The sequence below is a fragment of the Daucus carota genome, chromosome 4 (genome assembly GCF_001625215.2).
Source record: "Daucus carota subsp. sativus chromosome 4, DH1 v3.0, whole genome shotgun sequence".
NCBI classification, from domain to species: Eukaryota; Viridiplantae; Streptophyta; class Magnoliopsida; order Apiales; family Apiaceae; genus Daucus; species Daucus carota.
Window position 1 is genome coordinate 14,565,610 of NC_030384.2, and position 72,089 is coordinate 14,637,698.

At 36.0% G+C, this 72,089-nt stretch overlaps 2 protein-coding genes and 1 pseudogene across 2 annotated transcripts; 1 reads left to right on the plus strand and 2 right to left on the minus strand.

Moving 5' to 3' along the window:
- Window positions 1-24,889: 24,889 nt before the first annotated feature.
- LOC108203451 (uncharacterized) lies at window positions 24,890-26,065 on the minus strand. The gene is made up of 3 exons (XM_017372386.1): window positions 25,353-26,065; window positions 25,139-25,233; window positions 24,890-25,032 (listed from the first exon to the last, which is right to left on the minus strand). The coding sequence occupies exons 1-3, from the start codon at window positions 26,063-26,065 to the stop codon at window positions 24,890-24,892; spliced, it is 951 nt and encodes a 316-aa protein (XP_017227875.1).
- A 9,322-nt stretch (window positions 26,066-35,387) lies between these two features.
- Window positions 35,388-36,962, minus strand: LOC108203452 (uncharacterized). The gene has a single exon (XM_017372387.2). It carries the CDS (start codon window positions 36,960-36,962, stop codon window positions 35,388-35,390), a length of 1,575 nt encoding a protein of 524 aa, XP_017227876.2.
- Window positions 36,963-37,161: 199 nt separating this feature from the next.
- Window positions 37,162-37,276, plus strand: LOC135152491 (small nucleolar RNA R71; annotated as a pseudogene).
- Window positions 37,277-72,089: the final 34,813 nt, after the last annotated feature.

Below are 72,089 nucleotides of genomic sequence, written 5' to 3' on the forward strand. Positions count from 1 at the left end.
ATATTTGATGTGAAATTATTATCATGTGTTCAAGGAAACACCTTAAAGAATCCTGTGAAAATAAGTTGGTAACTTAATATCAAATAGATATAAGGTAGTAGATAAAATATACTATAACTGTAACGAAAGTATGAGATTTTGCATATATTACAAGTTGAACTTTATTGATATTGTTGTTATTTTAATTTTTTAATTTTAATATTTAAATATAATTATTATTATCACTTTCACGAACACGTTATGGAATATCCATATAAATTAAACGTTAGATCTTTAATACAAATTTTTTCAAATTTTTGTTCACCTTCCCAAAAGTCCAGATAAATTTTCTCACATTTTTAATAATAATAAATTTATAAGAGAATAATTTGAATATCTACTTTTACTTGATGATAAACGGACATTATTGATTTTATTATGTATTTGAAAATTATTAAAAGTAGAAATTCAACTAATATTAAATGAAAATGAATAATTCTTAACACTCCCTTTACGAACACCTTAAGAAATCTTCCCATCATATCTTTCCACCTTGAACCAGCTTCCTGTTCTATCAAAAATAATACAAAGAGATTTAATTTTATCATGTGTATAAGGAACTCCTTAAAAAATCTTGTGAAATTAAATTAATAATTTAATATAAAAAAGTATAAATTAGACAATAGAATATAATAATAATACAATATAGTTTACGGAAATTACAAGTAGAAACTCATTGATATCATTGTAATTTTATTTATTTTAATAATAAAATGTATTTATTCTTATCACTGTATGAACAAGTTACGGAATCACCATAATTAAAATATTAAATCAATAATATCAACTTTTTCAATTTTCTACGTGAAATTCTTATCATGTTTTTGATGAACACCTTAAACAATCTTTTGTAATATAAGATAGGAGTAAATCTGAACTTATAATAGAGTAGAAAGATAGATAGTTAAATTATGAAAAGATCTATTCTAATTATGGAACAATATGTAATAATAATCTTTACGTTTCTTTAGCAACTGAAGCGTGTATTTTGCAATTATGGGAAGATATTCTTTACCATCTTGTGACACATAGTAATAAAACTGATTATCCATTTGATATGGTAATAATGCTGATTGAATACACATTTATTATGTATATGGAAATCGTATTTAGTTTTGACAAATACTATCCTTGCAGTGTTAAACATGTATTTGAAAGGCATATGTTAAGCCTATTTGTAATTAAGAGGAATCAACTCAACTCTGATAAGAAAGCAAGTAAATAGCAAGTACTGTTATCCGGAATCCGTACGAAGAACGTCAAATGATTTATTGAAGATTTTATGTCAGAAGAATTTCAGGATGCTGCTGCAAACCACTGGAAGAAGTTCATTAATATGATCAAGCCTCAGTGTACAAATAATCTTTTGTAGCACGTCCAGAAGATCAGAAGGTATAAAGTTTCAATACTTTATTTATTCAGAAGATTCCATTATTGTGTCTACAAATGAAGAAGAACTAAGAAGACGAAGAATCGACGAACAAGTCACAGCTTAATTGTTTAAATGACAAGGAATATTTAATTGAGCTAGTTACAGATGAACCAGACAGTACATTTGTGTATCAGCTCATCTGATTAAATATTCTACGTCAAAAGAAAGTGGCCGTTCACTCAAGTCGAAGATCTTAATTGTCTACAGAAGACTGAAGACTCTGAAGAAGAAGAAAAGGGATAATTAATTATCTAATTATTTAATCCACTTCTCAAAATAATTATATATGATGTGTAATTTATTTATTAAATTAATTCTATCTTGAATTAATTTAATTTATGAATTTATGCATTTAATATAATTAAGTGGATGTTAATTGGTTAATTAATTAAAGAGAAATAAGCATTTGTCTTGTTGGAATCAAAAGGAAAGACAATTTCCTTGATTATCTTAAGAAATAACAAGGTAAGACAATCAAACAGATTGTCTTACCGTGTCATTTCCCTCCTCCAACACATGGTAAGACAATCCCACATATTGTCTTACCGTGCCCTTCAAATGTCTTACCGCATGGTTGGCAAGACAATCATTCTGATTGTCTTACCGTGTGGCTCCAAAGACAATCAGGATGATTGTCTTACCGTTTGGAGTGTAAGACAATCCCAAAGATTGTCTTACCGTGTCCCACATTGTCTTACCGCTTCCCAGAGATTGTCTTACCGCTTCTGATTATCTTAATAAGCTATAGACAATGCTTATGATTGTCTTACCTTATGTTTTTCAGCAAGACAAAGTGCCAAATTGTCATAGCAACCTCTAGATTGTCTTTGCCACCATTGTCTTGCCTAGTTCTTGAGATTTGCCTATAAATATGGCTCATTCTCCTTCATTTCAAAGTGTTCAAAGTGCTTGTAAGCTTTCAAGTTGTGCTAAACTTGCTATTCGTTAAAACCACAGTTTACTGTGCTTTGATCATTCGGTTGTTTTGTTCCACTGAGTTAGAATACTTTCTGTCAAATTTATTCTACGAACTAGTGGACATTAAAACGAACCATATTAATTATATAACGACTTAAAACATTGTTATATTAATTAATCTTAATCTGATTAACAAGTTACATTCCAATCAGATTTATTCCGCCGCGATTATTTTCAAGTGACGATTGTATTCAACCCCCCCTTCTACAATCGTTCCAGGACCTAACAATTGGCATCAGAGCGGTTGATACCATTTTACCGTATCAGATCCTATACACACTCTGTAACGTCCAAATATTTTTTATTTGAATTAATTTTATTCCAAAAATTAATTTTGATTAAAAATATTTTTCTTTCAAAAATCCAAATCTCATCCAAACACTATTCACTTCAAATCCAAATATTTTAATTCGAATTAATTTTTTTTTTAAAAAATTAATTTTGATTTAAAATATTTTTCTTTCAAAAATTCATTTCTCATCCAAACACTATTCACTTTAAATCCTTAAAAATGAGTACCCAAAAGATTAGTAGCGTTAAAATCCCACCGTTCAGCAAAGAACACTTTGGCCTATGGAAGAGGCATATGTTATTGTTCCTTCGCACCGCCAACAGAAAATATATCGGGATTTTAAACAAGGGTGTTTCTACTCCGATGAACGTCATATTAGCACACGAAGAAGATGGTGTGTTAATACCTCATCAGACTATTCCGAAAGAACTTTCTGAGTACACAGATGAAGAGAGTGAACAGATGAACCTAGATGATGCTCTTCAACTGATCTTAGTTGAATCCCTAGATCCTGTTATGTACAATGCTGTTGTTAATTGTACGAACGCGAAGCAAATCTGGGACACTCTAGAAATTATAAATGAAGGCTCAGGAGAAGTTAGGGAAAACAAGAAAGAGATACTGATGGCTCAGTATGAACAGTTTGGTTCTAATCCCGGAGAAGGGATTTCAGAAGTATTTATCAGACTCAATAATCTGATTAATAACTTGAATCTGAATGGGGAATACTACGACAAGAAAGAGGTCAACATGAAGTTTCTCTTAACCCTTCCCGAACATCTGGAACACAGAATCACTGCCATCAGGGAAAGTAGAGATCTGAATGAGATTTCTCTGGAAAGACTCTACGGAGTTTTGAAAACTTATGAACTTGAGCAAGTTCAAAGTAAGCAGAGATATGGCTGGGGTAAAACACTGAACCATTCGAGAGCTCTAGTTGTTGAATCACCTACACCGGAAGAAAAGAAGGATGTTGTTGTTCCTTCTAAGACCACTCAGGAATTTGTTGTACCTGATATGGGTCAGACTGCTTCTTCCAGTGGTGATGAAGAGTTCTATACAATGGAAGAGCTAGAACAGTTAGAAGATCAATCTCTATCACTGTTTGCCAAGAAATTTGGAAACATGAGATTCAAGAAGAACCCCTCCTACAAGTACAAACCTACTACCAACAGGTTTCAAAAAGGAGGTTACTCATCTTCTACAAGCAAAGGAGGATACAAGACTGGGATGGTGGATAGAAGCAAGTTTAAATGCTTCAACTGTGGTGAACCAGGACACTTTGCAACTGAATGCAAACATCCCAAGGTTCAAGGAAAGAGAAAAGATTCGTATGACGAGCTGAAGCAGAAGTATGATGCACTAGTGAGAAAGCATCAGGGTGCTTCTGGAAATCAAAGTTTCAAAAGCAAGTCTTATCTGGCAGAAGGGAAAAGCTGGGATGATACAGACAGTGATGAAGAAGAGCAGATAGGGAATGTTGCTCTCATGGCTAATGCTGGATCATCCTCACCTCCTCCTGCTAGAAGCTTTCAGGTAGATCCTACATGCCCTAAACTTTTTATGCAATTAGGACTAGAAAGAGATGATGCTATTAAAAAGATGAAAGCTGCCAATCTTAAAATTAATACGTTAGTCTTAGAAATTCATGCTTATAAGATGAATGAGATGAAAGTATTAAAACCTAAAATAGAACAACTGACTATGGATTTAGGATTACAATGTGCTAAAGTCAGAGTTCTAGAGAAAGGTGAGATTGCTTTAAGACTTCAGCTAGACGAAGAGAAAGTGAAATGTAAAGCCTTTAAGGATGCCTCCACTATAGTCAAAGAACTCAATGATAAACAAGAGATCAAGAGAACTGTTGGAATAGGTTTTGACTATAACAAATCTATAGGTAAGGCTAGTAACATTACTCCCTTTAAGAAGAGTGCTGAGGAGAGAGGGATTCCTTTTGTTTTGAAAGATTCCCCTAAACCTTTGTTTAAATCCTCAGAAGCTGAACCTCTGTTAGAAACTCCTATTGTCATTAGATATGAACTCAAACAGGAAGACCTTAAAATGAAAGAGAGTAATGAGAATAGAGATGAGATCCTGACATCACTGAAACCAATCAAAGTGAAAGGCAATGTTAGGTTGCCTAAAGCTGGTTTAGGTGTCAACTCTGAGAGAACTAAATTCAACAAGCCTAATAACTTTGTGAATAGTAAGAACATAGACAATAGATGTCATTCTACTGAGAACTTTAAATTTGTTAACAAGGTTAGAGTAGAATCTATTGATGTTCCTACTACTATGACTGATATGCCTGTTGCTCCTGTTTTTGATGCATGTCATAAATGTTGTGGTGTTGATAACTGTATGCTTTGTGCTTTCAATGCTATGTCTGCTTATTTTAGAAATTTGCATGCTAAAAATGAAAACACATCACCTAGACAACACACAAACAATAAGCATGCTATATCAAAGACTGCTAGTCCTTCTCATGTGAGAAAGGAGACTTATGTTCCAAAGCCTAAAACCAAGGTTTATAAGGCTGTTGTTAAGGAAGTAAGTTCAGTCAAGAGTGAGCCAAATATCATTCCAAGAGGCTCTGTTGTATTACCTGATAGAAATCAATTCTTTAAGTCTGCTGGACCCAATCAAGTGTGGGTCCCAAAGAATGTCTAATCAAGTTGTCTTGTGCAGGGTGCCAGTGGAATTGTTCGTGTTACCTGGGTGCTTGATAGTGGAGCGTCAATGCACATGACTGGCAATAGATCCCTGTTAGAAGACATAAGAGAAGGAGCTGGCCCAACAGTCAGTTTTGCTGATAATAGCAAAGGTCGTACTGTGGGATATGGCAAGTACAAAATTGGAAGAATCATCATAGAGGATGTTGCTTTAGTTGAAGGACTTCAACATAATCTCCTTAGTGTCAGTCAGTTTTGTGACAAAGGATATTATGTTCACTTTGAAAAGGAGATATGTATCATCAAACATATCAAGGATAAGCGTCCTTCACTATGTGGCGTAAGGAAAGGCAATATATACGTAGCTGATTTGTCTTCAGGACCAGGAAACGAAGTTCACTGTTTCTACGCTAAAGCGTCTGCTGAAGATAGTTGGTTATGGCATAAGAAGCTCTCACACCTCAACTTCAAAACCATGAACTCTCTAGTCAAGAGAGATCTAGTGAGAGGTTTGCCTTCCCTGGAATTCTCAACTGATGATCTCTGTGAAGCTTGTCAGAAAGGAAAAGCAAAGAGAGCATCTCACAAAGGCAAGACCATCAATACCATTACAGATCCACTCCATTTACTGCATATGGATTTGTTTGGCCCCGTAAATGTTGCATCAATTGATGGAGTAAGATATGCCTTGGTTATTGTGGATGACTTCTCGAAATTTACTTGGGTTTACTTCCTTACTTCTAAGGATGAAACTCCGTTGACAGTGATTGATCACATAAAGTTAGTTGAATTGGATAAGGGTGTGCCAGTGAAAGCTGTAAGGTCAGATAATGGCACGGAATTCAAGAATCAAACTCTAATCAACTTTTACTCTGAAAAGGGAATTAGAAGGCAGTATTCAGCACCAAGGACTCCTCAGCAGAATGGAGTCGTCGAAAGAAAGAATCGTACGTTGATTGAAGCTGCAAGGACAATGATTGCTGAAGCAAAGCTTCCTCTGTACTTTTGGGCTGAAGCTGTGTCTACTGCCTGCTATACCCAGAATAGAACTTTGATCAACAAGGATCATATGAAAACTCCCTTTCATTTGTATAACAACAAGAAACCGTATGTCAAACATCTTCATGTTTTTGGAGCCAAATGTTATGTTCTCAAAGATGGAGAAGAGAACTTGAACAAGTTTGAACCAAAGGCATCTGAAGCAATATTTGTTGGTTATACTAATAATGCTTATAGAGTTTTTGTAATTGATACTCTGTCAGTGAAAGTTAGTGTCAATGTTACATTTGATGACACTAAACTTCCAAGTATACAATCTGCTGATCCATCTGAATCTCTGAAGTTTGACAACTATCCAGATTCTGATTCAGATGATGATGTGCCACCTGAGGTTGCAACAGGTGATGTCATCAATAATGATAATGATCCAGGCAATGGTGGAGGAAATGGCACTAATGCTGGAGATTCCACTGATGCTAGTGGTGGATCATCAAGTCAACCTGGCAACAACTCAAGGGGAGCTGGTGGATCAACTAGTCATACACATCAGCTTACTGACAATACAGCTGAATCATCTAGGACACAACTTCCAAGGGAAAGGATTTGGAGCAGAGATCATCCCTTTGATCTTATAATTGGTGATCCTGATGTTGGTGTAAGGACTAGAAGTGCTACGACAAATGAATGTCTATTCTCTGGTTTTCTATCACAATTAGAACCAAAGAAAATAGATGAAGCACTTGCTGATCCTGATTGGGTTCTTGCCATGCAAGAAGAACTCAATCAATTTGAGAGACAAGAAGTCTGGGCCCTGGTTCCAAGGCCAAAAGGAAAGTCTACAATTGGAGCTAGATGGGTCTTCCGTAACAAGTTAGATGGTGATGGCATTGTTGTAAGAAACAAAGCCAGACTGGTCGCAAAGGGTTATTCTCAAGAAGAAGGAATTGATTGCAATGAAACCTATGCTCCAGTTGCTCGTCTTGAAGCCATCAGAATATTCCTTGCATTTGCTGCACATTCCAACTTCAAAGTTTATCAGATGGATGTGAAAAGTGCTTTTCTGAATGGAAAGCTAGAAGAAGAAGTATATCTGGAACAACCCCATGGCTTTGAAAATCTAGAATTTGCTGATTTTGTTTACTTCTTATTCAAAGCTGTCTATGGGCTCAAGCAGTCACCAAGAACATGGTATGACACTCTCTCTGAGTTTTTAATTGAAAACAATTTCACTAGAGGTGTCATAGACAAAACTCTCTTTTACAAATTGCATGATAATAATATGATATTTGTTCAAATATATGTTGATGATATTATATTTGGTTCTACTAACGATAACTTGTGCAAGAGGTTTGCTAAGTTAATGCAGAGCAATTATGAAATGAGTATGATGGGTGAGCTATCCTACTTTCTTGGTCTTCAAGTAAGCCAAAAGGAAGATGGCATCTTCATTTGCCAATCAAAGTATGTTAGAGATCTTCTACTAAAGTACAATTTAGAAGACTCTTCTCCGGCAAAGACACCCATGGCCACTGCCACAAAGCTTGACCAGGATAAATCTGGTAAGAAAGTTGATATCTCAAGCTATCGAGGTATGATTGGCTATTTACTCTATCTCACTGCTAGTAGACCAGATATTATGTTTGCAACATGTTTGTGTGCTAGGTTCCAAGCTGATCCTAAAGAATCACATCTTATAGCTGTCAAAAGAATCTTTAGATATCTTAAGGGTACACCTGGCTTAGGTATTTGGTACCCTAAGAATACTGGTTTTGACTTAACCGGCTATACAGATTCTGATTATGCAGGATGCAGGATTGATAGGAAAAGTACGTCTGGAAGCTGTCAATTTCTAGGACGTCGGTTGGTTTCCTGGTACAGCAAGAAGCAGCACTCAGTGTCTACTTCTACTGCTGAAGCTGAGTACATAGCTGCTGGAAGCTGTTGTGCTCAGATACTGTGGATCAGAAACCAATTGAATGATTATGGTATTTCTGTCGACAAAATTCCAATATTTTGTGACAACACAAGTGCCATAGCCATTTCCAACAATCCGGTTCAACATTCCAGAACCAAGCACATAGATATCAGGTATCATTTTATTCGAGAACATGTCATGAATGGTACAGTGGTGTTACATTTTGTGCCCACGGCTGATCAAATCGCTGACATCTTCACTAAACCACTTGATGAATCCACTTTCTCTAAGTTGGTTTGTGAGCTAGGGATGTTAAATATGACATGATTCTCATTGTATATATTTTTAATATGCTTTATATATTTTTATATAATTTTATGAATTTTCTATGTATTTATAGGTATTTTATTAGATTTTATATGATTTTCTGTATATTATCTGATAATTATCTGTGTAATTATGCATGTTTATATGTTTACTTGTAATTTTCTAAGTGCCTGATTACTCCCCTGTATTATTCTCTAAGCATTTAGATAATTACTTGTATTTATTTTGTATTTTTCAAAATTAATTAAGCATAAATATTTGAATTTAAGTTAATTCATTTTTATGAATTAAAGTTAAGTTCATAAGTATTTATATTTGATTAAAGTTGAATTTTACAAAATATTTGTGTATTTTATAATATTTTTCTGATATTAGATTTTTGATTTAATGTGTAAAACATTTTATCTTTTAAAATAAATCAAAAATCATAATTTTATACTATTTTATGTGTTTTTCTGTTGAAAAACTCGGCAAGACAATCTAAATGATTGTCTTACCGAGCTCTTTTCCAGATTTTTCCTTTATTTTCTTTATTTTTTTTCATGCGGCAAGACAATTTCTATCATTGTCTTACCGCTTTTCTTATTTTCTGTATTAATACACGGCAAGACAATTTCGATAATTGTCTTACCGTGTTAGCTTCTTGCATACGCCTCTTTCTACACGGCAAGACAATCCGCTCGATTGTCTTACCGTGTCCTTCAGCCTCTGTTTAAACTTCTCGGCAAGACAATCACTTAGATTGTCTTACCGAGATTTAAAACCCTATAAGACAATCCAGCCGTTTGTCTTGTCTCCTTTTCAATTCATCTTCTCCAACAGTCGATACATACACATACATACACGCACTGTTCACTTCGGTTTTTCAAGTTTTGCATCACAAACTTGCTGTTTCTTGACTTAGTTTTCAAGTATCTAATAACTTGCTGGTTTGGATCGATATAATCGAACGATTTCATACCGAAACTCTGCCGATTTTTCGACCTAGAATTCACGATATTCGACCAAGTGTGCTGCGATTTGGGGCTTCTTCGAACTGATTCTTGACTGATTGTGGGTAGTTAAACTTATTTGAAGCAATTTCTGTCATCAAAATCGTGTTTTTGAAGTATTGAGTGTGAAACCCTCTTTCGGTGTTCTTGATATTTTGGGGGTTTTCGAGTTATTTGGTGATTAACTCGAATCATTGGAGATATTTGGAACTTTTGGACTAATTTGAACCTTTGCCTTGGATTGAGTTTGAAATTTACAACCGTTTTAAATTAATTAAATTTTAATTCGGAATTAATTCTTATTTCGAATTATTAATTAATTAATTAATCGTTAAATTAATTATTACGTGAAATTTGCGAGACATTTGAGAATTATTATTTTATTTGAAAAATTCTCGCTTAATTCACCTTTTAATTAACAAAATGGTTGGTAAATTCAAAATTATGGAGACTAACTACAACGGATTTCAAGACCCTGAAGCAGTTGCTGCCCGGTTCAGACCCTGGGTCAAATTTCTGAACGAACAATGTCTGGCGAGTACTGCAATCACTGCATCAGCTGAATTACAGATTCAACCTTTGTATGACTTCTACTCCACGACTCTAAATACTACCCTTCTGGACAATCACAGGGTTACGGGAGATATAAGGGTAGGTGACGTGAATGGAAGAAGGACGATCACAATCTCTGCTGATGATGTGAATCGTGTTTTGGGTTTCCCCCGTGCTAATTTTGTTAATCCTTCTGAAGAACCTGAGTTGATGCAGTTCTTCGAAACTATTCAATATCAAGGGGAAATTCACTTGTCAAAGATGACGAAGGGAAAACTGAAGCCAGAATGGGAGATCTTCTTCGACACGCTTGCTAAGGTGTTCTCTCCCACTGACAGGAGAAATTTTCACAACATATCCAACATACTGCAGGTATTTGGAGTATGTATTGCTTTTAATCGTCAGATTGATTTTGGTACAACTATTCTGAAGGAGATTCTGAGGAAGATGGGACCACTTGGAAGTCGGAACGTGGAAACTAATGATAAAGTTGAATGCTTTTATCCACGATTCCTGATGTTGCTGTTAAATGATAAGATGACTGAAGCCGACAAGAACTTCTACTTCAATGCTGAGAGACTCAATGTCAAACAGACCAGTCTCAAATTGATCAACAAGCTGGCTAAAGGAAGTAAGTACAACGCAGTACCACTCATTGTTACTCCATTTATGTTGGAAAGGTTCAATGCTCAAATTGTTCCTTATCAAGTTCAAGTGGCTCAACAACAACAACATCAACAACAACAGCAACAAGATCAACAACCTCAACTTCAACTCCAACAACCACCTCAACCTCAAGATCAACAACAACAACAACAATCACCAGATCAATCCCCTGACCAATCACCAGTTCAATCACCAATCCCCCAACGACAGTTTCCATCATATGAAGATGAGCCTCTACCATTTGACTTCTTCGAAGCTCAACCATCTTCATCTGCACCCACACAACCTACTGCTCAACCACAATACTCTCCACAAACACAATCAACCTCACAACCACTGCCATCAGATTCAGATATCAATCCTGATATTCAGGAATTCAGAGATAACTTACAGGTAGCTCAGGTACTTACTGACTTCTCATCTAACTTTAATGTTGATATATCTGATTATGGTTGTAACTTTGATTTGTTTTGCCAGCCTGCCAGCAATGAACCTGACAACACACAGGTTCATAACCCTGCTGATGATTCATTTCCACAAACTGTCTCTTCTCCAAACACTTCAACCAACACTACTTCAAAACCTGTTAAGAAGGTTGCCAGAAAGAGGAGTTTGAGTAGTTTAATGGATCAACCCGCAGCTTTGTCTTCTCAAAAGAAACAAAGAGTCGAAGCCTCGGAGACAACTGCAGCCACATCCTCGCCTTCCCAAAAGGGCTTGGACACTGATATGGCAATACAGTCTCTGGATTCATTCTCTCAACAGAATGAAGCCATTGAAGTTGACCGTCCAGCCACGGTATCCTGTACAGAGTCTAGCACTGCTCTAGCACTCACGTTAGTGCAAAATCAAGCCAATACACAGGTTACTACACTTTCTGAGAGCACAGTTTTTCAAAATCAAGTTACTATGCATGAAAACTTTGCTGATCACCCTTTCTTTCATGATCAGGAACTGCTTGGCAATGTGCAAGTAGATTTGCCATCACTGGCTTCCGGAGGACAATTTGTTCCTCCACTACCTTTGAACCCATTTCAGGGAACATTGGTAGTATACACAGGTACAGCTGGAAGTGTGAATGAAACGAGTGATGTGAGGCAAACACTGAGGGATACACATGCACGTGAGGCTAGTGAAACAGCTTTGAATGTACGTGAGGTGAGTGCACACACTAACCCATCTCTGTTCGAGGAACAAATTGCTAAGTTACAAGCTGAACTTGCCCGGATGATTGCGGAGAATGAGAAATTGAAAGGTGCACAACTGGTCACCTTAGAAAAGAAAGCAGAGGAGGAGCCATCCAGTTCGTACAGGGATGAGCTCAAAGCTGATATTCATTGTTTGACTGTCGAAATGAGATCCAACCATCAGCTTTACATGTCTAAATTTGATGAGATCGACAGCAAACTGGATCACCTTCTCAGGAACTCCAAGTCTGAAGCTCCAACCTCCGGAGAGGATCCCTCAACTAAGGGGGAGAATAGAGACAAGGGAGGAGAAGACAAAGGAAACAGCTCCAATCAAAGTAACAAAGGGAACACAAACACCAACACTTCTGATTCTGCACCTGGCAGAGAATCTGAAAAGTCAAAAGGCAAGCAACCCATGCATCAACAGGAAGACAATTATGATGCCTTTCCTAAGGAAATGGATGATGATGATGTGTTTGATGCCACTTACTGCCAGAATCACGAAGATGGTGCATTTGATGAAGATTATGTGTTCAAGACTGAAGAGGAGGCTGTAGATCTTGAACATGAAGAGTTGGTGAAAAAGTTCAAGATGGAAAATGAAGCTAGGAAGAGAAAGCTCAGGGACTTTCAAAAGCTTCTGGAGGACAAGCTCATTACAGAAGAGGAAATCAAGAAGGAAAAGCAAAAGATCTATGATGCTGCCTGTGTGCAGAAGAATCTTGATGTAAAGCATAAAGTTGGTAAGAGTTGGGACATTGCTCGCAGAATTTTCAATGGACCTCAGAGGGAACCCTTCGATGACAGGAAGTTCATGTCTCTTATCTATGATCTAAGGGAGATAAACCCTGATGAGGATTTATTCATGCATGCCCTTTCTCTGGAGTTGTGGTACATTACTGTTGCAGTCAGGAATCTGCTAGATCAATGGGAACTCATCGTATACACAAGGAGAAACGGGACATTCAGACTCTCAGTTGAATTCTTAAAGTCATTTACAGTAACTGAGCTCTGGGTGCTTCGTAACAAAGTCAAGCGAAACTCTAATTTGAATGAACTCCTTCGAGACAAGCTGATGGAACATGTTGATTTCAATAGCCCTCAGATTGTCAAGAATCCTTACTGTCTGAAGTTCATCAATGACGACGTCTTAAACACCTTGTATCTGAATGATGAGTCCTTTCCCAAGTACCCTGTGAACCAACTGATCCTTGCATCTACTCTCCTGAGAACCAAGGGATTCGCTTCGAAAGAGAAGGCTGATGCTGATAAAGTTATAGCTGACTACTGTCTTCGGAATGGTATTTCCAAATATACAAGGAAGATGAAGCAAGTCACAAAGACTCAGCCTGCTGACTTTCAGGAGGACCCTGTGGATTTGGAAGTTATGCATCAACTGGCTCTGGCTAATGAAAGGAAGAAACGTGGTGAAGCCACTACTGCTGCTCAGCCATCCAGGGAAGAACCTTCAACTCCTATTCTTCACAGTTCTGATACTGAAGAAGGAGAAGTTGATACTTAGATTATATAGGGTATTGTAACATATGTTCTAAATGAACACCCCTTTTGTAATCTACTTATTATGTTTGAATCTGGTAAATGTTTAATGAATACCAGAAACTTTTGCTATTTATCTTTCAATGTTTAATCCTTTGTCTTATCAGTTAGTTGAGTTATCCTCTCGATAATTTGCATGTTATGTTAACAAACAAATAGGGGGAGATTGAAAGGCATATGTTAAGCCTATTTGTAATTAAGAGGAATCAACTCAACTCTGATAAGAAAGCAAGTAAATAGCAAGTACTGTTATCCGGAATCCGTACGAAGAACGTCAAATGATTTATTGAAGATTTTATGTCAGAAGAATTTCAGGATGCTGCTGCAAACCACTGGAAGAAGTTCATTAATATGATCCAGCCTCAGTGTACAAATAATCTTTTGTTGCACGTCCAGAAGATCAGAAGGTATAAAGTTTCAATACTTTATTTATTCAGAAGATTCCATTATTGTGTCTACAAATGAAGAAGAACTAAGAAGACGAAGAATCGACGAACAAGTCACAGCTTAATTGTTTAAATGACAAGGAATATTTAATTGAGCTAGTTACAGATGAACCAGACAGTACATTTGTGTATCAGCTCATCTGATTAAATATTCTACGTCAAAAGAAAGTGGCCGTTCACTCAAGTCGAAGATCTTAATTGTCTACAGAAGACTGAAGACTCTGAAGAAGAAGAAAAGGGATAATTAATTATCTAATTATTTAATCCACTTCTCAAAATAATTATATATGATGTTTAATTTATTTATTAAATTAATTCTATCTCGAATTAATTTAATTTATGAATTTATGCATTTAATATAATTAAGTGGATGTTAATTGGTTAATTAATTAAAGAGAAATAAGCATTTGTCTTGTTGGAATCAAAAGGAAAGACAATTTCCTTGATTGTCTGAAGAAATAACAAGGTAAGACAATCAAACAGATTGTCTTACCGTGCCATTTCCCTCCTCCAACACACGGTAAGACAATCCCACAGATTGTCTTACCGTGCCCTTCAAATGTCTTACCGCATGGTTGGCAAGACAATCATTCTGATTGTCTTACCGTGTGGCTCCAAAGACAATCAGGATGATTGTCTTACCGTTTGGAGTGTAAGACAATCCCAAAGATTGTTTTACCGTGTCCCAGATTGTCTTACCGCTTCCCAGAGATTGTCTTACCGCTTCTGATTGTCTTACTAAGCTATAGACAATGCTTATGATTGTCTTACCTTATGTTTTTCAACAAGACAAAGTGCCAAATTGTCATAGCAACCTCTAGATTGTCTTTGCCACCATTGTCTTGCCTAGTTCTTGAGATTTGCCTATAAATATGGCTCATTCTCCTTCATTTCAAAGTGTTCAAAGTGCTTGTAAGCTTTCAAGTTGTGCTAAACTTGCTATTCGTTAAAACCACAGTTTACTGTGCTTTGATCATTCGGTTGTTTTGTTCCACTGAGTTAGAATACTTTCTGTCAAATTTATTCTACGAACTAGTGGACATTAAAACGAACCATATTAATTATATAACGACTTAAAACATTGTTATATTAATTAATCTTAATCTGATTAACAAGTTACATTCCAATCAGATTTATTCCGCCGCGATTATTTTTAAGTGACGATTGTATTCAACCCCCCCTTCTACAATCGTTCCAGGACCTAACAGTATTAATACTAATACTAGGATTACTGCCCGCTTCGCACGGTTCTATTTTGTATTTTTTTTTAAAAAACAATATGTTTAAGATTTCGTTGAATTGAATAAGTGTGGTGAAAATACTGTGCACAATCCTTTATTACAAAATGAACGGGCTTTTATTGGGCTGATAAAAAGCTACTTTTAACAGTCCAAGAGGTTACCATTTTTTGAGGAAGATGTTTTGAAAATTGAAGGACAAACATCTTGTAAGTCGTGTTGTAATTCAATCGGTGTTTATTAAAAGATGAGTTATAGTGTAACCTCTGCAATTGATAGTGTAACCTCTTCCTCTCTCTTCTCCCTTGTATATGGCATCCTCCTTGAATGTTCCTCAATTCGTGAAGCACCTTGACTGCATAGATTGCTCGGTTGATGAACTGGTAAGTATTTCCTATATCTTAATATATCTGTTTCCATGGCTGGTATCTTTTGCAAAATCTGAAATTATACATCTTATTGGCAGCCCATTCCATCAAACTTTTCGAGCAGATTTTGTCATCGGGTTAGTGATTCATTCAAGCTCAAGTTCCGTAACGCTTATAAGATTCGCTTGACTTTCGACCGGGATGAGAGTGAGTTCGTAGGCATGCATGATGTTTTTGTCGATTTTGGGTTATTTGGCGGGGAAGTGCTTATTTTCCAATTATCCAAAAGGGATTGTTTCGAAGTTTATATCATCGGTGTTGATTGTTGTGAAATCAAATATCCGGCTATTGTTCACTCTGCTCAGAATTGTGTTCCTAAAACTGATAATATGTTATTTGACGTGGTTGTTAATTATTTAGGTTTTCTGCTACATTGTAACGTACAAAATTATTGTTATTTTGTAGTGTCTGTGAGGCCTGAAGGTTGGAGGTTTGTAAAACATCTCAATATTGCTCACGGTTTCGGTGATGAGTGGTTAGTTTGTGTTGATTATGCATTTTAATCTATTTTCACAGAGCATAGGTGGTAAATTGTTTTTTTATAGTTAGTTTTATAATTGTGACCTAAGTGTTATGTTTTAATAATAGGTTTCTCCACATTCATTTCTTGGGAAGTTTGCAGCTACCTTGCCTACTCATTTTAAATACTTTCTTAACAATGGTGCTGAGTTCAGAGGAAACCCATTAGACAGGATGGCATGTTGATTGGTTTAAGTTCAATTCCGTAGTATCTATGTTTACAGGATTTGAATTCATTTGAGTTGCTAATTTTCACCTTTGATAACGTTAAGGAGTTTGATGTAACTTGTTTTGATGGTCGTAATGTGGAGTTGGTGTTTCATACCTATACGATACGTTCGGGTAGTTTTAGGACATTAACATTTTTCACTATAATTAGTATGTTCCAAATTGTGCCAAAGGACAGATCGAGTTTTAATTTGTTTTCTCTTTGTAGGTGCGTTGCTGCAGGCCATCAGGCCTCCTTCATTCTTTGCGGTAGTAGTCCATCCATTTCATATGTTGGAGTATTGTCATGTAGTGGTAGTGCCCCAATCCTCTTCATCTATTTCATATTCTGTAGGAAATTGCATGAATGTCTATGTTCTCATATGGTTTCTTGTTATAGGATATTTCTGTGTAGTACAAAACTATTACTGATTGTAGTTGGTGACACTTGCTGGTTCAAGTGAAAGGATGAGTCATATCGTCGTTTCACGGTGGTGGTAGAGAAGGCTTCGGGCTGAGCATGAATGTAAAATCTGAACTTTGTGCTATGTTTTTAAGCGTGTATCTGTGGTTTCGAACAATATCCTCTGAATTGCTTAATGTTAGGCGTATTTGGTACACTTTATCATGAATTAAATTTAGGCAGTTCTAATATCATTTCCTTTTTATTTATTTCCTCAATTTGGTAGTTTATTAATGTTTGTATTCTGTAATGTCCTGTTCTACAGGGAACTTTAAGTTTAAATCTTTAATTATGTATACTGCTTCAAATAAATATATATGTGATTAACTTATATGATGACTTAGGAATGTAAGCAAGATGTATATTATAGGTTGGTAAGGTTCAGCATAGATTAGTAATAACCAAATATTTGTTTAAACAGTGAAATCCACCGTTGGACAAATGTAATAGTTTCATAGGTTACATAAAGCAGTCATATTACAGGCCGAGTTTAATAGTTTCAGAAAAAGGTGCCTTATACAAAAGTGTTGATAGGAAGAGGCAAAGTTCCGTATCCCCCATTTCATAGCTGCAATACAGTTGACTCTAACAATCTTAAAATCAAACAGTGGGATGCTTATAACAATAAGTTTTGAAGTTACCTTTGTTTTTTTAGTTGTTTGATTGGATATGAGAGATATCACCCAAGTGAACCTCTGTCCCAGTTTCCTGTAGAAAGATAATTATTCTTAATTGTTATCATTGTGTAATATATTAATACGGTGAATAATTGAAAATACCTCCATTGCTGAGGTTTCTGTTGTCGCAGTCGTCTCTCTGTAGTTTGTCATCTCATCTTCCGTGTTGAATCCTTTTATGATATGAGTAGCAAGGAATTTTGAGCTCTTTTCTTCTACGTTGTTTGCTGTTACAAAGAGTTTTAAACTGCACTGCATTCCTTCAATGGCTTTGATTTCTCTAGGGAATCAATTGTCCTGATAGAAATTCAATTTTTCTTAAATCTGAAATTATGTGACATTTCTGTGAGTCATTCAGATGTTAGTAATATATAAAAGACCTCAGTTTCAACTTTTTCAACATATTTGTGTATGAGATTCCTAATCTAACGATCTCTGAGTACTGCTTTTAGTTCTCCAGTGTAATCAGCCACCACAATTGATACATGAAACCTGGCATGTAGGTCAGTTAGAAATTGGCATTAATGTAACTTAATGAAGTTATAAGATATGTTGTCACCTCTTCAATGGGTAGGGAACCAATCGCTGACATGCTACACAATATTGCATTTCATCTTTGTATAAATTTGTCCATATCATGATGTGCATATTTCCCTTTTCCAATCTGTTTTCTCTTCCACAGTTTTGATGGTTCCCTTACAGATGACCTCCTCCTGTTTAATACAGTTGTCATATTAGAAAGGATTGTAGTTTACACTCTATTCAGAGTCAAAAATAACTCTTACTTGATTGTATTCTTGTCCAGAGAAAGGATGTCTATGATGTTAGAAGCCTTAATTTTTTTTTTCAATTTCCCCATTTTTATAGTTGTAAAGTTTGGATCTTCAATGCTGTTTTCCACATTACAATTAGTACAATTATTATTATGTAGTAAACCAATGGAAATTATTAGTGCAGTACTTACAGTTTCCACAGTTTTGCAACGCTATGATGTTCTTAATTCAAGTAGTACCGTGTAGGTGCGTGGTTACATATATCAATTTGATATGTACTTATGCAAATGTTTGTTACTGGACAACTTCAAAGAATGCAATAAGTTTTATTAATGTAGTTGGATTATGTCTCACCTTGCCATAGACTGACTTTGGCACTGGCAATAATTATTATGACTGGCTCGTGTACTTCTTGTGACATAGCTTGTTCAAAATCTTCAGCGAAATCATTCTAGAAAGTGACATTGACATTTTTCCTCGTTAAAAAAATACCGTTGTTTCAAAGCAATTAGAATCTAAAACAAAATATTTGGGAAGTGAAATTGACATATTTCCTTGTTAGGAGTATGCCATCAGTGAAATTTAAAGCTTATCCTCACTTTTTTGCCTAGGATTCGTCTAATATTCCCCTTTTTCTAAACAATGCCAATAATATCTACATTTTGGTGGCTTGTTAGGAACCTCTAATTATTTTAGGCAACTACGTCTCTGAAAGTGTAGTATTTTTTTTTGAAGAATGAAAGTGTAGTGTTAGTCGATTCCCTATGAGATAGGTCATCTGCTGAGCTTGTTCTTTTAGATCTAAGTACTCAAACAAATCAAAACTGTTGTTAGAAATGAAGATATCTGTCTCATCCAGTTCTTTTACTTTTGTCTCAGTAGTGAATACAATTTGCCTATCCATGTGAACAACTCTGTACTTGTCCGTCTCTGTATAGTCTTTGACAGTGAAATTCTTAATGAGATAAATCTTGCCCTCTTCTATAATTCTAGTCATTTTGTCAGTGAGGGATTCTGGTACGAATGCATGCATCGTACATTTCTGTGATGGGTAATATTCAATTTGTTGGCAAACAGCCGAAATGTACATGGTGTTGCTGGTGCAAAAATGTTTAAAAGTTGAGTTATTACCTTGGCATCCAGCAAGAGTAAATTGTATCCTTTGAAAACAACACCGGTGTTAGTGGAACTTTTCCATTGTCTGATTACTCTAACTTTCACCTTCCAATCAGCTCTAGAACTTTTAACATTTCTCAGGATTCAAACATATTTGTTGATATTATTTGCCTGTTAATGAGTAGAGCACAATGTAGGAGAAGAGTGTATGAGATGATGAAAAAGTAGTTGGGGGTAGTAATAAATTATGTACTCGTGGGTGGGTGTACTTGTCAGTGAAGTTACTATATTTTGTCTTTATTAATATTCATTAAACTTTCATATTTATTTTCAATTATCTAAAATCGGACAGCCCTTGTTGGTATCAATACGTTGACAATGTATATTTTAATGAGATTTACGTTTGATTAGATCAACATAAAACTTGGTCATTTAACTACTTAAACAATCAGTGCTTGTTTCCAAACAAAATAACCTCGTGAATATATAGATTACATAAATGTTCTTAAATTTCCAGCGTCCGCAAACAGAAATATCCAAAATATAGCTGAGTAATTAATACACATTGTGTTATAATGTACAAAAGTTCCTTGAAGGAGGTTCCCGAAGAGTGGACTTATCAGGTTTTTATCTACAATAAGATGTAAAGGAGGATATTGGACTTATTAAAAGAAAATGAATTTAATCTGTCTGCATATGTGATAATTGTAATAATGCACTGACCTTTTCTAGCTTAACACTCTTCAAATTTGCTTTTTTTTTTATCGGTGGTTGAACCATTTCTGTTGGCATCTTTGATTTGTTCTAGTTGGTTGTTTTCTTACTTGCATGGCTGTTAATGTTAGACACCGGCGCGTTAATCATATCCTGTTGGGAAGGCATTTGTGAGAACCTATAATTTATTAAACAGGGAACAATGGCTTACATTGGTAATCTCAGAGTGGTGCTTCGTAACAGCCACATTCTCCACGTTATTATTTGTAACTGGTGGTTCAACCATTTTAATTGGCATCCTTGATTGCCTCTTGTTGGCTGACTTCTCAGTTGAAGGTGTGTTAATGTTTGTTATTGGTGCCTGACTTATGTGTTGCAAAATAGTGTGTGTTAATCTTAATATAATTCAATTTGCCATAACATTCACTAAGTAACATTCGCTTACATTTCAGTGTTGTCCTTCGTAACAGCAAGTTCCTTCAAGTCAGCATTTGTAATCGTTGGTTCAATCATTTCAGTTGGCATCCTTGACTTGCTCTTGTTGGTTGATTTCTCAATTGCAGGGCTATTAACGTTAGAGATCGGCGCTTTACTGATGTCCTGTGGGTGAATAGTTTGTGACATTAGTAATTTCATTAAAGTTCAAGTTAAATTAAATAGGACACATTTGCTTACATAGTAATCTCAGTGTGTTCCTTCCTAACAGCCATATTCGGTGTTGGATCATGGTTGTCGGTCATTTCCAGTGGTGTAGAAATATGCGAAGCATGATAGACCTTGGAACCTTCCTTCAAATTCTCTTATGTGAGAATGATGTCAATACAATAAGCCTTTTTCTCCAAGCCTCGCAGTATATCCAGGATTTTGTTTTGAACATCACCCTGTTAAACCCCATGTACATTATAGCTCGCAAAATGTATATATTAAAACTTTTAGTTGTGGGGAAATTATTTTACCTAAGTTTCATCCGCATCAACATCATAAACTATTTTCTTTATGAGACGACAAACCTCCTCAGCAGGCCAGACGACAGGAACAGTGCCACTATCATCACAGTAGATACCAAACAATCGAAACCTATACAAAATATGTGTTAATATCATTATTTATTAAAATAATTGGAATAAGCGAGACATTAACCTTTTGTCAGGATAGGGGTAGTTTCTTCCACAACACTTATAGTTCCATCCACCAATTCCAAATCCTTCTCACATTGTATACAATATGGTGAAAACCAATTCATTTTTTCATCAAACTTTTTTAAGGTAACTTGGCATGACACTTTCTTCTGTACAGAGAGATAAATATTCATTCCCACTTATAAACTGGAACAAATCTGTAGATAGATTTTTGAGTATTTTACCTGGATAAATATTTCATTAAGGTCTCTTAGTTTCTTAATCTTTATTGCTGGGACCTCTAAACTATCATCTTCATCATCCATGTCCATGACATAGAAATTGGGATTTGCATATCTAAAATAAATATTGCACATGGCAAAATATAATCCGATATAAATGTTTAAGTAATTAAAAGTTGATTTTGAAGAGGAAACCTGTCGGCCATGTTGTTCACTGCATAGTGGTTCAGATTCAAGTAAAATCTTGTTGCAGGGAAATTGGACAGGTAGACAACATCTAATGAGAGATATAAATGTTAATTTGTTTTCTGAAAACTTGAACAATAGTCTGTTGAATGGAATATACCTTTCCATTCAGTAACTTTGGCACATGTTATGACAATAACAACTATTTGATCTTTAATCTTCTCATAAGCTTCCAGAAAAGCATCACCAAACTCATTGAAGAAAGTGACATTCTTTCTGGTCCTACATTTATTTTAAAAAGAAAACAATTGTTTTCATTATCACTTTATAGCATGAAAGACTTATTAATTGGAATAAGCAAATGGTTTACATCTGATCTGTAATTGTAAAAGGGACATGAGATCTTTGTACATCCTCCTTTGTGTAAACAGCTTTGGGTTGGACAGCCTCAGTGATAGCCACCACGTCTAAATTGAAGCCTCAATGACAGCCACCACATCTATATTGAATATAATATAATATGCTTATATGCTTTCATTCAGTAAAATGTATGTCTGTAAACATATTATTTACATTAATTTTAGTAGTATTACCCATTAAAAATATGTTGTCCTTCTTCATTACTTCCATTTCATCTAAGCTTTTGAAATCAAAGCTATGGTATGGGAATTTTAATCCTATAACTGTTTACTTCACCATCATTGTCTCACTTGTGAAATAAATATGTTTGTCTGTCCTAATTGCTCTATTTGTCTCATCTCCATTATATAACAGGACTTTAAAATTTTCGATAACGTATATCTGCCCTTCAATAAGATTCTCTTCAAACTGAGGCACTATTGAGATGTGATGAAAGCATGAATCATGGTACTCTACAATCGTTAAAGATTGATGTAATTAATTTGCTGTGCAAAAGGACTGAAGAATTCATTTACCAGATAAGTTAACTTACATAGTCTTCGAAGAATATAATATTGTAACCTCTAAATTCATTTTTTTTTTGGTAATGCCCTTCCAAATTGTCTGAGACTTAACTCTGAGTTTTCAATCAGTTCTCGAGTCTTTAAGTTCCTGAACATAATCAAAGCTGTAGAGCGCCTTATCCATTTTAAGATGCAAATTAGAGAAAACTATATGAAGAAAGTATCATTAAACCTGAGGCATGAGAAACAGAGCAGTTAAGGGGAATCAAAGCAAATAAAGAGGACACCTTGTTGTTGAACTAAATGTAGAGAAATTTTTAGGTTAAACTCGGCGAGGGCTGGATCTGGGAATGAAAACACCTTTCTTTACTAACAACTCAATTATTGTACTTGTTTTATTTGTTTAATATTTTTATAGTACAAGTCATCACCCAGTTAGATAGTTATTAGTTTATGCAAGTGGACGTATTTCTCCTAGTTCAATTGTATCTATGTTTAGAGGATGATTTATATGTGGGAAAATGAGATTGTCAGATTATTAATCAAGTGAAACTTTAGTACATAGTGTTTTATAAATCTCTCCATAAAGATGATGAGTTTTCCATGTCTATTTTACGGCGGGAATCACATTCATATATAGAATATATAGTTCCAAAATGAGGAGAACATAAGCTTAGAAAATACTAATACATATTGAATGAAGTTCCAAACAGTACTCAAACAGATGTTACAAAGTCAATCTGAGAGATTTTAATCTCTTGGTAAGTTGTAAAACACTTCCTTTTACACTACATTTTGAGTGATGTTTGTGCTTTTTCCCTTTTCATCATCAATGAAACATTTGAGACCTTCCGGCGAAGTTACTGGGCTGACTGCTACATAGTACTGATCATGCGAGAAAACTCCTTTTATAAAATTAACTGCAACATTCTCAAGAGACTGTCCATGCGCTTTGTTGATTGTCATCGCGTAACAAATCCGCAAAGGCATTTGCTTCCTACAAAGCTTGAATGGTAGACGTGTTTCTGTGGGACACAATTCCATTCTTGGAATGAAATGCCTTGTCCCTTTGTATTGTCCAGTAATTACTTCACAACAAACACAAAATTGAAGACAAAGCGTAACCACCATTCTATTCCCCTTACACAGTCCTAATGTCTGATTCAAGTTACGCATGAACATAACCACTACACCAACTTTGAGCTTCAAATCATGGAGAGGCATACTTGGAATGTTTAAAGCGTTGAGGTATTCTGGCGGGAAGAATGCCATCTGTTCTTTTGCAGTTCCTGGATAATCCTCAGCTGTGTCAATGCTAAAGAAAGAAGACATTTGTCCAAATATGTTATCCACAATGAGGCTATTGACATGACCGACTATGACATTAGTCGGTGTGAGTAGCTCTATCACTTAAGTAATCGGGGTCCTAATATTTTTCTGCAAAAGATGGGAAGGTTGTTTTCATCATTGACTCGATTGTATTATCACAATTAAGATTACAAAAAAGTTCTAGCATAATAATGTCATCTTCACCGTATTCCACCCCTGGCTTAGTTGGAGGGCCAATCTTCCCATCTCCAATGTCCAAAACCCATTTTTCAAAAGCATATTTTTCCTTTGTTCAAACGCATATTGTGTAGGAGTTTAAAAACAGTGGCAATTCTCCAGAGCTTTGATCTTGTGATTGATGCAGCTACTATTTCACCCCTTGGTGCTAGCGGGATAACTGGAAGAATTTGGCGGAAGTCGCCACCTAGAATAATTGTAATGCCACCAAAAGGCAGTCGATATTTTGTAGGATCCACAGCTTTCATAATGTCTCTAAGAGAACGATCAAGACACTCGAATGAATATCGATGCTGCATTGGTGCCTCATCCCAAATAATAAGCGTTGTGCGCTTAATTAATTAATTCAACAATATCTAATGAATGAGAAATAGAACACATTGACTACTCATCAAGGACGATTGGAATTTTAAACCGTGAATGGGCAGTCCGTCCTCCTGGCATAAGTGTTGCAGCTATCCCCGATGAGGCTAGTAGAAGAACAATCAACTTTTGAGATCTGATCTTAGAAATAATTGTTCTCCATAAGTATGTTTTTCCACATCTTCCGCTTCCATAAAAAAAAAATTATTCATCCCTCTTTCTTCTCAATTGACTTCATAACAGCTATATAGACTACAAGTTGCTCTTTATTACACGAAGATATGAGTTGGTTGTACTCCTTATCCATTTCCTGTAATGTCGTAACTTGTTTCCTCGATAATCAAATTGTTGACACTACAGTCTAGATAGCTGTTAGGAGGTTGAGGCATTTTGGTGTACTCTTTGATTGATTTCTCAATGCTCTTCAGAAGTGTATGAATCTCTGCCGATGGAAACAGAAAAATCAACATCAAATTATGTATATTAATTACACAGACAAATTTATGACTGCAAATGAATATGGGAATAAAAGGAATAAAGGTTAGAACCTGCAAGGGCATGAAACTGTTGTTGCTTCTCATATAGTATGAGTAATGGATTCCCAGTCAATCTTCTTTGAGTTATCAAAATGTCATCAACCATACTACTCCAATGTTTAATCCACAAATTATTAAGATCATTCACTTTACAGTTTACCATTATGTGTACAAATAATTGCCGAATTTGATGTGGGAATCCTAAAGCTGAACATTCTTTAAGCACCTGATCCCATTCGTTGTCATCATCCAATAGTCCATAAACCTTGCACGCTTCATGAAAGGTCTGAAATTTCTTCCCTTTAACAGTCCGCAAAGCTTGGAAAGTTGTTGGACCACGAACTTTTGTGAGAAGAAGACGCAAATACCACAATTTACCGGAACTATGGTGTGTGTAAGAAAGTCTACCAATTTTTTACCCCTCTTTCTCATAGTCCAAATCCTATCTATATCGTTCCAGATATAATGTTGTGGAATTTCGTCATATAAATACTGCCTAGAATTAGGATCATCTGAATTAAGGATGAAGAAAGCCTCCAACTGAGTGTGTCTATATTTTTCTCGGGCAGCAACTTTTTGTAATGGTTTATTGGAACGAAACGTGCAAGATTTATCCCCTTCTAGATGGAATGAAAGCCTTTGAACAGCAAGAGATCTGTAGTGGATGCTAAAATCGAAAATTCGGTATGCGGCTTCATACCCACATATGTATCTTCCGTCGAAAAATGATTGGATTTCATCTTCAGGTTGCTCTAGTTCATTATCGAGGTTGGATCTGCGCTTCTTCCCCCTTATTTCCACGGTGGCACGGTCATGGCCTTCGAGGCAATACTTGAAGAGATATTTGAGGCTACGTGGATGAGCACAAATTTCAACATTGATATGACATTGAAATTTTACCAACAAATCTCTATAATTGTGACGCCCCCAGATCCGCATCCCGCAGATCTGGTCCGTCACTAAACATCTGGCTCAAAAGAATACTTGCATTATATTAATATTATACAAGTACAATACACGCCCCACAAGTCCAGGGTCGATCATCTTACAACATTACTAGCATGTCTAACTTGATTTCATAGTAACAAGTTTGATTACAGACTATTATAATAAATATAGATGGTATAATCAAACGGTGTTGCAGAGTAGCTTCAGCTCATGTGATGTGCCTTCTCCTTTCCCTTGCCAAAACCCGTTTCCGGGCGGTTCTCTTGAGTTGTGCCCTACTCACTCTTTACTTCTCAAAAGGAATAAAGTAGATGCAAGAATGAGCAACTAATTGCTCAGCAAGTCCACATAGCACAAAACAACAATTTAACGGGATATGCGAATATAGCATAGAAGACAATTCAAGTCAAAGTAACAAAACAGTTACCATCAAATGACAACACAATTTCAAGTAAAGGAAATGCTAGTCTTCCACCTCTCGATAACACTACATGGCTCGATCAGCATCATTTCGTGAATACCATTCTCCTGTGTAGTCCTAGTGGTCTGATCGTAACCACTGAAGACACACCAACACTCTCTTTGCTAGCATCAGGGTTTAACACTGAAACCCTACTATCTGCCTTACCAGATAGCAAATTTCAACTCTACCATGAATTTAATAAATTCGTGTTGACCTGCTTGAACAGATTCCTCCGAGTACAAGGAAATTTTCCCAAACAACACTTCTCAATCATCACTACTCATCTCTATCAAAGAAGTGCGAACAATGCAGCCTTTCGTCATAACAATGATTATCCGAAGTTAGAAATGAAAGATAATTAAAAAAAACTTGATTGCAATGAATAAGATGATCTCCAAAAGGAGTAAATTAAGATCATCGTTGCAATGTATTTACCTCAAGTTTCGAAGATTCAAAATATTATCGTTATGGGATCAGCTCATTCCCGAACAATGGGAGGGCTCGAATTATAGAAAGTAATATACGAACAATATTTTTAAAGCTTTCAAATAAAACTTAGATATCTTCTCGATTCACAATGGTACGAAATGTAATATCTTCACAATCAACTCTTTTCACAAAATTATGAAATAAGCACGAAAACTTCAAGTCAAGACAGGGATAGTGAACTTGCCTGGTCTCTTCCGCAATAAAATTTCTGAATTTAAATTGAATAATCATTCTTCGTCCTTTCCGGCTAAAAATATTCTACGTCACAGAATAATAACATTCAGTAATATTCATCTCAAAATAATAATCTCGAAGAATCCATTGAAATATAATTATTTAATGATATTTACTTCATCCGCTCTTTTTTCTGTTTCTAGTGATTTACATAAATAATCCTTTAATCCGCGAAATATAGGTTTCAAAAGAATAAATAACCTTTTATTTTATAAGTCTAAATATTCAGCTCATTATCCGCTGTGATTAATTCTCATTCTAATAATATAAGTTTTGTTCTCAACAAGTAGCCAACTAAATGTTTCATAATTCTTAAAATGTTCACTTCTTTATGTCTCACCTTTTATGATTAGCGATCTTCAATGTCTCACTTTTCTAATTTAATCATTGACATTTTCTGATTAAATCAACCGTAATTAATTACCAACTTAACTCTTTGAATTTATTATATATATATATATATATATATATATATATATATATTTAAAAGAATTCCCAAATCTATCGATTTAGGATTTATATCAAAATCCTTCTCTCTCTAATTCATTCCTTTACAATATTACTCCATTTTCCTTATTTATTATAATAATGTCATAAATCAAATCTCTTTCTTTACTTATTATCTCAACGTAATAATTTCGTATTATTACTATATTCCAGTTGTTTTAAAAATTTCTCATTACTCTCTTCTCAAATATTTTAATCCTTTATTATATTAATCAACGTGATTAACCTCTCCCAATCTTTTTATTAAAAACTCAAATCTAAAATTCATAATTTAATTCCTAATTTTTAACAATTTAATTAATAATTACCCTCAATTATGAAATTACCCTTCTGCCTTCATCATCTACATCTCACCTTCCTCTCCCTCCATCTCTCCTCTCTCTCTCCTTTCTCTACCACCGCTGCCGCTGGCCGGTGAAGGCTCCGGCGCCCTCCTTCCCCCGCTTATGTCCTTCCTCGTGTCTCTCTCTCTCTCTCTCTCTCTCTCTCTCCACCATCCAACACAACTCAGTACATGCACACAACATACCGAACTTACACACCCATCATTCGCTATCCCCCCCATCCTTACCTCGCCGTTTTCTACCCTTTTTCACTGCCGTTGCGAGCTCCGCCGACATCGCCATCTTGAGCTCTGGCTTCACCTGTCGGTTGTCCTCCCTCAACTCCAATATCCAACAAATTACTAAACCATCAATCATTATTTACCAATTTGTTTGAAGAGAAACTAAACCCCAAAGAAGATGATTATATACATATTTGTATATACTTATATGCTGAGCCTCAATTTATTAAAAGGGTAAAACAAGGTCCACAAGATAAGCTTCATCATTACACTTGTTTATGTAATCAATTATTTCGTTTAAGAAAGGAGAGGTGATTCACAGATTAATACCTTATTTATAGCTCCTTATGCAACAAAGCTTTTCTTCCTAAAGTGTCCTCTAGAGCTCTGTTATATTTGTTTTTAGTAAAAATGAAATTGATTAAATTTTGAGCTTTTATAGTGGTCCTTATCTTGCTTAAACCTTGATTAGCCTTAATTAAAATTGCTTCGGCATCACACACAGAAAGTTGGGCACCAAAATTTGCACGGGTTTCGATGCTTATCTTTATATATTATAATATTATTATATTTTATTAGTTACTCTACACCGTAGTTACATCTCGTTTTAATCACTCCCATTTCGTTTATTTACCAATATTTCAGTCCCGACTCATTTAACGATTCCTATCTAAATATTAAAATTTTATCTTTTAAGATTGTAAGAATACTAGAATAATTAATTAAATAATTATTCTAATACTTTTCTAAATAATTTTAATTTTAATAATTATGACGAAATATTTATTTTAGCTAACCCGCAATATTTATAATCTCTCGATTTCAACACAACTATACATCTACCAACTAATTTACATAACCAGAATTTAATATGCTGGCCAATATAATCTAGACTCGTACCACCCTTAATTATTTTACGTACCAATAATTTATTAACAATAAATTCATAATTATTTCAATAATAAATTTAACCGTATAAATTAAATAATTAATTTCCTTACGTACTTGAAATTTCGGGGTTGTTACATCCTTCCCTCCTTTAAAGGATTCCGACCTCGGAATCATATTTGATGCTGAAACAACTCTGGATACTTCTCTTTCATTACTTCTTCCAATTCCCACGTGTCTTCTTCTATAGCTTGATTTCGCCAAATTACTTTAACCAATTTCACTTTCTTATTTCTTAATTCTTGAAATTTTGAATCCACAATCTCTACTGGCTTCTCTTCATATGTTAAATCAGACTGGAGGTTTATTGGCTCATAATTTAGAACATGACGATCATCGGTCTTGTAAGCTTTCAAAAGAGATACATGAAATACATCATGAATGTGTTGTAGGTCCGGAGGTAAAGCTAGTTGATAAGACACAGCTCCAACTTTCCTTAATATCTCAAATGGTCCGATATATCTAGGATTCAACTTGCTTCTCTTTCGAAACCTGACTATTCCTTTCCAAGGCGATACTTTCAAAAGTACTTTTTTCCCAACTTCAAATGTTTTCTCTTTTCTTTCCAAGTCCACATATATTTTTTTCTATCTTAAGCTGCAACTAATCTTTTACGTATCTTTTCGATTGACTGGGTGGTTTGTTGGACTAATTCGGGTCCCAATATTTGTTTCTCTCCAACCTCATCCCAAACAAGAGGTGATCTACACTTTCTGCCATATAACGCCTCATAAGGGGCCATTCCTATGCTAGAATGATAGCTATTGTTGTAAGCAAACTCCACTAAAGGTAAGTGATCATCCCAGCTTCCTTTAAAATCCAAAGAATAAGCTCTTAACATATCTTCTATGGTTTGTATTGTTCTTTCACTTTGCCCATCTGTTTGCGGGTGATATGTAGTACTCCAATTGAGCTTAGTCCCGAAACATTCTTGAAAAGCTTGCCAAAATCTTGAAGTAAATCTTGCATCACTATCTGAAACAATTAAAACTGGCACTCCATAACTTCATTCATATACAACTTTACCAATCTCTCCATGGTATACTTTTCACTAATAGGGAAAAAAATGTGCAGATTTTGTCAACCTATTTACAATTACCCAAATAGCATCATGATTGAAAGGCATATGTTCAGCCTATTTGTATTTAAAGAGGTACAACTCAACTAAGATAAGAAAGCTCAGTAAATAGCAAGTCATCGGAATCCGTACGAAGAACGTCAAATGACTTATGGGAATTATATATCAGAAGAATTCCAGGATGCTGCTGCACACCACTGAAAGAAGTTCATTAATATGTTCAAGCCTCAGTGGACAAATAATCTTTTGTGGCACGTCCAGAAGTTCAGAAGGTATAAAGTTTCTATACTTTATTTATTCAGAAGATTACATTTAATGAAGAAGTACTTACAAGACGAAGACTCGACGAACAAACCAAATTCTTATTGTTTATTTCACGAAGAATATTTGATTTAACTAGATACAGATGAACCAGACAGTACATATGTGTATCAGTTTTTCAAATTAAATATTTGAAGTCAAGCAGAAGTGGTAGTTCGATCGATCGACAAATCAAGAAGAAGTTATTAAAGTTTAAAGAAGACATGATGCAGTTTTACTGAAGATTGGGTGATTAAATATTTAATAGATTATTATTTCACTTCTCAAATAATTATAATAATTATGTAATTTATTTATTAAATTAATTCACTCTCGAATTAATTTAATTTATGAATTTATATGATTAACTTAATCAAGTGAATAATTTTCTAATTAAATATAAACTACAAATTACATTCAAATTATCTTCTCAAGCTCAGCAAGACAATTTGGTTGTCTTACCAAATGTTAAAGGTAATCGGCAAGACAATATGATTGTCTTGCCGTGTGGAACCATTTGCTGCCAAGACAATCTACTCAAATTGTCTTACTGTATAGAAAATAGCCACAACAAGACAATCCTGGATTGTCTTACCGAAGCACTGAAGCCACAGCCAAGACAATCCAATTGTCTTGCCGTTTCTTCAAGCCACTGCCAAGACAATTTATTTGTCTTACCGATTTCTTAATGCTGCCCAGACAATTCCAGATTGTCTTTCTGCCATGTGTTTGTCTTTCCTTGCCTTGGATTGTCATACCTTCTTTGTATTTGTCTTTCCAAGCTTGTAATTGTCTTGTCTAGTGATTGTCTTACAAGTACAAATGGTTGCCTATATATATGGCACTCCATTCTTCATTTCAAATGTTCATCACTTTGTAAATCAAAGCATTTGTAAAGCTTTCAAGTTGTTCGTAACTTGCTTGATCGTTATATCCACAGTTTTCTGTGCTTTGATAACCCGGTTGTTTTAATCACTAAATCTAGAATATACCCAGTCGAATTTATTCCACGAACTTTAGTGGACATTAAAACTGAACCATATTAATTATATAACGACTTAAAACATTGTTATATTAATTAATTATAATCTGATTAACAAGTCATATTCCAATCAGATTCACTTCCGCGATTATTTGGTATCGATTGTATTCAACCCCCCCTTCTACAATCGTATCTGGACCCAACAATTGGCATCAGAGCGGTTAGTACGAATACACCGTATTAGATCCTATACACACTCTGTAACGTTTCAAATATTTTTTATTCGAATTAATTTTATTCCAAAAATTAATTCTAATTTAAAATATTTTTCTTTCAGTAATCCAAATCTCATCCAAACACTATTCACTTTAAATCCTTAAAAATGAGTACACAAAAGATTAGTAGCATTAAAATCCCACCGTTCAGCAAAGAACACTTTGGCAATTTGTTGATGAGTATTTCTATGAGTATCGTTCACAGGGAAGGACTAAATTCAATATCAAGTCAAGTATATTATTCCTTAAATCTAGAAGTGTAGAAGAATAATTGGGTGTTTTGTTACTAACTAAATTATACTACTAAGCAATTAAAATCTAAGATTTATCGATGGAGAAAACAATCCAGGAACAGGGGTTCTTCAATTGGTTTCATGAATGTCTAATATGTGATATCTTGTTCTCCCACTTTGCTAAAAACAATTCTTCTAATGCTTATATTGTTCTCTCCCAAGATACAATATATTGCCTACAACTATATCTTGAACGCCACTCCCATAATCAATCAAAATATAAGCCATAAACTATTGATACCCAAGAATTTATAGTTTCATAACTCGCATATTAATCTCCCGATTCAATAACTGAATTATGTCCATCATATCATGTACTAGAATTACAAATCCTCTCCCGATTCATTATAACTCCTATGAATACAATTAAAGGTTCATGACTCCTCTAATTGTGTTAAGCGCTCAATGATAGATTAGCAAAAGCAAGAAGAATCACAACATTATCAGACAAACATATTAAACCAACGAATACTTCCCAATCCCCGGATTAGGGGATTAGTTACTCATAATTGAATAAGAAACTGTATATGTATGAGTAAACCAAACCATGAGTACAAGAGTCAAGTGTAGAAGAATACAACTTTAAGAGCTCCTTAAAACACCGGATGAATCCCTTCAATCCTTTGCTCTATCTCCCTCTACAAGTGTTTCTCTCTTTCTCGATACAAAATAATCTCCCATATCCCTAATAATCTAAACCCTAATAATAATAGTGTTTTTAATGGGCTTCTTGGAAAACAAATCCGGTCTTCTAAAATAAATTGGATTCTGAAAAGAAATTCGCAGGCTGACTTTCAGGCCTGATTCTGGGCTGCTCCAGTTGGATATTGACATCTGGACCCCTTTAAACTTGTAGAAAATTCCGATATCTTCGTGTGGGCTGTTGAATCGCCCAATTCTGATGTCCAGAACTCAAGTTATGGCCCAAACAAGATTTGTTTTGCAGTCTATCCATAAAATCCGAATTTCTATCTGATTAAGCCCAAATAAGTTTGATTTAATCCAACTTTAGGAATATTTATTTTCCTGCCATTAAACACTTAAAATCAATTAGTAATAACCCGATTATTTACAAAATACTAAAATTATGGGAATAAAATCATATAAAAGCATATATAAATATATGCTCTATCAAATATCCCCACACTTAGTGTTTTGCACGTCCTCGGGCAAATAAAATAAATAAAACTAACACTTAATAGATATACCACTTCCGTAGGTGATCACGGTTGCATTTGGCATATGCAACAAGCCCTTTAAACCCCTAGGCAGCCCTAGTGGACGAGTAAGGTCTCGTGAGGGCCTATAACGAATGTACCCACAAAATTCATTTTTTTCTGCCTAGTCTCAAGAATGCAGCTAATATGAATGCAAGCTAAATGAATATGCATAGATTCCATCCATGAAATTATCAACCTTGTCGACATATAATCCTCAGAAGATGCAACAATCAAGGATTTCATCTATCACACATATTAGTCATGCAACTCTTTCACTGCAAGTACGGAGTGCATCGTGTGTGCTCAACATGCTCTCTAATGAAACGAAATAGAGACCAACAAAGTTCAACAGAATCTTAACCATGAGTCGTTAATCAGAATAATGCTTAAACATTTCGTTACATTAGAGCCAACTACAGTTTAGGGTCACCAAGGAACTTCCATGCCTCTCCTATATATGCTTCTCTTTTTTTCTCTTTTTTTTTTCAATATCTATTATTTGGTGTGTACATGCTCGGTCTAAGGTCAGGACGCTTCTCAGTGTAAATGAGTTACGACCACCATAAGACTTCACCAACCAAATTGTTCACATGCGGTTTAGGTGGCTTATTTGACCGTGCAATGGTTGAGATCCCAAAAGATTTATGCACTAATACCCATTTAGCGAGTGTTGGGTCAGTAATCCCAAACCATGAAAGGCTTTAGGTTACTAGGCACAAAGTCCCTTCAGACTTAATTACTCGAGTATTAATGAGCCCAACCTAGTTAATTATACCACCAGTTTTTTTTTCCCGTGAACTTTATTGCTAATACATGTATCTTTTTTTTTTTTTTTTTTTTGAAAGGCATGTATACCCCAAAGCTCTCCCTCGCTTAAGAATTATAGACTCCAAGCTCAAAAGGGAATAGTCAAAATTCTACGCTCGGCTCATAGCTAAGACTCAAGAAATAAGCTGGTCTAAATCTCGCCTCTAGAACAATTATTGTGTAATTACAAGTTCCGCACAAACAATTTCTAAGCATGCAAGACATCACATATGATCAAGACTACTAACCAAGAAATTATGCAATTAAACTCATCATAGGAAATTGACTTGGTCGACAAACATTCATGGAATTATGCAAATGCAAACTAAAAAGAAAATAAATTAATAAAAATAAAAATCTACAAAAACAAATGCATGCTAAATTAAATAACTATATGCTCTAATTTAAATGCAACTATCATGAATATCCTAAATTTAAGACAAGGCAATATAAATTTTTATTCTAATTTTATTATTATTCATGAAAACACATCCCCACACTTAAATGGTTCATTGTCCTCAATGAATAATACATAATATAATATAATAATTAATTATACAAAGAAAAGTTAAGAAGACTCCCCTGTGCATACGCATGAAGTGTCGTGATCCATGATTAGTGTGGAAGTGGTTGAGGAGTGTTGCATAAGCATGCAAGAACCCATAAAAGTAAGTGAAGGTAGGACATGATCATGCACAAAACTGCATGATCATGCTGATGCCACCAAAATCACATGTAGCCAACACAATTGACTGCACAATCATGCACAGAAGTGCATGATCGTGCAAGGTCTTTTAAATTCAGTCGAGAGCTAGGTTGGGTGAGACATGAGCATGCTGCAGACTGCATGACCGTGCATATCGAAGAAAAATCACACGCATGATTAATTTAGGTGCACGAGAGAGTGCATGATCGTGCATAACATCATTACCACAAAATGCCAAGATTCTTCCACAAATATCAGTATATTATTATAACCTGAAACACTAAACACACCATCAACGCATCTATGGGAGTAAAGAAAATAAAAACACAAAATCTAAAATCCTAAAAAGAATTACAAAATATATTATATAATATATTTTATACCTTGGGTTGCCTCCCAAGAAGCGCTTGTTTAACGTCATTAGCTCGACATAATTACCTCATTTTTTATGGTGGCTCTTTCAAAACCATCTCAAATGGTCCAAGTGTCAAATCCATCTCCTTAAATTCCCTTTCTCGGAGTTTCAGAGAATCGTTTCCATCACCTTCGGTTTCCTTCTCGAGAATATTTTCAGTGACATCATGCACAAGTTCTTCAACAATATCCACAGCAAAGCTTTCGGTTTCAAGTGACGGTGCCTTCATAACTTGATCAAGATCAAACTCAACTTTTTCTTCACCCACGTTTAGTGAAACCTTGCCGGCTTTCACATCAATACTTGCTCCAGCAGTAGCCAAGAATGGCCTTCCCAAGATAATAGGAATCTCAACATCCTCATTCATCTCCAGAATAACAAAATCACAAGGAATAACAAATTTATCAACATTCACCAAAACATCCTCAAGTACACCCAATGGATATTTTATAGTTCGATCCGCAAGTTGAAGTGATATCCTTGTTTTCTTTAGCTCTCCCAAACCAAGTCTTTTATAAATAGAGTGTGGCATCAAACTCACACTAGCTCCAAGATCACACAATGCTCTTTTTACTCCGACTTTTCCAATAGTGCATGGCAAAGAAAAGCTCCCAGGATCCTTGAGCTTAGGAGGAATATTGTGTTGTATAACAGCACTACACTCTTCATTCAGACTGATTGTCTCCACCGCCTCTAACTTCTTGCGATTAGATAATACCTGTTTCATGAATTTCGCATAAAGGGGCATTTGAGCCAAAGCATCAGCAAAAGGAATGCTAATGTGTATCTCCCGAAACATCTTTAAAAATTTCTCATATTGCTTCTCTAACTTCCGATTTGTCAACCTTTGTGGATAAGGGATTGGAGGCACATATTGTTTAACGTGAGCTTTTGGTGCAATATCATCTTTTGGATCATCCACAATTTCCACAGTAATTTGATATGACTTTCTCTTTTTAGGAGGAAGAGTTGCATCACTCAGTTCCGGGACTCTAACTTCTGGTAATTCTTTGCCACTCCTCAACGTGATAGCCTTGCAGTGTTCTTGGGCATTCACATCTGGTTGACTAGGTAGTGATCCCTGCTCACGAACACCAACCTTATTAGCGATTTGGCCAATCTGCATTTCCAACATCTTCTGTGACGAAGCTATCTGATCAATCCTTGACTCAACCTTTTCGAATTTAGTCTCAATATTAGCAAAAGCCCCAGTAGTTCCTTGTATCATCTTGCTGAGTGCAACTTCCCAATCAGCAGGTTCTTTCTTTTCCTTTGTTTGATGTTGATATTGTTGTTGGGGTTGAAAACCAGGAGGTTGATTTTGCTTAAGAATTGCATACTGTGGATCGGTAGCATGATTGTTGTTGTATGAAAGATTGTTGTTCGGCCTCTGATTTGGATTGTAATATGAATTATTCTGAACAGGCCATGATTGTCTTCCTTGGATAAAAGATGCTTCGTCTGGAAACTGTTGTGTATAAGGGTGTTGATTAACACTAGGATCCAGATATCCTTCCATCGGAGAAGAGATAGCATTGACACTTGCCTTTTGCCCACGGACCTCTTGAGTAAGAGCATCCAATTTCAGAGTGAGGAAGTTCATCATCTCGGTGTCTTGTGCTGATTTCACCGAGCTTGTACCACTGGGTGCCCAAGCATAGTTATTTGAGGCCAATTCCTCGAGAAGTGCCTTTGCTTGATGAACAGGTGCTTTCTTAAAGTTTCATCCAGCTGCAACATCCAAACTCAGCCGAATATCAGAATTCAAAGCTCCATAGAAAGTACTCAGAACCATCCATTCCTTATAACCATGATGTGGACATTTTCTCAACAATGCCTTGTATCTCTCCCATGCCTGATACAAGCCTTCACCCGGTTGTGCTTTGAAAGTAAGAATAATTGCTCTCATTTGCTGAGTCTTATCAGAAGGATAATATTTGGATAAGAACTCGGTAGAAAGATTATCCCAAGTAGCTAGAGCAGTATCTGACAATTGTTGAAACCATTCCAAAGCTTTTCCCTTTATAGAATAAGGGAACATGTGGAGACGAATCTGATCTGCTGTGACACCATTAATTCTGAAGGAACCACACATTTGCACAAAGCGCTCTAGATGTCGGTGTGGATCCTCTCGTTCAATATCTCCTTCAAAAGCAGAATTGCTCACCATCTGAATTAGACTGGGATTGCTGTTATATTGAGCTGCACCAATCTCTGGAGTCTTGTACATGCAATTAGCAGGATTAGGAGTCTCGTGATCCTGAATTGATGACTCATCAGGCACAACAATATTGAGATTTCCGTTTGGATTATTGTTATCATCCATCTTGGCCTCCTCTTCCTTTCTCCTTGCTTCTTTCCTTCTAACTCGAAAAGTGCGCTCAATTTCTGGATCTGGTTCGAAATTTCCAACACTTTTCGATCTTCGCATATATATGGTGCACCTGAAACGAAACACCAATGAGATAGATCTTGAAAACAAATTTAATAAAATCTAAACAAGAAGAAATTCAAAGAAGAGCATGTTGTTAAGCTAAGCACACACGCACAATCTGTACTTGTGTTCACTAAGCAGTTCTATTACGGTGTGAGCTTGATATTTCTAAACTTGTTGCATATTCTGATGATTATCACGACTTGGAATACACTATTATTATTGGGATCCATACATTTTACATTTATTAGTTGCATTTGTTAGGTCCAGATATGATTGTAGAAGGGGGGGGGGGTTGAATACAATCAGTACCAAATCGTCGCGGAAGTGAATCTGATTGAATATGATTTGTTAATCAGATTATAATTAATTAATATAACAATGTTTGAAGTCGTTATATAATTAAAATGGTTCAGTTTTAATGTCCACTAAAGTTCGTAGAATAAATTCGACAGGGTATATTCTAGATTTAGTGATTAAAACAACCGGGTTATCAAAGCACAGAAAACTGTGGATATAACGAACAAGCAAGTTACTAACAACTTGAAAGCTTTACAAATGCTTTGAATACAAGTGAATGAACACTTGAAAATGAAGAATGGATGCCATATTTATAGGCAAAGCATTGTACATGCAAGACAATTGCTAGACAAGACAATTACAAGAAGGGTAAGACAATCTAGGCTTGGGCAAGACAAAAAGGGGCAAGGGAAGACAATCTCAGATTGTCTACCAAGCTTCAACCAAGTCAGAAAGACAATCAAAGGGAAGGGAAGACAATCTCTTTGTCAGAAAGACAAACACTACAAACAGCAAGACAATTGGGGATTGTCTTGCACACCTCCTTGCATTCGGCAAGACAAGACAACTGCATTGTCTTGCAGAAAGTGAGACTCTCGGCAAGACAAGACAACAGGATTGTCTTGCTGCCACACAAGTCCATCGGCAAGACAATTCAGTTGAATTGTCTTGCACACCACTGAAACACTCGGCAAGACAAGACAATTGGATTGTCTTGCACACTGATTCCATTCCAAGTGGGCAGTTCGGCAAGACAATCACAGATTGTCTTGCTGGGCTGTTTTGGTGATTAAAAATGTAATAATATAGTAAATATAAAATAGAAAATTATTCACTTAATTAAGTTAATCATATAAATTCATAAATTAAATTAATTCGAGAGTGAATTAATTTAATAAATAAATTACATAATTAATATAACCATTTGAGAAGTGAAATAATAGTCTATTAAATATTTAATCACCCAATCTTCAGTAGAACTGCTTTCTGTCTTCTTTAAACTTTAATAACTTCTTCTTGATTTGTCGAACGAACGAACTACCACTTCTGCTTGACTTCAAATATTTAATTTGAATAACTGATACATAGATGTACTGTCTGGTTCATCTGTATCTAGTTAAATCAAATATTCTTCGTCAAATAAACAATAAGAATTTGGTTAGTTCGTCGAGTCTTCGTCTTGTACGTACATCTTCATTAAATGGAATCTTCTGATGAAATAAAGTATAGAAACTTTATGTCTTCTGAATTCCTGGACGTGCCACAAAAGATTATTTGTGCACTGAGGCTTGAACATATTAATGAACTTCTTTCAGTGTGGTGCAGCAGCATCCTGGAACTTATCTGACATATGATTTCTATAAATCATGTGACGTTCTTCGTACTGATTCCGATGACTTGCTATTTACTGAGCTTTCTGATCTGAGTTGAGTTGTACCTCTTTAAATACAAATAGGCTGAACATATGCCTTTCAGCATTCATGTAGTTGCACTCCATGCTTGTGTTCTTGTGGTCGTCTATATTATTATTGCATGAGCTAGATGAATTTTGTGGGTACATTCGCTATAAACCCTCACGATATCTTACTCGTCCACTAGGGCTGCCTAGGGGTTTAAAGGGCTTGTTGCATATGCCAAATGCAACCGTGATCACCTACGGAAGTGGTATATATCTATTAGGTGTTAGTGTTATTTATTTTATTTGCCCGAGGACGTGCAAAGGACTAAGTGTGGGGATATTTGATAGAGCATATATTTATATATGTTTTTATATGATTTTATTCCCATAATTTTAGTATTTTGTAAATAATCGGGTTATTACTAATTAATTTCAAGTGTTTAATGGCAGGAAAATAAATATTCCTAAAGTTGGATTAAATCAAGCTTATTTGGGCTTAATCAGATGGAAATTCGGACTTTATGGATAGCCAGCGAAGCAAATCTTGTTTGGGCCATAACTTGAGTTTCGGGCGTCAGAATTGGGCGATTCAACAGCCCACGCGAAGATATTGGAATTTTCTACAAGTTTAAAGTGGTCCAGATATCAAAATCCAACTGGATCAGCCCAGAATCAGGCCTGAACAGCAGCCTACGAATTTCAGCATCAGAATCCAACCCGTTTCAGGATATTATTTTATTTTCTTGTAAATTAAGAAAACTCATATATATATTAGGGTTTTGATAGAGATTAGAGACAACTAACTTTGTATCATATAGAATAATATAGAGATAGCTTTTTAGAGAGAAAAGAGAGAGAAACACTTGTGAGAGAGAGATTGGAAGAAGGAGTGAAGGGATTCATCCGGACTTCAAGCACTTTCGTCAAGTTGTATTCTTCGTACTTAAATTCTTACACTCATGGTTTGTGGTATAGATATATATATATTTTTCATCTTATCATGAGTAGCTAATTCCTTAATCCAAGAGTTGGTAGTATTCTTTGGCTTATTATGTTTGTTTAGTTGGATTGTGTCTTCTCTTGATTTGTTAATCTGTCATTGAGAGCTTAACGCAATAATAGGAGTAGCTAACTTGTGATTGAATCTCTAGGAGTTATAACGAATCGGGAGAGGAGTTATAATTCTAGTACACGATATGATGGACACAATTTGAGTATTGGATCGGGAGATTGATATGAGAATTGTGAGACATAAAATCCTTGGTTCTTAATATTTTACAAGTGTTCTTTGATTGACCATGGGGGTGGCTTTTAATAGATAATTGTAGGCATTATAATCTACCTTGGGAGAGGATTTTATAAATATTAGAAGGATTGTTTTTAGCAAACAAGAGACACAAATTAGACATTCATGATAGCCATTGAAGAACTCTAATTCTTGGGTTGTTTTCTCTCATATTTATTATATAGATTATTTATTTATTATATTAATTAGTTGATAACCATACATCACCAAATTATTCTCCACACTTCTGAATTGCAAGAGATAAGAGATTTGAAATTAGTATTGATATCAGTCCTTCCCTGCGAACGATACTCTTCAAAATACTCGACAACACCTATGGAAGAGGCACATGTTAATATTCCTCCGCACTGCGAACAGAAAATACATCGGGATTCTAAACAAAGGTGTTTCTACTCTGATGAATGTCATATTAGCACATGAAGAGGATGGTGTGTTAATACCTCATCAGACATTTCCAAAAGAACTTTCTGAGTATACAAATGAAGAGAATGAACAGATGAACTTAGATGATATTCTTCAACTGATATTAGTTGAATCCTTAGATCCTGTCATGTACAATGCTGTTGTTAATTGTACGAACGCGAAGCAGATCTGGGATACGTTAGAGATTATCAACGAAGGCTCAGAGGAAGTAAGAGTAAACAAGAAAGAGATGCTGATGGCTCAGTATGAACAGTTTGGTTCCAGTCCCGGAGAAGGGATTTCAGAAGTGTTTATCAGACTTAATAATTTGATAAATAATTTAAATCTGAATGGGAAATACTATGACAAGAAAGAGGTCAACATTAAGTTTCTCTTAACCCTTCCTGAACATCTGGAACACAGAATCACTGCTATCAGGGAAAGGAGAGATCTGAATGAGATTTCTCTGGAGAAACTCTACGGATTTTTGAAAACTTATGAACTGGAGCAAGTTCAAAGTAAGCAGAGATATGGCTGGGGGAAAACACTGAACCATTCAAGAGCTATAGTTGTTGAATCACCTACACCGGAAGAAAAGAAGGATGTTGTTGTTCCTTCTAAGGCCATTCACGAATTTGTTGTACCTGAGATGGGTCAGACTGCTTCTTCCAGTGGTGATGAAGAGTTCTATACAATGGAAGAGCTGGAATAGTTAGAAGATCAATCTCTATCACTGTTTGCCAAGAAATTTGGAAACATGAGATTCAAGAAGAACCCTTCCTACAAGTACAAACCTACAGTTAACAGGTTTCAAAAAGGAGGTTTCTCATCAAGCAAAGGAGGATACAAGACTGGGATGGTGGACAGAAGTAAGTTTAAATGTTTCAACTGTGGTGAACCGGGACACTTTGCAATTGAGTGCAAGCAGCCCAAGGTTCAAGGAAAGAGAAAGGATTCGTACGATGAGCTGAAGCAGAAGTATGATGCATTAGTGAGAAAGCTTCAGGGTACTTCTAGAGGTCAAAGCTTCAAAAGCAAATCATATCTGGCAGAAGGCAAAAGCTGGGATGATACAGATAGTGATGAAGAGGAGCAGCTAGGGAATGTTGCTTTCATGGCTAATACTGGATCATCTTCATCTCCTCCTGCTGGAAGCTTTCAGGTAGATCCTACATGCCCTCAACTTTTTATGCAATTAGGACTTGAAAGAGATGATGCTATTAAGAAGTTGAAAGCTGCCAATCTTAGAATTGATACTTTAGTCTGAGATATTCATGTTTATAAAATGAATGAGATGAAAGTATTAAAACCAAAAATTGAACAACTGACAGATTTAGGATTACAAAGTGCTAAAGTCAAAGTTCTAGAGAAAGGTGAGATTACCTTAAGACTTCAGCTAGACGAAGAGAAAGTGAAGTGCAAAGCCTTTAAGGATGCCTCCACTATAGTCAAAGAGCTTAATGATAAACAAGAAATCAAGAGAACTGTTGGAATAGGCTTTGACTATAACAAATCTGTAGGTAAGGCTAGTAACAATACTCCCTTTAAGAAGAGTGTTGAGGAGAGAGGAATAACAATACTCCCTTTAAGAAGAGTGTTGAGGAGAGAGGAATTCCTTTTGTTTTGAAAGATTCCCCTCACCCATTGTTTAAATCCTCAGTAGATGAACCTCTTTTAGAAACTCCTGTTGTCATTAAATATGAACTCAAACAGGAAGACCTTAAAATGAAAGAGAGTAATGAGAAGAGATATGAGATCCTGACAAACCTTAAACCAATCAAAGTGAAAGGCAATGTTAGGTTGCCTAAAGCTGGTTTAGGTGTCAACTCAGAAAGAACTAAGTTCAACAAGCCTAATAACTTTGTGAATAGTAAGAACAGAGACAATAGATGCCATTCTACTGAGAACTTTAAAACTATTAATAATGTTAGAATAGAATCTGTTGATGTTCCTAATATTGTGACTGATATTCCCGTTGCTCCTGTATTTGATGCATGCCATAAATTTTATGGTGTTAATAATTGTATGCTTTGTGCTTTCAATACTATGTCTGCTTATTTTAGAAATTTGCATGCTAAAAATGAAAACACGTCACCAAGACAACACACAAACAAAAAGTATGTAAGGACAAAGACTGCTAGTCCTCCTCGTGTTAGGAAGGAGACTTATGTTCCAAAGCCTAAAAGGAAAGTTTATAAGGCTGTTGTTAAGTAAGTAAGTTCAGTCAAGTCTGAACCAAGTATTAGTCCAAGAGGCTCTGTTGTTACACCTGATAGAAATCAGTTCTTTAAGTTTGCTGGACCCAATCAAGTGTGGGTCCCAAAGAATGTTTAATCAAGTTGTCTTTTGCAGGGTGCCAGTGGAATTGTTCGAGTTGTTTGGGTGCTTGACAGTAGAGCGTCAAGGCACATGACTGGCAATAGATCCCTGCTGACAGAAGTGAGAGAGGCAACTAGACCTACAGTTACTTTTGCTGATAATAGCAAGGGTCGTATTGTTGGATATGGCAAGTACAAAGTTGGAAGGATCATTATAGAAGAAATTGCACTAGTTGAAGGACTACAACATAATCTCCTTAGTGTCAGTCAGTTTTGTGACAAGGGTTATTATGTTCACTTTGAAAAGGAAATATGTATAATCAAACATACTAAGGATAAACGTCCTTCACTATGTGGCATCAGGAAAGGCAACATATTCGTAGCTGATTTATCTACTGGACCAGGAAATGAATATCACTGTTTCTATGCAAAAGAATCTTCTGAAGATAGTCAGTTATGGCATAAGAAACTCTCACACCTCAACTTCAAAACAATAAACTCTCTGGTCAAGAGAGATTTGGTGAGAGGTTTGCCTTCCCTGGAATTTACATCTGATGATCTCTGTGAAGCTTGTCAGAAAGGAAAAGCGAAGAGAGCATCTCACAAAAGCAAGACCATCAGTAGTGTCACTGAACCATTGCACCTTTTGCACATGGATTTATTTGACCCAGTGAATATTATGTCAATTGATGGTGGAAGATATGCTTTGGTTATTGTGGATGATTTCTCAAAATTTACTTGGGTTTACTTCCTAGCTTCCAAGGATGAAACTCCCCTGACAGTAATTGATCATATCAAGAAAGTTGAATTGAAAAAGGGTGTTCCTGTAAAAGCAATAAGGTCAGATAATGGAACTGAGTTCAATAATCAAACCTTAATCAACTTTTACTCTGACAAAGGAATCAACAGACAGTACTCAGCACCAAGTACTCCACAACAGAATGGAGTCGTAGAAAGAAAGAATCGTACACTGATTGAAGCTGCTAGAACAATGATTGCTGAAGCAAAGCTTCCTCTATACTTTTGGGCTGAAGCTGTGAGCACTGCTTGTTACACCCAGAATAGAACTTTGATCAATAAGGATCACTGAAAACTCCCTTTCAGCTGTATAACAACAAGAAACCATATGTCAAACATCTTCATGTCTTTGGAGCCAAATGCTTTGTTCTTAAAGATGGTGAAGATAATTTGAGTAAGTTTGAACCAAAGGCATATGAAGCAATCTTTGTTGGTTATACCAATATAGCTTATAGAGTTTTTGTGATTGACACTCTGTTAGTGAAAGTTAGTGTCAATGTTACATTTGATGACACTAAACTTCCAAGTCTACAATCTGCTGATCAATCTGAGTCTTTAAAGTTTGACAACTATCCAGATTCTGATTCAGATGATGATACGCCACCTGAGGTTGCAACAGGAGATGACAACAATGATGGTAATGATCCAGGCAATGGTGGAGGAAATGGTGGAAACACTGGAGATTCCACTAATGCTAGTGGTGGATCATCAAGTCAACCTGGCAACAACTCAGGGGAAGTTGATGGATCAACTAGTCACACAATTCAGCCTAATGATAATACTGCTGAATCATCAAGGACACATCTTCCAAGGGAAAGGATTTAGAGCAGAGATCATCCCTTTAATTTAATTATTGGTGATCCTGATGCTGGTGTCAAGACTAGGAGTGCTACGACAAATGAATGTCTATTCTCTGGTTTTCTATCTCAACTAGAACCAAAGAAAATAGAAGAAGCACTTGCTGATCCTGATTGGGTTCTTGCCATGCAAGAAGAACTCAATCAATTTGAGAGACAAGAAGTCTGGGCCCTGGTTCCAAGGTCAAAAGGAAAATCTATAATTGGAGCTAGATGGGTCTTCCGTATATTATATTTGGTTCTACTAACGATAACTTGTGCAAGAGATTTGCTAAGTTAATGCAGAGTAACTATGAGATGAGTATGATGGGTGAGCTGTCCTACTTCCTTGGTCTTCAAGTAAGCCAAAAGGAAGATGGAATATTCATTTGCCAATCCAAGTATGTTAGGGATCTTCTTCGAAAGTACAATCTAGAAGACTCTTCACCGGCAAAGACACCCATGGCCACTGCCACAAAGCTTGACCAGGATAAATCTGGTAAGAAAGTTGATATCACAAGCTATAGAGGTATGATTGGCTCCTTACTTTATCTTACTGGCAAGTAGACCAGATATCATGTTTGCAACATGTTTGTGTGCTAGGTTCCAAGCTGATCCTAAGGAATCACATCTTATAGCCATCAAAAGAATCTTTAGATATCTTAAGGGTACACCTGGATTAGGTATTTGGTACCCTAAGAATACTGGTTTTGACTTAATTGGCTATACAGATTCTGATTATGCAGGATGCAGGATTGATAGGAAGAGTACGTCTGAAAGCTGTCAATTTCTAGGACGTCGGTTGGTTTCCTGGTATAGCAAGAAGCAGCATTCCGTGTCTACTTCTACTGCTGAAGCTGAGTATATAGCTGCTGGAAGCTGCTGTGCTCAGATCTTGTGGATCAAGAATCAACTGAATGATTATGGTGTTGTAGTAAACAAAATTCCTGTATTTTGTGATAATACAAGTGCCATAGCCATTTCCAACAATCCGGTTCAACATTCAAGAACCAAGCACATTGATATCAGGTATCATTTCATTCGAGAACATGTCATGAATGGTACAGTGGTGTTACATTTTGTACCCACGACTGAGCAAATTGATGACATCTTCACTAAACCACTAGATGAATCCACTTTCTCTAAGCTGGTTTGTGAATTAGGGATGTTAAATATGATATAGTTCTCTTGTATATATTTTTCATATGTATTATATGTTTTTATATTTTTGTGCATTTTCTGTGTAACTATATCTGTGTTATTAGATTTTATATGATTTTATGTATATTATCTGATATTATTCTGAGTAGTTATGCATGCTTGTATATTAGTATGTAATTTTCTAAGTGCTTATATACTCCCCTGTAATATTCTCTAGGCATTTAGATAATTCTTTGTATTTATTTTGTATTTTTCAAAATTAATTAAGCATAAATATTTGAGTTTAAGTTAATTCATTTTATTGAATTAAAGTTAAATTCTTAAATATTTATATTTAATTAAAGTTGGAATTCGCCAAATATCTGTGTAATATATATAGTAATGATTTATTATAGATTTTTGATTTTATTTGCAAAATGTCTTATCTTTAAAATTAATCACAAATCATATATATATATATATATATATATATATATATATATATATATATATATATATATATATATATATATATATATATATATATATATATATTCTGTTTATTTTCGGTAAGACAATTGAATTGTCTTACTGGGCGTGGCTGGTAAGTGGCTGGGCAAGACAATCCATTGTCTTACCGAGTCTGATATGAGTCCCCGCGTGAGTCAGTAAGACAATCGAATTGTCTTACTGACTCATCCTTACCCTGCTATGTGTGGAATCTCGGCAAGACAATTCAAAATTGTCTTACAAAGACTACAATAGGCTTGCAAGACATTTTTCAATTGTCTTTCTTATTTAATCCCTCGACCACAGCTCAACAAGACAATTACGATTGTCTTGATGACTTCACTTCATCTTCTCCATCGGCCCACCTATACACACACGATTTCCGATCATTGTTTTTCAAGTTTTTCATCAAAAACTTGCTGAGTATCGATTATTCAAGCTATTACGCTTGCTGGTTACTCGATTTTGTCTGTTTTTAAACGAACCTCTGCCGGATTTTTGATAAAAAATCGAACTGTTTTCGTCTGATCTTGATCGATTCTGTGTTAGGCGATCGAATTTGTGTGGTGAAGTGATACATACGCTGCTCTCGTCTGAATCCTGGAACTCGGTTTTGGCTTGTTTGAAATTAGGGTTCTTAGTTCAATTTGGGGGTAATTGGACTTAAGGGGCTGTTTGGATAAGTTTATAAGTGTGTTTGTGGTTTTTGAACCTAAGGCCGTGTTTGGATACCCATTGGAGAATAATTGACGTAGTGCCATTTAAATTAATTAACTTTTAATTTGATATTATTTTAATATTTCGAATTATTAATTAATTAATCAAATTTTAATTATTAATTGAAATTTGCAAGACATTTGATAATTAACATTTTATTTGAAAAATTCTCGCTTAATTCAATTTTTAATTATTAACAATGACCGGAGAATTTGAGATTGCTGAGACCAATTACTGTGCTAATCTGAATCCTGAGGAGTGCTCTGATAGATTCAAGAAATGGATCAGATTCCTTACTAAGCAAAGTTTCGTCAGTATTGCACTAACAACTGATATTCCAATCCAAGTGCAACCCCTGTACGGCTTCTATTCCAATGCCGTCAACTCTACAAATCTCGAGAACTATAAGTTGATAGGTGATCTGCCAAATGGACGAAGGATTGTCATCACTGTTGATGATGTTAACATAATTCTAGGGTTTCCGAGGGACAACTTTCAAGAGGAACCTACCAGTGAAGAGATTACTCAGTTCTTCCAAGACATCCACTATCAGGGACAGATTTTTCTTCCCAAAATGTCAAAGAGTAAATTGAAGGTTGAATGGGATGTCTTCTTCGATACCTTGGCTAAGGTATTTGCTCCCACAACAAGGCAGAATTTTCACAACATATCTTTTATGCTACAAATCTTTGGATTCTCTGTAGCTTATAATCGTCGAATCAACTTCGGGAAGATATTACTCAGGGAGATTATCAGAAAAATAGATTCTGTCACTCAGAGATCCATTCAAGAAAATGAAAAAGTTGAGTGCCATTATCCAAGGTTCTTGATGCTATTCTTAAATGACAAAATGAATGATGCAGATAGGAGCATGTACGTTGATTCCGCTGTGGTGCCTATTCTAAGGACTTGCACCAAGATTCAATCCAGGCTGTCTAATCAGAAGAAGCATGAGAATGTGCCTCTTGTTGTGACACCTTTCATGCTGGAGCAGTTTAATGCTCCCCTTCAGCCTGTTCAAGTCCCTGAACCTCTCCAACAACATCAGTATCAACACGATCAACAACAACCACAACAACAGCAACAGGCTCAACCAGAAATGCAAGAACAACAACAACAACCACCTCAACACCTCCAACCACTACAACTTATCCAAGACTACCAATCCTCCAGCCAATCCTCCTACCACTCTCCCTACAACCCTCCTTACAACTCACCTTGCCAATCACCTCACCAATCACCATACAACTCTCCTCGCCAATCTCAAAACCAATCCCCTCCACACTACAACTTCTTCCCTGAACAACAATCATCCATCTTTCCCTCACAATCTGAACCTATACCTTCACCTACCCATACACATCAAATTCCCCAAACACAATCTACCTCTCAACCACTGCCATCTGATTCCGCTATCAATCCAGAGCTACAGGATTTTAGGACTGACTTACAGGTAGCTCAGGTACTTTCTAATCTCACTGATACTTTTAATATTGATATTGCAGATTTTGATTGTGACATTGGATTTGATTTCCAGACTCCCAGCAATGAACCTGAAAACACCCAGGTTCATAACCAAGCTGATGTTTCCATTTCAACAACTGATTCTTCGTCAAACACATCAACCAACACTACTACGACACCAGTTGTTAGAAAGGTAGCTCGGAAACGGTGTGGGAGTGCAATTCTGAGAGAACCCGCAGCTCTGTCTCACAAGAAGCAAAGGGTGGCAGAACCAGAGACAACTGCAGCTGCATCCATTTCCTCCCAAAAGGATTTGGACACTGAAATGGTAAATATACAGTCTCTAGATTCATTCTCTCCACAGGATGCGTTTATTGAAATTGGTCGTCCGACCGCGGTATCCTGTAAAGAGTCAAGCACACAACTAGCACTCACGCTAGTAAACACTGAACCTTTGTCTTTTGATTCTTCACTTTGAGAGAGCACAGATTTTCAAAACATGTCATACGAAAACTTTTCTGATCACTCTTTCTTTTTGGATCAGGATCTACTTGGCAACCTGCAAGTACATCTGCCTTCACAGGCATCGGAAGGACAATTTGTTCCTTCACATCCTACAGTTCCATCTCAGGGAACTATGGTTGTTTATACAGGTACTGGTGACGGTGTGACAAACACGAGTGAAATCAGGCAAACATCGAGCGAAACACATGCACGAGAGGATAGTGAAAACTCTTTGAGTGTTCGTGAGGTGAGTGCACACACCGACACGGATCTGTTACAGGAACAATTGGCTGCTCTGAGAGCTGAACTTGAAAGGGTGAATGCAGAGAATGTCAGATTCAGAAGTGGAGAGCTGGTGACTCTACAGGAGAAAGTTGCTGATACTTCCTTTACTTCTCTGAAAAAGGAAATGGACGATCATGTCAAGGGTATTCACTCTCGGATGGACAAGATTGATAAGAACCAGGAGCTCTGTATGACAAAGCTTAATAGCTTGGAGCAGACTTTGGCCCAAGTTGTTGATCACTTGAATATTTCTAAGTCTACAACTCCGTCCACTCCAGAGGATCCCTCAACTAAGGGGGAGAAGGATAAGGAAGATAAGGAAGACAAAGATGATTACAGCAATCCTAATGATGATAGGAGTGATAAGGGTGGATAAGGGGCAAGTGGAAAGGGTGGAGAAGGTGCAAGTGGTAAAGATTCTTCAGCAGCTGACAAAGATTATGACAAGTTAGAAGGCAAAATGCCTGAATCTGAGAACATTTCACTAATCAGGATTATGATAACATTCCTGAAGATGTTAATGATGATGATGCATTTGATGCTGCTTATTTTGAAGCTGAGGAAGAAGGTCATTTTGAGGAAAGCTTTCTCTTCACTGAAGATCAGTCTGTGGACCCTGAGCACTTGGAAAGGGTCAGAAAGTTTAAAGCTGAACATGAAGCTAGCAAAGCAGAGCTTCAGGAATTACAGAAACTGGTGGATGAGAAGAGGACAACTGATGAGTTGGTCAAGCTGGAGAAACGGAAGCTGTGGGATGCTAAGTGCAAGGAGAAGAGAGAAGATATCTCCAGAAAAGTTGGTGAAAGCTGGGATATTGCTAGACAGATCTTCTCTGGACCTCAAAGGGAACCTTTCGATGATGGTAAGTTCAAATCTTTCATCTATGACCTGAAAGAGGCTAATCCTAACGAGGATATGTTTATGCGTGCTCTTGCTCTCGAGTTAGATTATGTGACTATAGGTGTCAAGAATCTTCTCGATCTTTGGGAGATCATTATTTCTACTCAGAGAAACGGAACATTCAGAGTTTCAATTGATCTATTCAAGTTTCTATCTCTTACTGAAATCTGGGTGATTCGTAACAAGATCAGACGCAGCTCAAATCTGAATGAACTCCTCCGTGACAGACTTATGGAAAATGCTATTCATAACAGTCCACAAGTTGTCAGAAATCCCTACTGTGTCAAGTTCATTCATGAGAGCAAGTTTGGAACCTTCTACTTGGATTATAAACATCTTCTCAGGTATGATGTTAATCAGATGGTTCTTGTTTCGACACTTCTACGTACCAAAGGCTTCGCTACGAAAGCCAAAGCTGATGCTGATGCTGAGATTGTGGCTTACGGCACCAGGAGAAATGTATTTCACTACTTCAGAAAGATGAAGTATATTTACCAATCCCAGCCAGCAGATTTTATCGAAGACCCTGTGGACATGGAAGTTCAATTTCATCTTTCTTTGGCTCGTGAAAGAAAGAAGCGTGGAGAATCCACTGCAGCTGAGGTACCTGTTCAGAATGAGCATTCTACTCCAATCATTCACAGTTCGGATACTGAAGAAGGAGAAGTCACTCGTTCTGGGTGAAATAGATTGATTATGATATTTGTTAGATATGTTCAAGGAACATCCTTTTGTAATCTATTAATGATCATGGTTTAATGTTTAATGCAAAGCCATAAAATTTTGCTATTTACATTTCAATGTTTAATTCTTTGTCTTATCTGTTAGTTGAGTTATCCTCTAGGAAATTTGCATGTTATGTTAACAAACAAATAGGGGGAGATTGAAAGGCATATGTTCAGCCTATTTGTATTTAAAGAGGTACAACTCAACTAAGATAAGAAAGCTCAGTAAATAGCAAGTCATCGGAATCCGTACGAAGAACGTCAAATGACTTATGGGAATTATATATCAGAAGAATTCCAGGATGCTGCTGCACACCACTGAAAGAAGTTCATTAATATGTTCAAGCCTCAGTGGACAAATAATCTTTTGTGGCACGTCCAGAAGTTCAGAAGGTATAAAGTTTCTATACTTTATTTATTCAGAAGATTCCATTTAATGAAGAAGTACTTACAAGACGAAGACTCGACGAACAAACTAAATTCTTATTGTTTATTTGACGAAGAATATTTGATTTAACTAGATACAGATGAACCAGACAGTACATCTGTTTATCAGTTATTCAAATTAAATATTTGAAGTCAAGCAGAAGTGGTAGTTGGATCGATCGACAAATCAAGAAGAAGTTATTAAAGTTTAAAGAAGACGGGATGCAGTTTTACTGAAGAATGGGTGATTAAATATTTAATAGATTATTATTTCACTTCTCAAATAATTATAATAATTATGTAATTTATTTATTAAATTAATTCACTCTCGAATTAATTTAATTTATGAATTTATATGATTAACTTAATTAAGTGAATAATTTTCTAATTAAATATAAACTACAAATTACATTCAAATTATCTTCTCAAGCTCAGCAGGACAATTTGGTTGTCTTACCAAATGTTAAAGGTAATCGGCAAGACAATACGATTGTCTTGCCGTGTGGAACCATTTGCTGCCAAGACAATCTACTCAAATTGTCTTACTGTATAGAAAATAGCCACAGCAAGACAATCCTGGATTGTCTTACCGAAGCACTGAAGCCACAGCCAAGACAATCCAATTGTCTTGCCGTTTCTTCAAGCCACTGCCAAGACAATTTATTTGTCTTACCGATTTCTTAATGCTACCCAGACAATTCCAGATTGTCTTTCTGCCATGTGTTTGTCTTTCCTTGCCTTGGATTGTCATACCTTCTTTGTATTTGTCTTTCCAAGCTTGTAATTGTCCTGTCTAGTGATTGTCTTACAAGTACAAATGGTTGCCTATATATATGGCACTCCATTCTTCATTTCAAATGTTCATCACTTTGTAAATCAAAGCATTTGTAAAGCTTTCAAGTTGTTCGTAACTTGCTTGATCGTTATATCCACAGTTTTTTGTGCTTTGATAACCCGGTTGTTTTAATCAATAAATCTAGAATATACGCTGTCGAATTTATTCTACGAACTTTAGTGGACATTAAAAGTGAACCATATTAATTATATAACGACTTAAAACATTGTTATATTAATTAATTATAATCTGATTAACAAGTCATATTCCAATCAGATTAACTTCCGCGATTATTTGGTATCGATTGTATTCAACCCCCCCTTCTACAATCGTATCTGGACCCAACAATGATTAGCTCGAGTCTTTGGTAATCCAACTATAAAATCCATGGTGATGTGTTCTCATTTCCATTCTGAAATTTCTAATGGTTGCAATAATCCACTAGGTCTCTGGTGCTCTGCTTTCACTTTTTGACAATTCAGACATTTACTTACCCAATCAGCGATTTCTCTTTTCATGGCCACCAATAATTCTTCTTTAAATCCTGGTACATCTTGGTGCTTCAATACCTTGATTCGTGTGCTTCGCTTAGAATATCTCTTTTAAGATCTGTCATGTTAGGAATCCAAATCCTATTTGCAAATCTCCTAATTCCTTTATCATCCTTTACACTTAAATACCCATCTCCTGACAACTCAGGACGCTTTTCTCAATCATATATTCTTGATTCTTTCGATTAACCCCGGTTACACTAACATTTCATAAATCCTTCCCTCCTTATACTCTGAATCCTTAATTTCCAATTCTAATATTTCCATTTCCTTAATCAATTCCTTTTTGTAAAAACATCAAATTGATTCTTTCTTTTCTAATTAAAGCATCAGCAACTACATTCACTTTCCCTGGGTAATAGTTAATCGTACAATCATAATCCTTTATTAATTCTAACCATCTCATTTGTCTCATATTCAATTCAATCTGTGTGAACAAATAATTTAAACTTTTAAATCCGTAAATATTTCACACTTCTCACCATACAAGTAATGATGCCAAATCTTTAAAGAGAAAACTATAGCATCTAACTCAAGGTTATGGGTAAAATATCTCAGCTCGTAATCCTTAAGTGCCTAGAAGCATATGTTATCACTTTTCCATGTTTTCATAAGAACACATCCTAATCCTTTATGAGATGCCTTGCTATAAATCCACAAAATTTCCTGTTTCATCAGATAAGATTAATATTGGGTTCATTGTAAGTTGCTTCATTAATTCTTTAAAAACTTTCCTCGCATTTTAGGGGGTCCACTCAAACTTTTCTTCATTTCTAGTCAACTTAGTCAAAGGAGTCTCAATCTTAGAGAAATCTTTCAAAAATATTTTATAATATCCTACTAAACCAAGAAAACTTCTCACTTTGGTTGGGATCCTTAGTCTTTATCAATTTGATACTGCCTCAATCTTTGCAGGGTCTACTGATATTCCTTCTATAGAAATTATCTGTCCTAGAAACTGTACTTTCTCCATCCAAAATTCACATTTTGAAAATTTAACATATAATTTTTCTTTTTATCAAATTTCCAAAGTTATCCTAAGATGTTCATCATGCTCTTCTTTCGTCTTAGAATAACTCCAAATATCATTGATAAATAATAATGAACTTATCCAAATATTTCTTAAATACCTTGTTCATAATATCCATTTTAGTCAATCCAAAAGGCATCACTAAGAACTCATAATGTCCATGTTGGGTCTTAAAGGCCGTCTTAAGTACATTTTCAGACCTGATTCTTTAACTGATGGTATCTCAAGTCTATCTTAAAAATTAAGAAGCTCACTTCAACTGATTAAACAAATCATCAACCCTAGGTAAAGGGTCATTTTTTTTAACTTCTGATAATCGATGTAACAATCCTCAAATCCAAGGGTCTGGATTCGACATCCCCATACAACACCTTCTTAAAACACTTTTAGAAAAAAAATTGCGTTTTTAAAAAGAACAAAATTAAACAATTTGAAATTTGAGCATTTCGAAAAGAATTTAAAGGAAATCAGAATTTTAAAACTCTCTTGGACATATAGAAGTCTTTCACAATGGAAATCACTGATCAATGAGTTTTCAAAGTAGTTTTCATTCGAAATAAAAGGATGATTGGGAGCCCAACACGATCAAATTAACTAAGTGTTGCGTGTCCAAATTATGACACTACTAAAGGTTGTTAACCTTCTTGTAATCACAACACACACAAGTGATGGCGTCCCATCCAACTCCTATCACACAGACAGGTATACCTTGTGTCCCCTATAATTAGGGTTGTTCATCCCAATCAGATTGAAGAAATATCAAGGAAATAAGAGTTATCTTAAAGATTGTTATCTCACAACTTGGACAAACCTGATCTACCATAATTACTTCTCAACACATTTCTTCCAAAGAATGCGAGCAATGCATCCTTTAATCACAAATCCAGGATTTTTTTTAGTGGTTAGAATCGGAAATGGGATCAAATATGGGACGATCTCTTAGAATTAATAGATTGAGATCATCATTGTTGTATATATATTTATTCCAATTCTCGAATATGAACTCATGAATCACAAAAGATATTGCAACATCAAAGAAATATTGTTTATTAGGAGCAGTCGCTTCCGAACAAAGGAAAGACTCAAGATACGAAATAAACTTCTCAGTTTTCATAATGAGATTTGATGTCAACTTGAGCCGAAACAGTGTGAAATATAATATTATGCATAAATAGCGTATTCCACATATCTTATACTCAGGCAACGGGGTATCCCTTGTAACATGTTCGCAGTCTGCGAAATTCTAAACCTTTGATTTCCTTCTATTTTACCTATATTCGCGGCATCTCTCGCTTCACAAAAGGTTTCTTCACACTATGAGTCCAAGGTTTTTTCTCAATATTTTGATTATTCTTTAAGGGTTTCCGCTTCCTATCGACTTCCTCTTTGTTAATCCACTCACAGCTTGACTCAACTATGCAGGTTTTGTGCACTCACGTCGCATGGCTAGCAATATCGAGAACAGTAACCATATTCTGAATCCAGTGCTTCAAGCCGGAATGAAACTTCTATATTGCTTTTCGTCCGTATTTACTCGATGTGAAACGATAAACTTAGATCCGTGTTCAGCTACTAACATATTCTCTTGCTTAAGCTCTAGAAATTTGAGCTCCATTTGATTCTCTAGGTGTTTAGGAACATTTTTCTCCACGAATAAATTTCCACCAATAAATACCCTCTCAATTAAGCATGTAAGCATCAAAGATAGTTTTCTTATCATTTTCTACATCAACCATGTCAAAAGTCTTCTCTATTTCTCATATCTTGGCCTCAATGGGATCTACAGTCCCTTTAAAACTCTTGTGGTGGCAAAAATTTGAAAAATTTGAATGAAAAGGTAGGTTTAGTAAGTTGACTTGAAGAACATCTTTCAGGATTATTTTGAAAATTCTCGGTATGTTGTCAAGTAACAGAACATGATTGGGTCTGGATTGAAATCCGGGTGAAGCATCTAGTATTGATTCATCAACAGGGTTGTCATTCAGGTTTCAATATATCATAATCTATAAGAGTAGACAAAACAGGTTAATAGGTCTCAAAATGCAAAGTTTATCCAAAGGTACAACAAGGTGTAATTTTGTAAAATACTCAGTACAAAATTTTGAAAAAAACAGGTTGCATATTTTTTGTTGAAAAGACAAGTTGTACCAAAGGCGCATATTTTTGGAAAAATTTTAGAAACTTTAAAGGTTGCACCTTTTCCTTTGAAAACTCTAAAACTTTAGCAACTTGAACATTTCTCTTTTTGAAAACCTCTAAAAACTTTAAAGGTTGAACACATACACTTTTTTTCCAGAAGATTTCACATTGGATCATTGATGTAGCCAGTGCAAGATAGTTGAAAGAAATGAAGCAGGTCAAAAGTAGTTGACGACTGCAAGAAGCATAGGGAAGGTATAAACAAAGAAAGAGACAAGAACATGACATAAAGATTTATCATGCCTCCCAAATGGTCATAATATCCGAAGTTTTTATAAGTCGCGATATAAAAAAATACATTTGATCTAGTGATCATCCTACCACATCAAGTCTAATCTGGACATTTCTATACAAAAGATCGTCTATACACATCTCTACTTCCAGAATGATCTACTGATCGAAACTATAGCATCTGCATCTAAATAAAAGGAAGTGCACGATTTTTAATTGTGAGGCTATACAAAAGTGTCTACATATCCTCCAGATACATAATATACCATAACTGAGATACACACAAACTACGTGTGTTATTTTCCAAGAGGCAAATTATATATAAAATAACAGATATATCAATCAAATATCTATGAGATCCTACACTGGAACTAAGAAAAGCCTCTATTTATCAGTATTGTAACAAGTTTAACATTTACATATCATAAGCTGATGGAGGGTATCTCACAGATATCAATACGAAGTCCCTCAAATACAGAAATAAAAATATTATACACAATCTCCATACTAAACACTCTGGTCAGAAATCCTGAACCCGCAGAACAAAGATAGGATTATAAGATCATGGAATCCCGAATCTAGAGTCATAAGCAGACTCTCTCAACAGTTGGTACTGATGGACCAAAGAAAGTGGCACATAGTCGCCACCTGATGGTACGGAAACTGGTGCATAGAAAGATCCATTAATCTGACAAAGAGTGGTCTGAGGTGCAGAAACTGAAATAGTGGATATGAAAGTAAATGGTACACAAGTCTCTGACATGGTAGTAAGGGGTGTAACTCGAACTCGAGGTTCAGATATGGTGTAAACACGGGTGTGACTACTCAAAGGTGTTTTAGAAGCATTTCCAATCAAAGAGTGCATAAAAATCCCAAAATGATAATGATTAGAAGTAGGTGTGGTAACAAGGCTATATTGAAGATGTGCAGTCTCAAAATGTCGAAGCACGTCTAAAATGGAAAGGTCTCCACTCTCGGAAACAGGTGGATCGTAGGAGTGGTAACTGAAAGGAAAATATGAACAAAAGTCAACATAGGTAGGGAAAGAAAGATATCCATCTCATCACTTTCAGTGAACTCAGATGATACTCTATCCTCGATTTCCTCAGATACTAAGCTGATGATCTCAGATGCTGGTGGATCTAATATATTTTTAGAAACATTCTCATACTCGCTATCTATCATCTCAATCTCCATCAGCATCAGCCTCATAACAGACATCATTATTGCTATGATTGCTCGTAACTATAAACGTTTATATCTGTAGGGTCTACTACCCCTTTTCTAAAAGTTTATTTGTTACATATGTTCTCTAACACATGGAGATAGGTTCATCTAGAACACCTATCTTAAAATTTCTGTCATACTCGCTCCTTATATTTCTAGGGTTTCTCAAATTCTAAGGATATAACTACAGCTCTAATACTAAACTTGTGACGCCCCCAGATCCGCATCCGGCAGATCTGGTCCGTCACTTAACATCTGGCTCAAAACAATACTTGCATTATATTAATATTATACAAGTACAATTCACGCCCCACAAGTCCAGGGTCGATCATCATACAACATTACCTAGCATGTCTAACTTGATTTCATAGTAACAAGTTTGATTACAGACTATTATAATAAATATAGATGGTACAATCAAACGATGTTGCAGAGCAGCTTCAGCTCATGTGATGTGCCTTCTCCTTTCCCTTGCCAAAACCTGTTTCCGGGCGGTTCTCTTGAGTTGTGTAATACTCACTTTTTATTGCTCAAAAGGCATAAAGTAGATGCAAGAATGAGCAACTAATTGCTCAGCAAGTCCACATAGCACAAAACAACAATTTAACGGGATATGCGAATATAGCATAGAAGAATTCAAGTCAAAGCAACAAAACAGTTACCATCAAATGACAACACAATTTTAAGTAAAGGAAATGCTGGTCTTCCACCTCTCGGTAACACTACATAGCTCGATCAGCACCATTTCATGAATACCGTTCTCCAGTGTAGTCCTAGTGGTCTGATCGTAACCACTGAAGACACACCAACACTCTCTTTGCTAGCATCAGGGTTTAACACTGGAACCCTACTATCTGTCATACCAGATAGCAAATTTAAACTCTACTACCAATTTAATAAATTCGTGTTGACCAGCTTGAACAGGTTCCTCCGAGTACAAGGAAATTTTCCCAAACAACACTTCTCAATCATCACTACTCATCTCTATCGAAGAAGTGCGAACAATGCACCCTTTTGTCATAACAATGATTACCCGAAGGTAGAAATGAAAGATAATTAAAAAAAGAGTAAATCACACTTTGCACCTGTATCTTTGGGGCGTTTTGCGATTTGGTCTCAATGTTTAAAAATTTATAGTTTGCACTCATACATTCTAATCTCTAACGCTTTGCACCGACTTCACAGTTTTCCGTCCAAAGCGTCGTTAACTCTAACAGAGGTTAGGGGTATTAATGGGTTAACAATAATTCAACGGGAAAATCTCTTCTTTATATACAGCCCCTCCAAACCCTAAATTAACATTAACCAAAAAATGATCTGCAGATGCTTTTGTTGAAATATGGCTTTGGAGGCAACATCTTGGACTTCAAATAACGCTGGGCGTCGATTACGCACATGTCCAGATCGTAGGTGTCGTTTTCTTGCTTGGATTGATCCGCCAATGTGTGAGCGTGCTAAGATCGTGATTCCAGGGCTTATTAGAAGGATTAACAATCTGGAAGGAAGCCAAGGGAAAGATGCGCCATTTGAAGCTGAGGTCGAAAATGAATGCGTTGGAGTTGAGGGGAGGGCTTGCAGCACTTCTCTTTTTCTTGTGCTGGTGCTTTGAAGGGCCTAACTATACCTGCATGGCTTGCATCACTCCCCTCTTTTCTTGTTATTAAAACAAGGCCTGCATTCTGCAATGGAGGTTTATTGTTGCCTCTTTTAGCCAGTTGCTTAGTCCTACGTCCAGGACTCTTTTGTGGGGTACTAGATCCAGTTTAATTTCTTTTGTTTGGTGAGCCTCTAATCTCTTCTTCCTGATTCTCCGTCTTCTCTCTTGCTTCTTCTGTCTTCTCTCTTCCTTCTTCTGTCTTCTCTCTTGTTTCTTGCAACTTCTTCTATTGATCAATAGCCTGCATAACAATATCCACAAAAGATGAGATGTGTGAATTGCATTTCAGACATAACAATGAGATGTGTGAATTGCACTTCACCTTTGCAGGGCAAGTTCTGGAATCATGCCCTTGTTCCTTACAATATCCACAGAGCTTTGGTTTTCTCTGTGGTGCAGAGGGTAAGTCTTTGTCCCCTTCAGCTTGGTGAGTGGCCTCATCCATTTTCTAGTCAAACAGAAAATTTTGAAATTTGTGAAAATTATGAAATTTGTTGTTGCCCTAGCTGCAGACCATAAAAGTCTTCGAACTCCAATCCCTTTGTGTTCCTTATGCAAATTCCTATACATGTGCATGACACAATATTGATGCTCAGCTGCGGGAACTTGTGATTCAAATGCATTCACAAGTCCTTTTTATCTGTCAGATATGAATGTGTAAGTAGCTTCATTCTCCATCCCAAGGTCCTGTTTCAACAAACTAATAAACCAGTCCCAACTGTCATTATTTTCAGCCTCCACTTGGGCCCAGGCTAATGGATACATCCCGTCATTTGGGTTAGTTCCAACAGCTGTTTACGAAATTCCACCTATTGGGCCTCTAAGATGACAGCCATCTAACCCAATAATGGGTCTACATCCATCTAGAAGCCCCTCCTTTAGCGGCCCTAAACACACATAACACATTTTAAATCTTCTACCCTCTTCTCCAACACCAGCATCTTCAGACATTATCTTAATAGTTGAGGTTGACATCTGTTTTTTTACCTCATTTCCATATGCAAACAGTTGTCCATACTCTGCCTTTTGCTTACCCAGAATATTTTCCTTTTCTTTGTTCATAGCCCTGTAAATCATTGCAAGAGAAACTCTCTACTTCAAATCATTTACCACCCTATGTTGGAAAGCTTTGGCTGGCCATGTTGGGTTGATCCTAAGCTCATCCTCATACTTACTTGCAATCCATGTAGAATTCACACACTTCTGATCCCAAGTTGGATTACAAGCGTGTTGCTTGTGGAGGGCTTTAATTTGGATATTCTCACTCCTTTTGAGCTTAGTTCCATAGCATTTACAGTCACATCCTTTGGCACATACCCAATTAATTCTGTCTGACAAGTTTTTTCTTAATCTAATTGGCCTCTGATGAATTGCATGCCTTCTTACAGCCTCTCTAAAAACTTTAGCACTTGCAAATAACATCCCCATGGCAAACTGTGGGTCTTCCATCCCAGTCACTTCATTAAATTCAGGATATTGTCTGTCATCTTCATCACAGGATGACACAACCATCCTCTCATCACCAGAATTCCAGCTATCTTCTGAATCATCATCATTAAATTCTTCCTCATTTCTTTTATCTGCAGCAACATGTTCTTACTTATGTTTCTCCTCATGTTTCTCATCTGCAGCAACATGTTCTTCCTTATGTTTCTCCTCATGTTCTTCCTCATGTTTCTCCTCATCTTCCTCAACAACATGTTCATCTTCATGTTCTTCTTGGTTCTCTTCTGCAAGAACATCATTGTTTTGTTTCTTTGCAGGAACCCTCCTCTTTGCTGGAGACTTCATCTTTCTAGAACTCTTTCTCTTACCAATGCTCTTTTTCTTTGGACTGCTCTTTTTCTTTGGAATGCTCTTCTCATTATCCACCTTCTCCTAACTACTTTGAGTTGCTGGAGGACCCTCATCTTCCTCAATCACAGGATTGTCACTTGTGTTCTTAAACAACCCCTGCAGATGGATACACAATTCAATTCAATGCAAATTAGAATACACAATTCAATGCAATCTCAAAAAAGGGAATACACAGAAAAATGCAAAAATTCACTTACCCTGAGCATGGAGTTCCTTCCTCTCTTCCTAGTCCTATATGGAGGATTTGGAGGAGGAATCCTTCTCTTCTTCTTTGGTGGAGGCATATTTGCTTCACTTTCACTTGAATCAATATTAGAATTATCCCCCTCAAAACTCTCTTCATCATCATCTAAACCCTCATTTTCATTGTTCGTACCTCCATTCTCATTTTCATTTTCATTTTCAACTATTTGTTTGTGTTTCTCAGCCTCATCTATCATGTCACCTACTCTCTCCTCCTTCTAATCCTCAAGAAATTATGAGAAAGAAAAATCATCCCATTCAAAGTTCCAATTTTTCAGCTGTCTAGGAGTTGTATACACTACCAAAAGCTTAGAGTAAACTAGCATATTTAAGAAGGTAAAGATATCATCATCATTTTCAATAGGAGTTAAACCATTTTCCAGAGGCTGCTCAGGAATGCAAAACCACAAATCATATCCACCATCTTCCATCCCAAATTCTCGACACATTGACTGAATATCGCTTAAGTAAAACCCTCTATCCACAACATAAAGACTCCTACTCGAACACATATCGAAGTATGATATTTTCCCATCAATATAAAATTTGCCAGATTCATCTAGATTCCCACCATGGTGTAGTTTAATTGTAAAGTGCATAGAATAATCTGTAAAAATTGACTATAATCAAAAACTCTAATTCTAGCAGATAAAGTATTCACATATATACCTCCGTAATCAGGCGTTTCAGACCCTGGAATCATCTTTGGCTCTGGTATAGTCGGGATCTCTACACCAGATTCAACATTTCCAGCCCAGTAATCAGATGGAATCTCCGCCCAGGTAGTAAAATCAGAACCAACAAGACGTAAACAACCTCGCATTGCGCTTCAAATGATTTGATTAGAGTTTCGATTAGGGTTTTTTGGATTGGGGGTGTTTGCGATTTGAGAGGAGTTTTGAGTAAAGTGGTGTGTGATAAGTGGTATTTATACACACTTATAGGCCTTCATTTCCACTTAAATTGATTGGTTGTACTTAAGTGTTTAGTGTCTTTTGATGTGTTTTTAGTGTTTTTCTGTGCAGGTCACGAGTTGAGGTGATGAAGTGATTTTCTATCATTTTAGGTTGTTTTTGGTGCATTATTTGCAAGAATAGAGAATTGTGGATTCATCAAGACTTGGGATTTTGTGGGTACATCTTCTACAAACCCTCACGAGAACACACTCGTCCACTAGAGCTATCTAGGGGTTTAAAGGGCTTGTTGCATATGCTAAATGCAACCGTGATCACCTACGGAAGTGGTACTAGAGCGAGGAAGGACATGCACGCGAGAACGAGCTGAAAACGAAGAACCAGGGCTGCCAGTGGCAGACAGTAGCGCGCCCGCGCTAAAGGTTAGCGCGCCCGCGCTAGCTACTGTTGCCACTAGCGCGCCTGCGCTAGTTTAGCGCGGCCGCGCCCAGCAGAAGTGTTCCGGGCCGATTTTTACAGCTTTTCTGACGGATTTTAGCAGCGGTCGAGGCCTGGTTGACTTGGTCAATTTAATTTAATTTCTCATGTGTAAAACCCTAGCCTCCAAGTAGTAGAGAACAATATCGTAGTTTTAGTTTAATCATTAAAACACAATATCAGTTTGTATTAGATCGTTCTTTGCGAGGAAGTGACAGTTTCGAGCAAGATCGTGAACTTCAATCTGTAACGTGTGATCCTTATTATTATTAATTCAAGCATTTTTATTCCGTTTAATTCTTGTCTTTTATTTATCATGTTTTCATTAGAACCCATGATGTCGATTAGTTCGATAATGAACTAACCGCCTTCATGGGATTCTAATGGATTTATCGATGTAGTCTAGTAACGAATATTAATTACTTGATTTTGTGACGTATGTTGATTTCTTTGCATGAGCCGTGCTTATTCTTCTTAGGAGAGTAGCTAACTTCTAAGTCGTTTGTTGATTCTTTCTGAAGCGAGAGTGGATGGTTGAATTTAGAACTATGCCATGTAAACATAGGATTATGTGAATGAAGCATAATTTGTGATAGACTTGAACTATTTTTATCACCCTGTGTAATCACGATAGATGACTTGTTATTTAAACCTCTCTGCTTACACTACCGCTATAGAGATATAGGGTCTGAGCTTTGTTGGTGTCCATGAGATTTCTGTCTTAATTGTGGATTTTGATTGGTATGATATGTGTGCAACGAGAGTTGGCATGTATTACTTTCGTGTTGTCTGATTAGGATCAACAGTCGCATGTTAATCAGTAATTTCAATTCTAGATGAATTCGATAATGAAGTTAGAATCCCATGTGTTTTCCTATTCTGAATTTGATTAGTAAATTTAATTATTAGTATAAAAGAAACCAATCCTTGTTAATTGTCTTGGCAGTGATAATTGATCATACATTGTTGCATAGGTGCGTATTCTTAATTCACCAGTCTCTGTGGGATCGAACTTAATATATTACTTGTGATCACGTGCGCTTGCGTGTAGATTTTTGCGAACAAGTTTTTGGCGCCGCTGCCGGGGACTCGGTGTTAATTAATTAGTTTATGTACTTGTCATCAGTGTGCATTAAAATTCACTGACTCGGATTCTTTTCTCACTTTTCTTAGTTGTTGTTGTATCTATTGTTTTTGTTTAGTTATTTATAATGTTTCCTTTGCCTCCTTGGGACTTCAGTTCCAAGTGAGGTAGCTTTTACTGCGTTCTTGGCTGTGTTTGTGCTGTTACAGGGTTACAATGGAAGAAGTCGATACCTTTGCACTTCTATCTTCCATAGTTGAGGCATATTCGTCGAAAGCTACAGAGCCGACCTTGTATCCGATGAGTGTCGATGAGATGTCACAAGTTGCCCCTACAACATACAGCTTCTGTCAAGTTTGTGGTGTTCAGGGTCACTATAGTTATGAATGCTCTTATAACCACTTCAACTCTCAGAATACTCAGTCGGGACATGGATATAATTATCAAGAAGGATATGAGTACAATCAGTATTCTAATTCCTATGATCAAGAATGGATGGATCAACCAGATTTCTCTTACATGGACAACAATTTTGGTGATTTCCCATATCATGGTCAACATCAATTTCAAGAACAAAAATTTCAGCAACAATGTTATGAAGAACCTCCAATGCAACAATATGATCAGTTTGAGCAACAGTATTATCAGCCTCAATATGAGCAACCACAATCTCAACAGTATCAATATCCTCAAGTACAAGAGCTACAGGTTCCTCAACCCACTGTAGAAGTGCTTTCTGATCAAACAAATGAGGTATATGATATGTTGGTGAACATAAACAAGACGCTTAAGGAACTCAAAGCTACACAACTGATGATGGAGGCTCGACTTGAGCGGTTAGCTAGTTCTTTTACTGTCAAACAACCCGATTCTTCTCCACTTATAGCCACCCAAGTTGAAGATGACATAAATGCTACCATTCTTACAAATGATGGAGATTGTGATAGTTTTTCGACCTGGGATGATGATGTGCCTATTAATAAAGAGGAAGATCGTGTCGCTGACGGCAAAATCGATGAAGTTGTTGTTATGGACCGTGTGGGCGATGATGAGGTGCATGAAAAAAGCAATATCGAGTTGATCGTAGTTTCTCCTACACCAGGTGTGCTTGAATTACATTTCCTGAAGGGGATTAGCTCAATCAAGGTTGCTCCATGTTCTGATATTGAAAATTTGGCTTTCAATCCAACCTCTACCCCTATACTTGAGAATACATGTTTTAAAGCTGACATGATGATTGTCCAAGATGATCTTACACAAAATCTGGTGGGTTATCCAGTCCAAAAGGCTCTTACACTTCAACTCTTGGAAAAAGAGGATAGCAATTTCATCTCTTTATTCAGTGACATGAAAGGCCAAGAAGTTCTTATGACTCCTGTGAAAGTGAAGAGTTCTGAAAAACCACCACCCGAGCCTCCACCTTGTGTGAAAGTCGAAGGAGTTCGGTCCTTTAATGGATGTGAATTTTTTCGTTGTTTTATCACAAAGTTCTCTGAAAGTATAAATGTCGATCAATGGTTACTTCTTGAAGTGACAATTAAGTTTACTAACGTTTGTTTGGAGACTTTCTGCAGGACAAAGACAATATTTGATGCTCTTGATTTTATTTGTGGTGGCGAGATTTTGTTTGAGAAAGTAGATACCCCATTTCTTAAACCTAAGCAATATCCTCCACCGGATTCACCTCCGGCAGAGGAGGGGGAGGACTCCGATTAGGTACGTGTTTGCTCTAGCCTTTTTATCACTTTCAATGGGGACATTGAAAATTTTAAGTTTGGGGGTGGTAATCTAAGGAAGAGCATATTATTATAATGTAGTTTATTATTGCATGTGTTAGTTAGTTCATGTAGTTCACGTTTATTTTATTTTGCTTTGATTATTTCTCACGTTTTTTTTATTTTTCTCACGTTTTTTTCTATTTTTCTCAATTTTTTTTTATTTTACATGTTTAGTAGTAATTGTAGTAGTTAGTATCACGAGCATTTGCATGAATTATGAAGTTAAGCCAAGTTAATTGCCTATGATGAGTTATGTGCGTAGTTCTTGATTAGTAGTTTCAATTGCAATGCTAGGTTAGTACTTGGAAATTGCTTGTGTTGGAAATTGTAATTCACATATGTTCTTGAGATAGGATTTAGACGAAATTCCATGAATTCTAGGATTGAATTGAACACCCTTCAGCTTAGGTCTGTAAATCTTAAGTTTGGGGGAACTGAGGAGTAGATATACCTTTCTAAAAAGAAAAATATAGAAAAAGAATAGAAAAAAAAAGAGTAGTAAAATAAAATTCACTAGAAAAATAAGTGGTAGAATTAACTAGGTTGAGCTCATTAGTACTCGAGTGATTAAGTCTGAGGGGACTTTGTGCCTAACAACCTAAAGCCCTTCGTGGTTTGGGATTGTTGACCCAACGCTCGCTACATGGGTACTAGTGCATAAATCTTTAGGGATCTCAACCATTGCACGGTTAAATAAAACACTAGAATAGAGTGAAAAATTGGTGTGTGAAGTCTTGTGGTGTTCGTGACGCATTTACACTGCGAAGCGCTCTGACCTTAGACCAAGCAATTAATCACCAATAAAAAGAAAAAAAAAATATAGTGAATAAAATAGAAGGGTGTGGACATTCTTTGGGACCTTGGCTTTTAGTTGGACTTGAGTGACGGGGTGTTAGTTTTAAACTTTTACGATTCTTGATGGGGATTCTGTGGGAGTAGTAGTTTTTGTCTTGTCTCAATAAAAGAGCATGCTTGCACACACGGGCACTCCACACTTGTAAATAGAAGAGTAATTGACTTGGTAGCGAGAGAAGTGAAATTCGAGAACATTAGCACAATCTGAGGTATTATAATTGGCAAGGCAATTACTTCATAGTTCACTCATTCATCACGTAGTTGCATTCATGCATTGCATTGTATTATTGTATAGTGTCGTTGACGCTTGAGGACAAGCATCAGTTTAAGTTTGGGGGTGTGATAAGTGGTATTTATACACACTTATAGGCCTTCATTTCCACTTAAATTGATTGGTTGTACTTAAGTGTTTAGTGTCTTTTGATGTGTTTTTAGTGTTTTTCTGTGCAGGTCACGAGTTGAGGTGATGAAGTGATTTTCTATCATTTTAGGTTGTTTTTGGTGCATTATTTGCAAGAATAGAGAATTGTGGATTCATCAAGACTTGGGATTTTGTGGGTACATCTTCTACAAACCCTCACGAGAACACACTCGTCCACTAGAGCTATCTAGGGGTTTAAAGGGCTTGTTGCATATGCTAAATGCAACCGTGATCACCTACGGAAGTGGTACTAGAGCGAGGAAGGACATGCACGCGAGAACGAGCTGAAAACGAAGAACCAGGGCTGCCAGTGGCAGACAGTAGCGCGCCCGCGCTAAAGGTTAGCGCGCCCGCGCTAGCTACTGTTGCCACTAGCGCGCCTGCGCTAGTTTAGCGCGGCCGCGCCCAGCAGAAGTGTTCCGGGCCGATTTTTACAGCTTTTCTGACGGATTTTAGCAGCGGTCGAGGCCTGGTTGACTTGGTCAATTTAATTTAATTTCTCATGTGTAAAACCCTAGCCTCCAAGTAGTAGAGAACAATATCGTAGTTTTAGTTTAATCATTAAAACACAATATCAGTTTGTATTAGATCGTTCTTTGCGAGGAAGTGACAGTTTCGAGCAAGATCGTGAACTTCAATCTGTAACGTGTGATCCTTATTATTATTAATTCAAGCATTTTTATTCCGTTTAATTCTTGTCTTTTATTTATCATGTTTTCATTAGAACCCATGATGTCGATTAGTTCGATAATGAACTAACCGCCTTCATGGGATTCTAATGGATTTATCGATGTAGTCTAGTAACGAATATTAATTACTTGATTTTGTGACGTATGTTGATTTCTTTGCATGAGCCGTGCTTATTCTTCTTAGGAGAGTAGCTAACTTCTAAGTCGTTTGTTGATTCTTTCTGAAGCGAGAGTGGATGGTTGAATTTAGAACTATGCCATGTAAACATAGGATTATGTGAATGAAGCATAATTTGTGATAGACTTGAACTATTTTTATCACCCTGTGTAATCACGATAGATGACTTGTTATTTAAACCTCTCTGCTTACACTACCGCTATAGAGATATAGGGTCTGAGCTTTGTTGGTGTCCATGAGATTTCTGTCTTAATTGTGGATTTTGATTGGTATGATATGTGTGCAACGAGAGTTGGCATGTATTACTTTCGTGTTGTCTGATTAGGATCAACAGTCGCATGTTAATCAGTAATTTCAATTCTAGATGAATTCGATAATGAAGTTAGAATCCCATGTGTTTTCCTATTCTGAATTTGATTAGTAAATTTAATTATTAGTATAAAAGAAACCAATCCTTGTTAATTGTCTTGGCAGTGATAATTGATCATACATTGTTGCATAGGTGCGTATTCTTAATTCACCAGTCTCTGTGGGATCGAACTTAATATATTACTTGTGATCACGTGCGCTTGCGTGTAGATTTTTGCGAACAGTGTGATATTAACGGGAGACGGAGGGGTGTTTAGAAATAATATCGTTAATTCAATAATACCCCTAACCTCTGTTAGAGTTAACGACGCTTCGGATGGACAACTGTTAAAGTCGGTGCAACTCGTTAAGAGATTAGAACTTATTAGTGCAAACTGTAAAGTTTTAAACACTGGGACCAAATCGTAAAACACCCCAAAGATACAGGTGCAAAGTGTGATTTACTCTTAAAAAAAACTTGATTCCAATGAATAAGATGATCTCCAAAAGGAGTAAATTAAGATCATCGCTGCAATATATTCACCTCAAGTTTCGAAGATTCAAAATATTATCGTTATGGGATCAGCTCATTCCCAAACAATGGGAGGGCTCGAATTATAGAAAGTAATATACGAACAATATTTCTAAAGCTTTCAAATGAAACTTAGATATCTTCTCGATTCACAATGGTACGAAATGTAATATCTTCACAATCAACTCTTTTCACAAAATTATGAAATAAGCACGAAAACTTCACTTCAAGACAGGGATAGTGAACTTGCCTGGTCTCTTCCGCAATAAAATTTCTGAATTTAAATTGAATAATCATTGAATATATATATATATATATATATATATATATATATATATATATATTTAAAAGAATCTCCAAATTTATCGATTTAGGATTTATATCAAAATCCTTCTCTCTCTAATTCATTCATTTACAATATTACTCCATTTTCCTTATTTACTATAATAATGTCATAAATCAAATCTCTTTCTTTACTTATTATCTCAATGTAATAATTTCGTATTATTACTATATTCTACTTGTTTTAAAAATTTCCCATTATTCTCTTCTCAAATATTTTATTCCTTTATTATATCAATCAACATAATTAACCTCTCCCAATCTTTTTATTAAAAACTCAAATCCAAAATTTATAATTTAATTCCTAATTTTTAACAATTTAATTAATAATTACCCTCAATTATGCAATTACCCTTCTGCCCTCATCATCTACATCTCACCTTCCTCTCCCTCCATCTCTCCTCTCTCCCTCCTTTCTCTGCCACCGCTGCCGCTGGCCGGTGAAGGCTCCAGCGACCTCCATCCCCCGCTTATGTCCTTCCTCGCGTCTCTCTCTCTCTCTCTCTCTCACCACCATCCAACACAACTCAGTACACGCACACAACATACCCAACTTACACACCCATCATTCGCTATCCCCCCTTCCTTACCTCGCCGTTTTCTACCCTTTTTCACTGCCGCCGCGAGCTCCGCCGGCATCGCCAGCGTGAGCTCCGGCTTCACCTGTCGGTGCTCCTACCTCAACTCCAATATCCAACAAATTACCAAACCATCAATCATTATTTACCAATTTGTTTGAAGAGAAACTAAACCCCAAAGAAGATGAGTATAGATATATTTGTATATACTTATGTGCTGAGCCTCAATTTATTAAAAGGGTAAAACAAGGTCCACAAGATAAACTTCATCATTACACTTGTTTATGTAATCAATTATTTTGTTTAAGAAAGGAGAGGTGATTCACAGATTAATACCTTATTTATAACTACTTATGCAACAAAGCTTTTCTTCCTAAAGTGTCCTCTAGAACTCTGCTGTATTTGTTTTTGGTAAAAATGAAATTGATTAAATTTTGAGCTTTTATAGTGGTCCTTAATCTTGCTTAAACCTTGATTAGCCTTAATTAAAATTGCTTGGGCAGTACTCACATTACTTGGGCAGCACACACAGAAAATTGGGCACCAAGATTTGCACAGGTTTCGATGCTTATCTTTATATACTATAATATTATTATTTTTTATTAGTTACTCTACACCGTAGTTACATCTCGTTTTAATCACTCCCATTTCGTTTATTTACCAATATTTCAGTCCCAACTCATTTAACGATTCCTATCTAAATATTAAAATTTTATCTTTTGAGATTGTAAAAATACTAGAATAATTAATTAAATAATTATTCTAATACTTTTCTAAATATTTTGAATTTTAATAATTATGACGAAATATTTATTTTAGCTAACCCGCAATATTTAAAATCTCTGGATTTCAACACAACTATACATCTACCAACTAATTTACGTAACCGGAATTTAATATGCTGGCCAAAATAATCTAGACTCGTACCACCCTTAATTATTTTACGTACCAATATTTTATTAACAATAAATTCATAATTATTTCAATAATAACTTTAACCGTATAAATTAAATAATTAATTTCCTTACGTACTTGAAATTACGCGGTTGTTACATCAATATGGAACCACCCACTGATTATCAAGATCTGTTTTTCCTTTTTTACTGTGATATTGGTCTGACGTCTTTTATAAATGGGAAATCCTGATTGATCAAAAGTTGTTGTCTGACAAAACCTAGAAATGATTTATACAAATTTGTATCAAGCAAGACTAAACGCAAATTATAAAAAAAAATATTCTATAACAACTAATGCCATAAGCACATGTATATGCAAAATAATATACATTTGTTTTGTTGGACATTAGCAGAACAAAAATAACATACAAATAGGAACAAAACTATTAATCATTTTTAATAAACAACTTATTTGCTTTTTTTTTTGGGCTATCGAGTACGTACATATTAATGAAAATATTTCCAACAATACACATTTCTAACTACTACATCAATCGTAATCATATTTTTCATAACCTCATGGTTGAGTTATATATTTTAGAGAAATCTTTTATATATTATTCATAACCTCATGGTTGAGTTACCATTTAAAATTAACAAAGGCAAATACTTACTTCTTTGGAAAATGTCATGTGCATTTGTATCCTTTCATGCAGGGAGCCTTGGGTAATTGTTTTCCACATGGTCCATGCATAATAAAGGCTTTCACAGCGGCATAGCCAGCAGGATCAACATCTCGATCAGGTATTTCGGATGACACATATTTGTCAACGTTTGCTTGGAGATTCTTTTTAGAATTTGAATCCAACCAAATCAACATGTGCACGTGGGGCAAGCCTCGTTTATGGAATTCAACGACGTACATTACTGTATATAATATGGACATGGTGAATCAGTACTACATTTATAACTAGATAAGCATAAATATTATATTTTTAGGAATATGGAGTTCTTACTTCCTAGGCAAGTTCCAAAATATTTCTTCTCCTTGATTTCATCTATTAATTGGTCAAGATTTAGGCGAAATACACGTGGTATCACGTCTGGTGAGTTCTGTGGGCTACAGTGCGACAGAAGTTTCATCATCTCGTTAATTTCATCCCATATTGGATAGGTTGTCATTGTAAGAAAAATATCAGGATGACCTATAAATCGACAGACAACAAGGGCATCTTGGAAATTCTGCTACATATATCGACGTGATCCTACGAATCCTGATGGCATAATGAAGGCTTTCCCAACATTTCAGCACTCAGAAGTACCACTAGACATGGAGCTTTTAATGTT

Coding starts and splice junctions, on each gene's coding strand:
- LOC108203452 (XM_017372387.2), bottom strand. CDS start 36,962: ATGATGAACTTCCTCACTCTGAAATTGGATGCTCTTACTCAAGAGGTC.
- LOC108203451 (XM_017372386.1), bottom strand. CDS start 26,065: ATGCGGATCTGGGGGCGTCACAATTATAGAGATTTGTTGGTAAAATTT. Junction 25,234..25,352: donor ATGACAACGAATGGGATCAG/GTGCTTAAAGAA, acceptor ACATTGGAGTAG/TATGGTTGATGACATTTTGA. Junction 25,033..25,138: donor ACAGTTTCATGCCCTTGCAG/GTTCTAACCTTT, acceptor TTCCATCGGCAG/AGATTCATACACTTCTGAAG.